Source organism: Tupaia chinensis, unplaced genomic scaffold (assembly GCF_000334495.1).
Source record: "Tupaia chinensis unplaced genomic scaffold, TupChi_1.0 Scaffold148587_1, whole genome shotgun sequence".
NCBI classification, from domain to species: Eukaryota; Metazoa; Chordata; class Mammalia; order Scandentia; family Tupaiidae; genus Tupaia; species Tupaia belangeri.
Window position 1 is genome coordinate 1,607,534 of NW_006208436.1, and position 72,089 is coordinate 1,679,622.

Here is a 72,089-nt window from a genome sequence, read left to right on the forward strand (position 1 = left end):
AGCAAGAGATAAAGTAGCCAGAGGCATTTGGCCTTTTCTGAACATTTTTAGCACAAAAATACTTGGCAATCAGTAGAGCTGGTAATTTGAGCATTCTGCTCAAGCTGAGGAAGCACAGGTTTAACCTTACCAGTACATTTTTTACATGAATGGTCTCAAAGATCTTAAATTTCTACATACCTCTGTTAGGGATTTTGTTCGGTCCACCATTTTTGGTGGACTGAACAAACCATTCATTCTCACATTCATTCAGTGATTTTTTTTTTTTTTAAGACCTCGCCATGTGCCAGTCACCACCCTAAGTGTCACATACACATGAGAGCATGAATTACCCAAGTCTTTGTCTTCCTGCTCCTGAGTTCCAGGAGACAGGCAAACAATGTCCAGAATAAACAAATGAATTCTAGTATGTATAAAAGTAATGAGTGTTGTGAAAATAAAGTGGAACACAGTAAAGAGAAGCAAGAGGAAAGGAAGTAGGCGTGTGTGGGTGTAATTGTAAATAGGGCTGCTTTGACTGCTCTATGACAAATGATCCCTAAGTTACATCATTAAGTGAAAAAAGCAAGATGTAAAGAATGTGGCCAGTAAGCTGCCAGTTATTTTCTTAAGTGTACATATAAACATATATATATATGTGTGTGTGTGTGTGTACATGTGTGTATATGTATGTGTATATATGTATGTGTGTGTGTATATATATATATATGTGTGTGTGTGTGTGTGTGTGTGTGTGTAGTCGACCACTGTCTCTGAAAGGAACCTAATAAATCATCAATGTAGTTGACTTCAGAAAAGGAAGGGAACTCAACATCCAGCAGAAAAAGCTGTTTAGGTCCCAAATCCTGTTTATTAGACAATGGTAGAAAACAAGATTTTTTTTAAATGTTCAAAATCGGGGCCAGCAGGTAGTATGATGGGTAAGGGCACTGGACTCCCACATGGTCGACCACAGTCCGAATCTTGGACCTGGCAGCTTGCTTTCTCACTTTCCCTTTCTCTCTCCCCCTCGTGAAATTAAAATAAATAAAGTTAAATAAAATAATTTTTTTAAAAGTCCAATGTCTATTTGTTTCTAATTATCCTTCTGTTAATATCACCATAAATGTGGGGTTTTTGATAATTTTATTTCATTTTATCACTTATTTACATTTAATTATTGCACATTTTATGGCTTACAATATGGTTTTTCCCTTTTTTTTTTTTTTTGGAGAGGTTTTTGCTACAGGGCACGTGCACGCGCCAGACAGAGAGAGACAGAGAGACAGAAAGCGAGAAATCACCCCTCAGGGGGGATGGCCATGCCGCAATCCCTTCTCCTCCATTCTCCTCTCAGGATCTTGGGCACGCACGCACACTTGCCTGGCGCGAGTTTCAAGCCACTGGGTCCGGGACGCGAACCGCGGTCAACTATGTGGGAGTCCAGCGACATAGCCATTACGCTAACTGCTGGTTCCCAAGAGACTTTTGCTTTAAGGTGCATGCACTTGCCAGAGAGACAGAGATACAGGAAGCAAGAAATCACCTTCTGGAGGAAAGGCCACACTGCAATCCCCTCTCCTCCAGTCTCCTCTTGGGATTTTGGGCATACATGTACAAGCGCCCAGCATGAGTTTCAAGCCACCAGGCCCAGAACTCAAACCACAGTTGACTACATGGGAGTCCAGCGATATAACAATTACGCCATCTGCTAGCCCTTGCAATCCAGTTTTTCAAAGCATGCATATAGTCTGTGATAATCAAATCAAGGCTATTACCATACATACCACTTTCAACAAAGTACTTTACATCCTTCAGTCTGTTAAATGCTAATTTCCTGAGCACCTCCTACCCTCTCCCCATAACTCATCCCCCTCGTATACGGTGTTTGGTATCTACATTTGTCCTTCCTGCTATCATGCCTTCTAATCTTTCTGTTTCTGCAATAGAGTGCAGACATCTGGTATATATTGAGCAGGGACATACGATGCTTGTCTTTCCTAGTTTGGGTTAGGGAAAAAAACTTTTCAATATACTCATTTTGTATCTTAAATTTTGCACCTGTACATCCATTCATTAAATATTTTAATTCTTTTAAGTGAAATTGCACATAACCTAAAACAACTAATAGTAATTAAATCTCTTTTTTTGGTAAATAATCTGTCAATCTAAAATAAATAATCTATTTTTGGTACTACCAAGTCATCTATATTTAATACTATCAGCATGATAGCATAAAATTGAATAGCTGTCTTTAAAATAAATAATTCCAAGAAAGAAAAATAATTCTTACCAAGTAATAGATATTTACAGTAAAAAAAAAAAAAAAAAACAGGAAACAAATGCCTTAATATTTTCACTGTTCTTGGAACCAGCAGATGGCATAGCAGTTAGGTCGCTAGACTCCCAAATGGCTAATCATGATTTGAGTCCCAGATCCTGTAGTTTGAAACACACCAGGCATGTGTGTGGATGTGCCCAAGATCCCAGGAGAAGAATGGAGAAGGGATTGCACTGTAGCCATCCCTCTCCCTACCCCCAAGGGGCAGGGGGATGTGATTTCTCACTTTCCTTCTCACTGTTTCTCTCTCTCTCTCTCTCTGGTGAGCACACACATCCTAAGGCAGCAACCTCTACAAAATAAAATAAAATAAAATAATATTTTCACTATTCTTATCCTTTGCTTTCCTCCTGTGACCTGTTTTATACTAATTTCACTGCTAATTCTATACAAAACTGAAGAGGGCTATATTCCATTTAATATTCTTTATTTACTTGTTTCCTCTTTTTAAAAATTATTTTATTTATTTATTTTAATTTGCTATAGGGCATATGTGCTCAACAGAGAGAAACAAAAAAAGAGAGAGAAAGTGAGAAAGCAAGCTACCAGGTCCCAGACTCGAACTGCAATCAGTCATGTGAGAATCCAGCACCCTAACCACCACACTACCTTCTGGCCTCTGTTTATCTCCTCCTTCACATGTGAGACTCCAATTAGCCCTACTTTACTGGCACCAGACATAGAAGCTGGACTGAAGTTGCCTTTATCCATATTTCACTACTAAGGGTAACCACCACCCTACAGCTATGGCTGTGCAGCAGCTTGTTCTGTTACTGTGTATACCAGGAGGCAGGGTGGAACTGAAATGGCATATCTTCAGTTGGGGAATTACCTGAGAAGTCTCTGTTGACATCGGCCACAATTTACCAAGTCACTCAGCTGAAACCTCTCTCCACCTCTTCAAATTATTTTGAACATCTTGTCCTTTGGTAACATCATAACTAAGTAACCTCCTAGGAGGTCTGGGCCCCTCCTAGATTTCTATGGGTGACAGTTAACCTATAGATCCTGCCAGTGCCCCAGGAGAGTCAAAAATTAATACAGACTTAGGGAACCAGCAGTTAGCGTAATGGCTATGTCGCTGGACTCCCACATAGTCGACCGCGGTTCGCGACCCAGACCCGGTGGCTTAAAACTCACGCTGGGCATGTGTGCATGCGTGCCCAAGATCCTGAGAGGAGAATGGAGGAGAAGGGATTGCGGCATGACCATCCCCCTGGGGGGGGTGATTTCTCGCTTTCTGTCTCTATGTGTCTCTTTGCCTGTCTGGCGAGCGCACGTGCCCTATAGTGAAAATCTCTCCAAAAAAAAAAAAAATTAATACAGACTTGGACCTAGACAGTCAGAGATCCAGATAAAGAGGACAGGGATTCCTTACTCACTTTTAATTCACAGAAGTAGTTGTGGCTGCCCTTCACCTTTAACTTTGTCAGTGGCTTTTTAAAATATTATTCACTTATCCCACTCATTCAACTCTTCCACTTTTACCTTCTCTTGAACCTAAAGACAGTTTCCTTAGAGCGTGTCTTATTTTTAAATTCTTTATTGTCATTCCTGACACTACTTAGCCCAGTCACCAATACTGTCAGTGTCTGGCATATTTTCCCATCAGTACTTTTTTTGGGTACAGGTGGGTGGTGAAATGTTGCTTGCTTTTGCTTCCTGGTCTGTGTTGGCAGTGATCCTAGAAATTAGTGAAAACCAAGTCAATGACCTAGTTTCTCCTCTATACCCTCTGCAGTTTCTCAGGACAAGGGAACGAGGAAGAGGTTTCTATTTGCCCCCTTCCTAGTCAAGTAGGAAAGAAGTAGGAAAAGAAGTTTTCTGAGACAGGAAATTAATTTTACAAATGTTATCAGAAAGTACTGAGAAACACCAGTCTCAGAAATTGTTCACTCAAATCCCAGATCTACTACTGTAGCAGAAAACTCGGAGAGGTTCTGTTAGTTTGTTTTGAACAATGAATGGTATCCTCATTCCCGTCGCCTACTGTGATGAGGCTGCCAGAGCAGGCTGTGTGATCAGAGGAGCACAGCTGGGCAGGTACCCTTCTCTTCCTACATAATCCAGTTTTATTAGTTAGAACTATAAGACACCAGACCCCCAATTATTGACTTGAATACCTAAAAGCCCAGGATACAGAGTCCTCTTCAGGTATGGAGCTCCAACAATTTCAGGAATCTGTCTCTTTCGATCTCTTTGTTCTCCCTTCCCCTGAAGTAGGGTTTTTGTTTTGTTTTGTATTTGTATTTTTTTCCAGAGAGCATTTGCACTCACCAGAGAGAGACAGACAGAGACAGGGGGAGAAAGCACACACAATGGAGCATGGCCATGCCACAAATCCCTTCTCCGTTTTTCCATTCTGTCAGAATCTTGAACACTCATGCACAGATGTCTGGCATATTTTTCAAGCCACTGAGACTAGGATTCCAACCACATGGTCAGTCAGATGATATCCAGCTGCCTTAACCACCAGGCCCTGGGCTTTTCTGAAGTGGCTTTTAAATGGGCTCACTTTCACCTCAGTCACTAAGTTCATGTTCTAGGAGTTCAACAACCCTCTATAAAGACTGTGTTCCTTTCTGGGTTGTTCCAGGAAATATTCCTATTGGCCCAACTCTCAGCAGATATCATTAGTGAGCCAATCACTGTGGACAAGACTCTGTGCTTTGATTAGCCAGACCCAAGTCAAGTACAGCTCCTGGGGCCCCATTAGTACTGTCCATTCGACCTGAACCAAGGGACCGAGATTGTGCAAGGGTGCTTATCAGAAGAAAATGAAAATATAATTAGCAGAAATGAAAACGGATTCTTCAGGGCCAAGACTAGAGGAGGCCAGTGAGGCACTAATGGAATGAACGTGGAGAAGACATTCATTTCAGGTTCATGCAGGATGGGTTTTGAGAGAGAGCATCTCCTCAAATTGTATGCCCTGTCCTCTGCACTCACCTCACCTTAGTCCTGGCCTTGGATGCTGACCAAGCAAACTATAGAATATTCATTACACTGGTATAGTTTAAACATCCTCTAAATTCACATGGGACATGGTTGTATGTAAAGGTCTTAGGTGAAAACTTAATCTCTTCATGGTGTCCCAGGGTAGGGCCTTTGGACATGATAAAGTCACTAGGCCAGAGAGTCCCATGACTGGGTTCTGATGTATATGTAAGGAGAGGAAATAAGGGGCCACATGGATTCAGACCAGAACAAGGAAAAAAATCTACGAATGGTCACTCTGCTCAAGATCCTCCACTGTGTTGTAGCCTCAACATGGAAGTTGACCCCTGGACTCCAAACCCTGAATTGTATAACCCCCTACTTCTTTATAAACCATCTAGTCTCAGGTGTTTCTGTTAGCAGTGCAGTAGCATACTAGGACACACTCATACTCAAAAACATCTCCCAGAGTCCCTGAAACCCCTCCTACTGGAGATTCATTTATTTGGGTTAAACAGAGACATCACTACAAGTCCTGCAATTATTTTTCTTCTAAAACAGCTAGAAGGCAAAATTTTAAGGCAATAAGAGTATCCCATGCACACGCCAATTATAGACTATCAATCAGTCACCTCCAGGGCCAGCACCTCAAGCCCCACCCTATAATGTGGTACAGCACATACAAGGAGAGACGTAGGGGTCAGAGAAGGAATGCCCAGAACCTGAGGCAGCATCAAAGGAAACCCCTGAAGAGGAGAAAAATGAAATAGAAAAGAAAATACAAGATTTTAAAGGTAGGCTGGCCTTATAGCCTAGTGGTTAAGGGAGCCAGAGTCTACATAGCCAACTGCAGTTTGAATCCCAGCCCCAGAGACTTGAAAAACACCCTGGGCATGTGTGCATGCTTGCCTGAAATCTCAAGAAGATCAAAAAATTAAAGAGAAAGAATTATGGCATGACCACACCCATGGAGGATTCTCTCTCTCTCTCTCTCTCTCTCTCTCTTTTCCCTCTCTGGTGAGCATACGTTCCCTCTGGCAATTAAAAAAAAAATGTTAAAGGGAACTCTTAACCTGTTTACCTCATCACTTAATCACACTTAATGAACGCTGACTCTAATCCTACTTTATCAATTTGCCTAAATTCTGACGCAGGGACTTTTGGGTAGCAAGTTGGTGAGGGAGAAAGTAGTAAGAAAGTGTAAGAGGCACAGTAAATATAGAAATCCCCAAACAAGAACTCTGGTGGTGGACAACATCTGGGAAGTCTTCCCTAAAGTTCTGATGATGAAGCTAAGAAAGAAGGATCAGTCCTGCCAACAGCAAATCCTTGGGCGCTTAGTTTGCTAGAATATTTTGGAAGTATAATTTCCCCCTACAGCAAGGATTTAAGGAAAGACTAGAAGAGTAATGAATTTTGTGCCCCTCCTAGGCTCAAGGGAAAAATCAGTCTTTAAACCACAAGCTAAAAAAGTCAGCTGACTCTTAAGTTTGGTATTAACAAAGGCAATTTTTCCTTTCCCTCATATCCCAATAATCTTTTTCTAGGACTGTGGTTGCCTTTGGCAAAGCAAAGCGCTTACATAACTGAAATATATCTGCCTCTCATAAAAATTGGGTTCAAGATGTTTCATCCACCTAATAATTATAAGTATATATAATGTAATCATTTTGTTATTAGTTGGTGTACATATTTGGGAATATAGTTCTCCAGTACTTCAACTCATAACGGATCCACACTCCACCTAGAAGCCATAGTGTCCCGGTCCATAGACCCCCATCTGTCTGCTTCTGACAATAGATTTGTAACCACAGTTGCAGCTGAATATTTTAACCAGAGTCTAGTAAATCTTGGAATCTTACAACCCACTTTCCTGTCTCTCATATAAAAATGGCTTCCACAGGGTGTGCCCACAGGAAGATAATGTGGTGGCTAGAGTGTCTGGTGCCCGCAGTAACTGTATCCTCGCAGGAACTACTTGCTTTATATTCCACTGAGAACTAATACAGCTGTGTTCTGGTTGTATCAAGGTCAGTGTTCTAAGAATCAAGCTTCTGTTATGCCTGTATAGCTCTGTGGTTAAGTACTCTGCATTGGGAGCTGATCCCCTATGGTCAGCCACAGTTTGAATTCCAGCCCCAGCAACTTAAAAAATACACTGGGCATATAAGTGTGCATGTCCCAAATCCTGATGGGTCAGAGAAATGGAGGGAAAAGGATTGTGACATGATCATGCCCCATTGAGAGGTTCTCCCTCTTGCAAAAAACAAACAAACAAACGAACAAAAGCAATGTTTCTGTTCCCACAACACCTAAAACTAGATGCTAGATCAAGGACAAATCATGAAATTGTGTTGACTCACCATGAGGCCTCTTTCTGTCTCTGTCTCTCCGGTGAGCACATGCGCCCTATTGCAAAAATCTCTCTTAAAAAAAAAAAAAAAAAAAAAGAAGAAGAAGAAGAACACTTGCTAGTCCCCAAACTAGGAAAATTCAATTGTATAAAATCAATAGGGCTTTTGTTTGCTTGTTTGTCAGGTTTTAGCCACAGGGTGAGTGTACTCACCAGAAAGAGACAGAGAGAGGGAAGGTGAAAAATCACCCTCCCCTGGGGGAATCACCACATCACAATCCCTTCTCTTCCATTCTCCTCTTAGGATTTGGGGTATGGATGCACATGCAGCCGGCATGATTTTTAAGCCTCCTGGTCTAGGACTCAAACCACAGTGGGCCATGTAGGGGTCCAGCACCTTAACCACCAAGTCATTTGCTGGTCCAAAGTGTGCATGCATGCCCAAGATCCTGAGAATGGAGGAGAAGGGATTATGGTGTAGTCATGCCCCCAGGGGGTGATTTCTTACTTTCTGTCTCTCTGTCTTTCTGGTAATCGCATGCACCCTATAGCAAAAACAAAATAAAATAAAATTAATCAACAAAACAAAAAAACAAACAGAAAAACTCGATCAAAAAATAAAAAGAAATATAAATTACACTATATTGAGAAAGAAAAGATAATTACAACTAGTGGCTTGGAGACCACTTCTTAGCAAACGGAAATTTGGCCAAAATGTGCTGGGAACAAACTTCTCATGTGGCTAGGCGTTGGGACCTTGGCCAGCTAGCCCTGGGTAAGAAATAAATTTCAAACTTGTGTTTCAAACTCCAAAGTTTATGGGTGCAGAGATGCTTTGCCCTATAGGTTAACATAGGTTATCAAGGGGCTGGCAGGTGGCATGGTGGTGAAGGGTGCTGGATTCCCACATGGCCAAGTGTGGTTTAAGTCCCAGACCTGACTTGCCTTCTCACTTTCCCTCTCTCTCTCTCTTGCTCTGTCCTTCTCTGGTCAAAATTTAAATAAATAAAATAATTCTTTTTTAAAAAAACACAGGTTATCAGATTTTACACTACCATGGTTGTGGTTTCTGAACTCCTCTTCCTATTGCATACACAGTCATGTGTCACTTAAGGTGGGGATACACTCTGAAAATTTCAACACTGGGTATTCTGCCATTGTGGGAACAGCAAAGACTGCATTTATATAGACCTGACTGGTATAGGCTACAACACACCCAGGCTAATAGATATAGCCTAGGATAATTTTATGGAACCACTGTGTTTTTTTAATTAATTAATAATTCATTTCATTTTATTTATTTTAATTTAACCATAGACGGAAACACAGAGAGACAGAGAGAAAGAAAGTGAGAAAGCAAATTACCAGGTCTGGAACCGGAACCATCGTGGGCCATGTGGGAACCCAGTGCCTTTAACCACCACACTACCTGCCGGCCCCGACCACTGTGATTTTATATACTGTCAATCACTGATTAAAATTTTGCTATGTGGGAACCAGCAGTTAGCGTAATGGCTATATGTCACTGAACTCCCACGTAGCTGACCGCAGTTCCAGTCCCAGACCTGGTGGCTTAAACTCACGCCAGGCGCGTGTGCATGCGTGCCTCAAGACCCGTAGAGGAAAATGGAGAAAGGATTGCGGCATGGCCATCCCCCCTGGGGGGGTGATTTCTCGCTTTCTGTCTGTCTCTCTCTGTCTTTCTGGCGAGCGCACGTGCCCTATAGCAAAAACCTCTCCAAAAAAAAAATTTTTTTTTGCTATGTGGACCATGACTATATTTATAATAACGTATTATCTCTCTTTCACTCAGTTTGTTTCTTTGAATGGTTTAATCTGCCTAAATAAAAGCCTGAAAAGCCAAGATTATCTAAACTATGAGCCCTGTAAGAGCCCAGAGCTTCCTTGAGGCAGGGAAAGATGTCACCTTTTACTCTGAACTGAGACAAAATGTCAAGAGAACTGCCTAGAAAACTAGCCCCACCAGCTACACAGAGACCCCTCTGGCTGCTTTAGAAAAAAGGTCTCCTTTCCAAGCCTTAATCAGCCTGAAATGCACAGATCCCAGGGGGTCCAGGGGAAGCCCCTTAAAATGCTTAATTACCAGAGAGCAATGGCACTGACTGCGGCAACAGCAGCACCGGAAGTTCTTGTCCTTCCAGCTGCCTGGGAATCCCAGCCTAAACTCTTCCTGGAAACGCTTTCCTCACCCGCGTCTCTTGCGAAATCCAGCGGGCCCTCCCTCCTCTCTCAGTTCTTATATCAGCGCTTGGAGCCGCAGCGCTGACCTGGAGGAGCCTGGAGCCCCGCGCTCTGCCCGCCTTTCCCTTTTCCGCAGCGCGCACCCGGTACAGCTGCGCTGGACACTCACTGCCCTGGAAGCGAGTCTCTCGCAGGTGGGTCCCATTGTTGGCTATTTATTGCCTTGTAGCTTTTAGACCTCATCCCTTATCTGCCTCAGCGGACCTCAAAAGCCCCTGCTTCTAGACCCCCCTCCCCTCCCCAGCCTGTGCACAGTAAAGAGAAGGTGCTTGCAAACTCCCAGCGGCTCCCTGGCACCCAGAAGGGTCATTCCAGGCCTCAGTGTGATCAGTTAAGCGATTGAGCAGTCTTCTAGCTTCCAAAGGAGAAGGATTTCGGGGGTTGGATTCCTCTCTGCATCTTACATCTGGCTTGGAACTACCTGTGGCGCCCATCCAGCCGGAGCTTGGAAGAGACTTCAGCAATCTCTACAATCTCAGATCTGAGGCTGCTCTTGACCAACAGCAGAAAATTTGTCCTGAGATCTGATACCACTTCCATCTTGATCTTGATTTAGATTTCCTTATGCAGTTTAGCCATTGCTTTTCCAGAGAAGTCTTATTCAGAATATAACGTATTGTGAATAGTAACTACAAGGGGAGGCTCTTCAAAAAGAATCATGGAAAATGCTTATTATGGAAAAAAAAAAGATCATACTCAGATTTCAAACAGAAAAACTAGTACCAAAATACATTTGTACTTTAATTCCATTTTTCTGAGAACTTTTTGAAGTCCCCTGGTAAAGCCTTGGTTCCCTATTTGTCCAGAGACAGGTATAAGATAAATTTTTCCTCTTGATGGTAATTTAGGAATTTTTTCAAGAGCTGACTGGTGTGGTAGGAAATGAATTGGACAGAAAATGGGGGCGGGATGGAGAATTCTCATCCTAGTCCTAACTTGAAACTCAACATCTCAGCCTCAGTTTCTACAGATGTAAAATAAAATCTTCTCGAACAAATAATTCACAAAGACTAACTCTGACAAAGGGAATAAGCCACAACAAAGATGCCTGCAGTTTCAAAATATGTTAAAATTGTTATTAATGCCAGAAATATCATTGAATAATTACTTTTTTCATAATAATACAGGTTTCTTTTTTTTTTTTTGAGAGAAATTTTGCTGTTGGGTGCATGTACTCTCTGGAGAGACAGAGAGACAGAAAGCAAGAAATCATCCCCCAGGAGGGACAGTGACTCTCAATCCCTTCTCCTCTATTCTTCTCTTGAGATTTTGGGCACGCACGCACATGTGCCTGTCATGAGTTTTAAGTTGCTGGGTCCAGGACTCAAACCATGGTCGACTATGTGGGAGTCCAGTGACGTCATCATGATGCCATCTGCTGGTCCCCAGGTTTCATTTTGATAAGGAAACTCCGCAGCTGTGGAGAGTCTCTTCCCACAGGAACATCTTAAAGTTCTGCCACATTTATCATCTAGAGAATGCTCTCAGCTTCCAAAACCATTCTTCAGCCTTACTATGTGAAATGTCCTATTCCCTACAAATGGCAGTCATATAAATGTCACTCACATGAAAGAACATTTTTTTCTGATACGGTAGATGTAATTTTATAAAATGGCACATTTATTTGAAGCAGTAACTTTTTTGAGATATGGCCTTTTGCAATGCCCTGAGTTTTTCAGAATGCTGTGATTTAGCACAGTATGAGAGCCTACTTCTACCTGCATGGCAAACACTGCCAGCCCAGCAAATGGGATGAAGCACTCCCTGTTAATCAGACTCTGAGCTTGTAAAGTAAATAGTACATGTGTACAGAAAAATTGGGTCATAGCACTTTCTCCATTTGGCAACATTATGGTTCTCCTGAAGATCAGAGCAACGTGAGGTTCAGAAACCAGCATATACGAGGCCTGACCCCTAACTTGAGAATGATATCCAGACTTCTGCCTTGCTTAAACATGCCATTATTTAAGAGACCAAACAGAGTTTTATAAGCCTGTAAATAAATAGAAAAATTAAGAATCCTGGGCGTTGCACTGTATTGTGAAAATGTTTAAGGAAAATAGGCTAATTTGTTGGGTCTAGCAGATGGTGTAATGGTTACATCATTGGACTCCCAGGTAGTTGACTGTGGTTCAAATCTCGGACCCATTGGCTTAAAACTCACACCACGCATGTGTGCATGCATGCCCAAAATTCCAAGAGGAGAATGGAGAAGAAGGGATTGTGGCATAGCCATCCTCCCAGGAAGGGGTTTCTCACTTTCTGTGTCTGCATCTCTTTCTGTCTCTGGTGAGCACAGAAGTCCTATAGCAAAAATTTCTCTCACAAAAAAAAAAGAAAAGAAAAATAGACTCATCCAGAATAGAACTTTGAAGTTGAAGAAACCATTAATGGTCACTTTGTACTACCTTGTCTCTTGAAGGACGGTTCCTAAATCACCCACCATTGTTAACAGGATATAAATGCTCCTTTTAACATGAGCAGCTGATTCTGCGGTCGCTCTCAAAAACATATTCCAGTGTTCCATGATCCTCACTATTTAATTCTCTTATAATCAATTTAAATATTTTTCATCAACTACTATTTAAAAATAAGATTGTCTTTAAAAATCTTAAGAAGACTGGGACTAGCAGATGGTATAATGGTTACATTGCTGGACTCCCACACAATCTACCACGCTTTAAGTCCCAGACCCGGCAGCTTAAAGCTCATGCTGGGCATGTGTGCATCTGTGCCCAAAATTCTGAGAGGAGAATGGAGGAAAAGGGATTGCAGTGTGGCCATCCACCCTACAGGGTGATTTCTTACTTTCTGTCTCTCTGTCTCTGTCTCTCCAGGGAATGCATGCATCTTATAGCAAAAATCTCTCCAAAAAAAGGAAAATCTTAAGAAGGCTGATGAGCTATAAACAAAGACACAGCACCCACCCCAACCCCGCAGCCCGCCCACACACACAGCACACCAACCATAGTACAATAGCCTTCAAAGCTTGAGACTCGCTAGACATCTTCCAGCTAGTTTTCCAAGGAGATCATCAATTAAGTGCCTACAGTACATCTGATAATTCCTACTACGATCTAGAATAGCTTGTGTATTATGATGTTTTCTGGGTGGAATTTTTTTTAAGTTTAAGCTAGATAATAATAGAAACCTGTTTATTCTTTGCACATCCAAAGAGGATGGTTCATTAGTTAATTATAAAGGCTTCCCATTCCACATGATGTGTTAAACCTACTTAAGATATTTTGAATAACTTTTCAGTCATTTCCAAAGCTATCTGAATTAACACAGTCCTCTCATTAAGAAGAAATCAGTCCTAGCATGAATCAAACTAAGTAAAAAACAATTAGTGCTCAAAACAATGCATACTAAGACAACATACTCAGCCTATGTACAAAAGCAATTTGTTCTTCCAAATCAATAAGGAATAGAAAACAAAGAATGCTTGCACAGTTGAAGATTATCTTTCAGAAATGTACCACTGCAAAAGAATGCACTATTCTACTAAAAGATATATTTCCACTCTAATTAACTAGGCAGGACACTGAAGTCCTGATGTAAATTCTTCTCCACAGTGTTCTAGAAGACTTTATTCAGTCATGTGTGAAGAGATCTTATCATTTTGTACTTTTGACAGTCACATATTTTCAAAAAGTTAGTTCAAGAAAAATACAGGTTTTTTGTTTTTGTTTTTGTTTTTTTAATGTTGTGAGAGCATAAGTGTTCTCACCAGAGAGGGAAAGAACAAAAGAAGCACCTGCCATGGGGCATGGTCACACTGCAATCCTCTCTGCCATTTCTCCCTCCTTTCAGGATTTTGAGTACATACATGCATGCACCCAGCATGTTTTTCTTACTTTTTTTTTTTTTTTTGGAGAGGTTTTTGCTATAGGGCGTGTGTGATTGCCAGAAAGACAGAAAGATACAGAGAGGCAGGAAGTGAGAAATCACCTCCCAAGGGGGGATGGCCACGCCATAGTCCCTTCTACTCCATTCTCCTCTCGAGATCTTGGGCATGCACACACATGTGCCCAGCATGAGTTTAAGCCATCAGGTCCGGGACTCAATCCATAGTCAACTACATGAGAGTCCAGCAACATAGCCATTATGCTAACTGCTGGTCCCCCCAGCATGTTTTTCAAGCTGCTGGGTCCAGTATTCAAACCTTGTAGTCAGCCATGTGGGATCAGGCTGCCTTAACCACTAGGTCATGGGCTGGTCCAAGAAATATGTTTTTTAATCTAGATCAGTCCTAACCCAGGATGAAGTAAAGTTCACTTTACATCTTTAAAAGTAGGAATATGTGTACAAAGAGTAATTTTTTAAAAGTTAGAAACTATGATTCTGAATAAAAAGAAAGTTAAGAGGTCATTTACTATGACCATAGGTATGTACTACATAACAATGTTTAGGTCAAAGACGGGCCCCATACGAAATGGTAGTCCCATAAGAATATAATGGAGCTGAAAAATTCCTGTCCCCTTGCGACCTCGTAGCCATTGTAACATCATAGCTCAAGACGTAGCTCAGTGCACCACAAATGCATCACCAGTTAAAGTGATGCTACTATATACAAACTTATTAATACTACACTACTGGTCTTAGAAAAGTATATACCACATACAGTTATGTATAGTACCAAATACTTGATAAGAAATTATTATGATTGGTTTAGATATTTTCTATACTACTCTTTTTATCATTATTGTAGAGTGTATGCCTCTTTATTAAAAAAAAAAAAGTTTTCTACAATGTGCCGTGCCGTTCTGGCAGCAGCCTCAGACATCACAGATTGTTCTTGTCCATTGATTGCATCATTTTTCTTGTCTTTGATTTAATTCCATGTGGTTTTGTTCATCGTGGTCCTTCCAGTGGGACAACATGTGAAGGCCAAAGGCAGTGGTAATAATGATCCTTACCCTGTGTAGGCCTAGGCTCACATGTGTGTTTATGTCTTAGATTTTCAACAAAATAGTTTTAAAAATAAGAAATAAATTAAATATTAAAATTGTGAAGATCTTTATAAACTAAAGACATGTAGAAAGAAAATATTTTTTGCACAATTACTAACGTGTTTGTGTTTTAAGCTAAGTGTTATTACCAAAGAGGCAAAAAGTTAAGAAAAATTTAAACTTCACGAAGTAAAACAATGATAGTAAACTAAGGCTAATTCATTACTGAAGAATTTTTTTTTGTAAATTTAGTATAGCCTAAATGTACAGTGTTTATAAGTCTGCAACTGTGTACAGTAATATCCTAGGCCTTCTTGTTCACTCACCACTCTCACTGATTCACCCAGATCCACTTCCAGTCCATTCATAGTAAGTGCCCTATGTAGGTGTTCCATTTTTTATCTTTAATACTGTATTTTTAATGTACCTTTCCATGCTTAAATACACAAATGCTTATCTTTATGTTATGGTTGCCTGCAGTATTCAGACAGTAACATGTTCTACAGGTCTGTAGCCTAGAAGCAATCATCTGTACCACACAGCCTAGGTATGTAATAAGCTATACCATCCAAGTTTGTTTAAATACAGTCTATGCTGTGTTTGCACAATGATGAAATCACCTGAGGACAAATTTCTAGAACATGCCCCTATCATTAAACTATGCATGACTATATATGGTTTAATCTTAGAGGGTTATTAGAATACAAACTAGATCGTTTTTGACACAACAGGTTTTCAGAGTACTCATGGCACCAGGACTGTGCAGCTTGGGAATCGGAGAGGGCGATTAATGGTCAAAACCTCTGTATCTGCTCTGTTTATACGGTGTGGAGATAGTTGCTTGAGTTCAAGTTAACTGTTAAGGTATGGTGGTTGAAGCAATTTTCCCCAGAAAATTGGAGAAACTTTCTTGTCCTGCTTTTTAGATTAGTGTCCCTCTTTTAGGCTCCCATTCAACACACACATTTCTCTGGCCCTTACACGGTGCATTGTAATGATTTGGTGGAATACCAAATCTACCCCAGACAGGGACCATCTAATTTAACACTTTATCCCTCTTGCATAATACAGTGCCTGGCTCAGAGAGGCTATTCAATAAATCTCTGCTGAAAATGTGAAATCTTACAAAGACGTTGTCGATAACACTGATTTTTTTTCTTGGACAATGCTGACCATCATGGATAATGTATGGAGCTGCCTACATTGGATTAACTAACAGGGTCAAAGCATAGTGGCAAAGTCTACATTTTAACTACCTACCATGTGGGGAGAAATAGGAGATCGTTTTCTACTGTCAGTTCATTCAAAGTAAATCATTGAAAATATTGTAATTTTTTTTAAGTAGAAGAAATTGCTGGAAACTCAGTGTTTCTTTTTGTTTGCCTTAATTGTAATAGCCCTATTTTATTGCTATAGTGAGTAGCTTATTCCATTTTCTGTGGCTATACCAGACTAATGTACACTAGGAAATTTATTGATAATAAAAGATTGTTTGTCCCATGCTTCTGGATGCTGGAACATCAAAAAGCATAATGCCAGTGTCCAGGAAAGATCTTGCTTCATCGTAACATGTCAGAGAGCATTGTGGAGCAGGAGAGCAAGAGAGCCAGGGACAGCTCACTTTTATAACAAAGCCACCCCTGCTGTAACAAACCCACTTCTATGATAGCAGTCTTAATCCATTCATGAGGGCAGATGGATTGCACTTCCAACAAGTGAACTTTGGGGGAGAATGGTACCCAAATAAGATGAAGGAGGCTCATTCATAAGTACATGTGAATCGCCCCCTGGCTATTTCTAAAAATGATAAAGAGATACTTTGAAGCAGAATAGAGTTCCCTTATCTGCAAGGTTACAAGGGATGGAGTCAGATCTACATCAAAATTACTGTATCCTCAAACTGATTTGAAAGTTACTGATATTTAGAAAGTTTTTCATTGGCTTTAATGAGAAGATACATGACAATTCATAGGAAATTTTATTTGAAAGAAGTTAATTCAAAATTGAAACTATCCAGTTACTTTCTAAATATCTCTTACTGCAATAGTCTTTTAAAAAAAAAAAAGCAAAACCCACCAATGGACACTAAATATTAAGTGAGCTCTTGCAGATTATCAAATTATCCAGTCAGTAAATGCTAACATGGTAAGGACAAGCAAATGCCACCATAGTTTTCTGATAATAGCAATCCACTAATCCTGGTCCTGACGTGGACTCTTTGGTGAACTATAGATTTGTAAAACAGTGTTCAGGATGTGGAATGTAAGTGGAGAGTAAGGTAAATTAACCCAGACACAACTGAATCCCTGACCTTGTAGTCATGCACCCCAGGCTTTAATCAAATGATCTAACCAGCCTGGACAGCAGATAATGAACCTACATGATGGAATTCTTGGCTAGGAAATCATGAAACAATCTTAATTTATCTTGACAGATGCTCAGATCTAAATGTGGCAACATATATTAATGAGATCTTTAATTGAACTAGAATTTCAACCAAGAACTTGAACTAAAAATAAACTATAGTGAAATAAAGTAAATAAGATAGCCCTTTATTTCCTCCCTCTTCTCATAATTCATTGGGGGGTGGTGAGATGTCACTGATAGTATCCCTGCTTGCAGCACACGCCACGGCCCGTTCATGGCCAGTTACTACCAATTCATGTAGAAGTATGTATCTCCATAGAACATTAACGTGAAGGAGTTTTTAGTTATGCTCTTATGACTTAACCATACTATACAAGCTAACGTTACTCTTTTCTTTTATGCCGTACTCTTGGCTAGCATTCAAACTAACCAGCCACAATGACACACAGGTAGCACCACTACTTGGGCTGGAAGCTACATGGCAAATCTGGGTTTGGTCACAGACCCACCTAACGCTTTGAGCACAGTTGCACACATCTGTAATCCTAGCTAATTGGGAGACAGGGACCGAAAAAAGTGTGGCACTACAGGACATTGTCAAAAGTCCCCATCTGGGGAACCAGCAGTTGGCATAGTGGCTATGTCGCTGGACTCCCACGTAGTCGACCGCGGTTCACGTCCCGGACCCGGTGGCTTAAAACTCACGCTGGGCGCGTGTGCGTGCGTGCCCAAGATCCCGAGAGGAGAATGGAGGAGAAGGATTTTGCGGCATGACCATCCCCCCTGGGGGGTGATTTCTCGCTTTCTGTCTCTATGTCTCTCTCTGTCTGTCTGGCGAGCACACGCGCCCTATAGTGAAAAACCTCTCAAAAAAAAATAAATAATCCCCGTCTGTCCATTTTTACTCTCTCTTCTTTTTTTTCTCTTTTCCTGTTTTTCTCTCCCCTGTCTTCTCTTGTAAAGAAGAACAAAAATGCTAATCATCAGCAAATCAGATTGCCACAAAATATGTAACACTTTAGCACAAAATAATGAAAATAACTCGTTTTTCAGCAACCACGGTACAGGATTTTCTCTATTTAGAGAAAGAGCTTTCCATAATAGATTTCTTTTAGTATTTGGCTATTAGTAACTTAAGTAAGTTACTAGAACTTACTCTGCAAATCACAAAATGCTATGGAATTCCTTTAATTTTCACTTAAACTGAGGTGGTAGTAAAACAATGGCAGTAATGTGTATTTATGACAAGGGAACACATTTGAGAAATCATATGTAGGGCCTAAAAATTCTTTAGAATAATTTTTTCCCCTATTTCTCTTCTTTATGAGAGAGGGAGAAAGAGGAGGAGGATGCAGAGTCTTTTTATGTCACACTCCTTCTGCACCAGCCTCCAGTCCGCCAGGATTCCAGACCAGGGCAGCAGCACCCAGTGTGCTCAGGTTGGTCTGGGAACTGCACCTGTGTCTTCATGGGGCTACCAGCCTCCCAAGCAGTGGCACTAACTGTGTGCCACCAAAGCTGGGCCTGGGCAAGACTTAAAAATCATTTTTTCTTTTTGAGAGGTTTTTGCTATAGGGCGCATGCGCTTGCCAGACAGACAGAGAAAGACATAGAGAGAGAAAGCAAGAAACCACCCCCCAGGGGAGAGGGTCACGCCGCAATCCCTTCTCCATTCTCCTCTCAGGATCTTGGGCACGCACGCACACGCGCCCGGCGTGAGTTTTAAGCCACCAGGTCCGGGACGTGAACTGCGGTCGACTACGTGGGAGTCCAGTGACATAGCCATTACGCTAACTGCTGGTTCCCAAGACTTAAAAATCTTTACCTCAAGTTTCTTTCTTCTCTGAGTAAAGACATCTAATACAAATATGTATTAGGTATAATTAGAATTAAAAATTCCAATTGAATTATATTTTAATTTTGGAAGGCTTTATCTCAGTTCTGGTTGGCATTCAATTAAAAACTGATGCTAACACATAAGCTTGCAGTCTCTTCCTAGCTGACCCTGTCCCTCTGACCATGTTCTCCAATTTTCACATAGTTAAAAAGATCTACAAATACATTAAAAACATCTAGTAATCTTCCATCTCATGTGCCCCATCTACGAAATGATTTTGCAAATGTCAGTAATAGCTTCTTTACTAATTCAGTTGCAAATTAGGCTATTTTAAGTATTTGAGTATTTTTGTGAAGGTAGCATTTTACTATGATTGTTAACACATTTGCAACTGCTTTCCTTTCCGCCTGGAAACTGCAAACTCCTTGTTATTCCTTAGGTCTCAGTATGACTTAAAGTTGCCAGATAAAACACACAATGTCCAGTCAAACTAGAATTTCATATTTAAAGGTTTTTTGATATGAGTGTCCCTCAGTCATATTGCAGGGAATATATTTATACTAAAAAAAAAATATATATTTATTGGGCCGACTCTGCGGCCTGCTGGTAAAGGTAGTTAGATCCCACCTGGCTAAGCATACAGTTCGTGTACCAGACACAGCGGCTTGGGAAACACATCATGCACGTGTGTGCACCTGCCCAAACTCCCGAAAGGAAGGAAGGAGAAGCAATTGTTGCATGGCCATCCCATGGAGGATGGTTTTCTCCTTCTCCCTCTCTCTGACTCTGGTGAGTTTACCTGCTCTGTATTTAGGTAGGTAGGTAGGTAGGTAAATAGATAAATAGATAGATAGGGAGTTAGAATTTCAGATAAACTAAGTATATGTCATTTTTTCTTAATTTCAGAAAATATGTATATATAGTTTACCTGAAATTTGAATTTGATTGGGCATCAGGTACCTTCCTTTTTAAAGCTGGCAATCCTCACTTGACCAGCACCTTCTTATGGCAACTAATTCTCCATAATAGACTGCCCCCTCCCTTCCGCTCCCAGCATTTTCTATTTATTTTCCCTAATCTGATTTTTCAGAGTACTTCCTACATTTGAAATCGTCATATTTATTATTTATGTGGACATAGTCCAAACTTCCTACAATAGCATACACACACACAGAGACACACACACACACACACGCAATTTTTGAAACACACAATGTCAGAGATCTGGCTTAATACTTCTTAAAGAGTTAACACGTTTAAACTACAAGACACCTGCAGTCTTCACCTTTTGTCTTCAGCATTGAGTACAGGACATGGCACAGAGTCGATAATCAACAAATACAGCAAAGGAATAAGTTAATGTGTTTGTTTAAAAAAACAAATGGAAAATTATTTCTAAGTATCACCAGGAAGAAATTACCTCACAGCCAGTCAGTTCTAAATATAAGGCTAAAGTAAGAAAAATACATTTGTATTTTCAATTAACTTCTGTAGAAAAATTTGAACTGTCCAAACAAATCAGAAAAATCTGTTGATTATGAACACATAACTTTTTTTTGTATCAACCACTGGTCTTTTTAAACCAAGGTCTTCCAGTTTTGCTAGTGTACACACCTGTCAGTGAAAGAATTTGTGTTCGAATGTGAATGTATTTGTTTTCCCTGAAGAGCCTTGATCTCACCAAATACAGAAACAGCTCAGTGAATAAATTGGATGGGTTCATGTGTTAGTATAAGGATTTTACATTTTTAAAAAATTTTTTGCTTTCCATGTGTCCCTGGGATATATTAAAACAAATGTTCTGAATCACAGGAGGGCTGACACAGTCGCAGGACTCCCTCCTGTTTCTTTGCCTTGTGCTGAAAAGAAACATTTGATTGATGGACTTCAGCTCATTGCAAATACATTGTCAAGTCACCCAGGGCCTTCAGGTTGAACTCCAGAAGGAATAATAAAACAAAAAGATGAGCTTTTTAAAAATTCCTGTTTACAGTCATCAAATTAAAAGGAAAAATCATTTTGTACCTTATATAGTCTGAAGGCATTATTTGTATTCCAACTCTATGGAGGGTGCCAGGTCAGATCACTGGATGTATGTGTTACACGTGTATGTGTGTGTGTCCATCCGTCCATCTCTCCAGAGGGGATAGTGTCTAAAAATTCAAATGTTTGAATAAACAATCATTTCAGAATTCAAAACTGAATTCTCAAATGGAGAAATATTGGTTCCATCTAAATGATTAATGACATGCCACATGATACTATGTGAGAGTTGCTAGTTAGGAGGGCCATAGCAGATTTGTGAGTATATGTGATCAAACTATAACTTGTGGCTCTCGGGAGACAACTCTTCAGGTTTCCTTGAGAGAATTCCAGCTGGTAGAGTGGTGGTTGGGAGAGCTAGATCCCACATGCCAACTGCATGGTTTGAGTCCTTGACCCAGAAGCTTGAAAAACATGCAGGGCGGATATGCCCAAAATCACAAAAGGAGAAAGAAATAGAGAGGAGATTACTGCATGACCATGCCTCTTAGAGGTGCTTTCTTATTTCTTTCTCTCTCTCTCTGTGCCTGCCTCCCTCTTTCTCTTTCTCACCCTGCCCCCTGTCAAGCACACATATCCTCTGGCAATGATTTTAAAAAAATAAATAAATAACTTCTAAAGACAGTTAAAAAAAAAAAAACTACCAACTGGAGAAATAGATTTGTAAATCACATATTTAACAAAGGACTAATATCTAGGATATCTAAAGAATTACAAAAACTCAACAGTAATGAAATCTAACAGGACAGGATAAGGTAGGCTGCACTGGTTGACACTGCTACTCTGTAGGCTGGGGCCACATGAATCTGGATAACTCAGATTCAATCCCTGGCCCACTCTAAGAAGCCACCCATGGTGGTGCATTCCTGTAGTCCAGCTATTCTGGAGGCTAAAGCAGGAGGAGCACAAGCTTGCTATAAGTGTGGGCAACATGGCAAGTTAAGTTCTGAAACCCAAGTGTGGTGGCATTCACCTATGGTCCCAGATACTTGGGAGAGGAGGTTGGAGGACATCCTATCTAGTAAAACACAACAACAACAAAGTCCAGTTAAAAAATGAGTAAAAGAAACGGAGGTTTCTCACCAAAAATAACAAGTGGGTAGCAAATAAACACATAAGAAAAAGACCAACATTAGCCATAAGAAAAATGCAAAACCAAACCATAATGAGATATCAGAATGGCTATAATAAAACAGTGACACTGTTTTATTATATAACAGTGACACTCCTAAATTGCTAGTAGGAAAATAAAATGGTACAGCTACTCGGGAAAACAGTATGGCAGTTTCTTTTAAAGCTAAATACACTTACTGGGAACCAGCAGTTGGCATAATGGCTATGTTGCTGGACTCCCATGTAGTCGACTGCGGTTTGAGTCCCGGACCCGGTGGCTTAAACTCATGCCAGGTGTGGGTGCATGTGTGCCCAAGATCCTGAGAGAAGAATGGAGGAGAAGGGATTACAGTATAGTCATCCCCTCTGGGGGGGGGGTGATTTCTCACTTTCTTTCTCTGTGTCTCTCTCTATCTTTCTGGCAAGCTCACACGCCCTATAGCAAAAACCTCTCAAAATAAATAAATAAATAAATAAAAACCAACTAAATACACTTACCATAGGATCTACCAGTTATACTTTGATCCCAGAGAAGTGAAAACTTACTTTCATACAAAGACCTATACATAAATGTTATAGCAGCTTTATTTGACATTGCCCATAGTGGAAACAACCAAAATGTCCTGCATTCAATTGATAATTAAAGAAATATGTCTATGTCACAGAATACTACCCAGCAATAAAATAGAAAAAAATATTGATACACAATAATCACTTGGATGAATTTCAAGGGAATTAGGCTGAGTGAAAAAATACCAATCTCAAGAGGCTTACCTACTGGGTGATCTCATTTGTATAACAATCCTAAAATGACAAGAGTATAGAGACAGAACAGATTGAAGGTTTCCAGGGGTGAGTCTGACTATAAAGGGACAGCATGGGGGAGTACTTTGTGCTGATGGAATAGTCTGCACCGTGATCGCGTGGCAGGTACTCAAATCTACAGCTGAGAAAAAGCATGACCTGAAATGCACACGTATATTGCACCAATGCCAACATCCTGGTGTGGGTATGTACTACAGTTGTGTGACACACAGTCATTGGAAGACACTTGGGTGAAGGTGCACAGAAACCTTCTGCACTATCTTTACACCTTCCTGTGAATCTATAATTATTTCAGATTAAAAGTTTGGTTGTTTTTAAGAAATAATTATAGACTTGTTAAATATTGGTTGTTGGGAAAGTCACGGTGTGTTTTTACATAGGAAAAAAAAAAAAAGAAAAATTCATCATGACTTTCCCAATGATCTAACATAAGCATTTAAGGTTTATGAATTTTATAATCCTATTTGGACATGTTTTTAATATACTGGAATCCTCAGAAGCTAGAAGCAGTCGGGGCCTCTCTGACCGCTGACTTCTGGGAGGTGAGCAAAGTAAAATGCATAAGCTTGATTTGACCCTAACACCCTTGTAAGAGACCTCACTAGGAACACCTTGCAAGAATGCTGCCTCACATTCAAGCCTGGGATGGAATCTGCAGAGGGAGATGGTGAGCAAGGCTCTTACCCACCCACAGCTAGCCCTCCTATGTGCGCTCCCCCCACCCCTCACACACACTCACACACACACACACACACACATACACACACACAAGCTCCTCAGTGACAACTGCTGTCATGGCCTTCACAGTGATCTTGCCACCTCTGCATCTGTGCCACTGGTCACTAATCTCCACTCTGTATAAATACCCTTCTTGGGACCAGCAGATGGAGGAATGGTTACATCACTGGACTCTCATGTCATCAATTATAGTCCAAGTCCTCGACCCAGCAGCTTAAATTCATGCTGTGTGCACATGCATGCGTGCCCAAGATTCCAAGACAAGAATGAAGGAGAAGGGATTGCAGTATAGCCATCCCTCCTGGGGAGTGACTTCTTACTTTCTGTCTCTCTGTCTCTGCCTTTCCAGAGAGCACACAGCCTATAGCAAAATAAATAAATAAATAAATAAAAAGTAAATAAAAACCTCTCTTTAAATAAATAAACAACAACAAAAAACACCCCTTCTGGGATCACTTTACCTTTCTTGGCTTTCCTCTCAATGAGTATCTCCGGGAAATGCTTCCATAGGAGGCAAAACCACCCTGGAGAACTTCCAAACCAAGGACCAAGGATAGTCTTGTGTTTCCTGTTGTATAATTGAGGTTTGTGGAGAGTCCATGTGGTTGAAGGAAGGAAAGAATTACATTATGTTTTAACTACTTTAACCCAACTTTCCCTTAATAATTCTTCCTAATTATGACCTTTTCTTAATTATTTTCTTTATTCCTTCCATCCTACATCTAAGAGTAAAGTAGGACTAAGAAAGTTTTTTACATCTTCAAACAAGAAACCTTGCTACCTCCATAATCCATGTTTACACATAGCTATTTTGAGTTATAAATGTGTCTGAAATTGATGTATCATTCTTCTTTATATAGCAGTTACTATAAAATGCATCCTCAACTTGCCCTCCCTTGTGGTTGAGAGTATGCATACATTCCATTTTTATGAACTCCTCTTAGTAGGCTATTCTTCTAAGAGTTCAGAATTAAATTCTTCCAAAGTATTTTTTTAAAGAAGCTTTTGCTTTAGGACACATGCGCTTGTTAAGAGAGACAGAGACAGTGAGAGGGAATGTGAGAAATGACCCCCTGGGGGTTGGCCACACAGCAGTCCCTTCTCCTCCATTATCTTCCCAAGATCTTGGGCACGCATGCACATGCTCTCAGTGTCATTTTCAAGCCACCAGGTCCAGGACTCAAACTGCAGTCAGCATGTGGAGGTCCAGTGACATTACTGCTACCCCATCTGCTGGACCCCCCAAAATTTCTAACTTTTTACCTTTACCTGTTAATTATTTTATCCTCCCAATTATGGTAACATTAGGTATAATTCTTCATGAAAAAAATTAAAATGTTGTATTACCTTGAATTATCTTACAAGCAGAGCCTGTGACCAAAGTTTGTATACAGATCATTTATTAGGGAAGTGATTCCAGGCAATTAGGAGTGAGAGTCAGGGGACAGAACAAAGGAGCATGGGAAAGACAGTGTAAGCAAGCAATAAGTTGGCTACGGATGCAGATATCCGGTGCTCTACTCCACTGGGACTTTCTCATGAGCCTTATGAAATGTGTCAGAATTTATGCCCAAAGAAAGGAAAAACGCTTAGCCGTGGAGCCCTGCTCCCCACGGGTGTATGGTAGCCCCACAGGTTGTACATATCTCAGTGCTAAACAGATCTCAGAGAACACTGGGACAAAAATAGAGATACAAGATGAAGAACCAGCCCTCAAGAAAGCCTGTTAGGCAGTGGAAGCTGAGTGGAGCTCCACTCCTGTCCAGAGACTACAAATAGAACCAGAGGATGTGAAATGGAGTTCAAGATGAGGCCAAAAGTGATCAACCTTAGAGTTTCTATCAGTTGCATAAGGGTGACTAATTGTCCAATGAATAACTGTATTTCTTTCTATTAAATCAACCAGTGGTATTTTAATATCTCCTTATTGTTTTTTCATCTCCAATTTGCTCAATAACATCTCTGAACTCTAAATATTAAAATAAATTTTAATGGTTGGGGTAACAGCTCAAGTATATTACACTGAACTGTCAAACTGCATTTTAAAGGGGTAACATTAAAGTAAAATGTGAATTATAAGTGAGAGAAATTCACATTTGAGCTATTTTTACATCTGTGTTTTGATATGTCATATGCCCTAAGGCCATTTCATATACAGTTTTATTTATAATAAATAGGTTAAAGGCCAGTCCCATAGTGCAGTGGTTAATGCATAGGAATCTGGGTCCCACATGGTCCACTGCAGTTTAAATCCTGGACCTGATAGCTTGAAAAACACACTGGGCACATGTGCATGTGTGCCTAAAATCCTGATGGGATGGAGAAATGGAAGAAAAACTATTGGGATTTGATTATATCCCATCAGGTAGTGATTTTTCTTTCTCTCTAATCCCCATGCTCTCTGTCAATAGAAAGCACAAAAACAAAGAAAGAGAGAAAGGAGAGAGAGAGAGAGAGGGAGGAAGAAGGAAGGAAGGAAGGAAGGAAGGAAGGAAAAGAAAGAAAGAAAGGCAGACAGAAAGAAAGGCAGACAGAAAGACAGAGAAGGAGGGAAGGGACACTGAACTTCGGTTCAGATTTTCGTATATTTATAATAATCACAGTTAAATATACATAATTAAGCATCAATTTATAGAATTTTATATAGCGGTTATATTACTAGGTAATTAATAGATTATATTAATTTCATAACTAATAATTCTTAAATAATCCATTTTAAATAGATTTGTATTGAGCATATGCTATGTCTCAAGAACTGGCTTAAGATATGTAACTTTATCTAATCCCCATAATACCTCTCAAGGTAGATACTCTCAATCTCTCACTTTGAAGATGATAAAACTAGGGCACAAAGTTTGAGTAACCTGCCGGAGGACTCATGCATTCTAAGAGGTAGAGCAAGTAAGTGTACCGTGTAGTCAATATCTTTATTTTTAAAGTTTATGGTGGTTCAGAATAAAGGGCAGAGAGTCAAAATGGAATCTGGAATTACTCCCTCTTCGCAATGATTAAGATAATCCAAATTGTAAAATTTCAATAAAGAAATAATCCACCTCATTACAGAACACTGGCAACTTCATCAAATCTATATTTTGCTTGCAGGTGTTCACTGAGTATGAACGAGAGAAAAATAATATATTAGGATAAAATAACAGAGAAAAAAATAAGGGGACAGGCAGACATTCTTTTGACAGACTTGAAGACTGGCTATACAGAGCCAGTCAGGGTCCGTCAGCACTTTGAGGGTTAAAGTTATAAAACTAGCTACTAATTAGCAATTAGTCAATGCAATGAAAATTGCCAAACTAGCTTGCATTTTAGAAGCCCACTAAGAACCTTAAACACCTGCAGGTATTTTCCTATTTGTGGTTATGACCTTCTCAGTCACCAGCTAGTTTATAAAATGATTCAGTCACTGTGTTCAATTAGATTATTCAGAGTTTCTGTGGAAGCATAAGAAAGGCCTGTATTTCTTATTCTTTTCTCCCATGACTTCTGTTTACTTACAAAGACCTGAATGATCAGCTTATAAACTTCACATAAGCTTGGGTAAAAATATGGGTCTCGGGGCCCACAGCTGGCATGGTAGCTAAGGCTCTGGATTCCCATATGGCTGACCATGGTTTGAGTCCTAAACCCAGCGGTTTGGGAATCATGCCAGGTGTGTGTGTGTGTATGTGTACCCCAAATGGAAAGGGGATTGTGGCATGGCCATACCACCTTGGGGGGGAGGGGGTGATTTCTCACTTTTCCTGTCTCTCTCTGGTTCACTGAGCATTGTGGCAAAAACCTAAAAAAAAAAAAAAAAAAAAAAAAAAAAAAAAGAGGGGCCTGCAGGTAGCATGGTGGTTAAAGCACTAGATTTCCACATAGCTGACAGTGATTTGAGTCCCAGACCTGGGGGCTTGCTTCCTCACTTTCTCTGTTTCTCTCTCTGGTGAGCACACATACCCTATCACAAATTTTTAAAATTGTTATTTTTTTTTATTTTTTATTTTTTATTTTTTTGGAGAGATTTTCACTGTAGGGTGCGTGCGCTCGTCAGATAGACAGAGAGAGACAGAGAGACAGAAAGCGAGAAATCACCCCCCAGGGGGGATGGTCACACCGCAATCCCTTCTCCTCCATTCTCCTCTCGAGATCTTGGGCACGCACGCACATGCACCCGGCATGAGTTTTAAGCCACCGGGTCCGGGACACGAACCGCAGTAGACTACGTGGGAGTCCAGCAACATAGCCATTACGCTAACTGCTGGTTCCCAAAATTGTTATTATTTAATAATGAATAAAAGTAAACAAAAATTCTTAAAAAGAAAAAGAATAAGCGTGTTTTTCAAACTCTAAAACAGCAAGGAACATTTCTGAAACTCCAGTAAATAAGTGCCAACTTCATACATATCTTACAATCTACATGAAATCCACTATGTACGAACTGAATAGTAATTATGTCTGGTTTGAAAATTTCACATCAAAATTTATTTTACTTGTCACCTATTTGGGAAATTGAAGTCATTTCTTTATAAAAATATTCCCCCACTTTCTACCTTCTCCTTACTCTTCTCCAGTGGCTACTCTTTAATCATTCAGCCTCCTCTTTATGAGCTCACTCTGTGCCTTGGACACAGAGTAAACATTGTGACTTTCTCTTTTTTTTTGGAGGGGGGGAGGAAGGGGAGGGTTTTGCTATAGGGCACATGCACTCACCAGAGAGACAGAGAGATAGAAAGCAAGAAATCACCCCCCAGGTGGGATGGCCACGCCGCAATCCCTTCTCCTCCATTCTCCTCTCAGGATCTTGGGCACGCACGCATATGCACTCCACATGAGTTTAAGCCACCGGGTCCGGGACTCGAACCCCGGCTGACTACATGGGAGTCCAGTGACATAGCCATTATGCTAACTGCTGGTCCCAACACTGTGACTTTCAACTCCTACATTCTATCCTTCTAATGTTACTCAACAAATACCTATAAAATACCTCATCTGTTGTAGTCAGTGCTCTTTTCTGTACTGAAGATACATCATCAAACAATAGAAACACACACACATATATACATGCACATACAGGTCAACTATAAAACTAAATGTTAACAAGAGTTTTTATAAACGTTCAATGCTGAAAGAGGAAATAATATTCCTCAAAAGTACGGAGAGTAACCTAAATTATTGGATTAGATGATAGTAACTTGGGTTTGTTTTTTATTTAAATTATACTCACTTTAAAAATTAATAGTCACATGAGTTATAATAGTATCAATTTAGTTTTAACTTGCATTTCGTTTGTTTTGGGTAAGACTGAGAATCTTTTACTATGTTTAAAAGTCTTTCCTATTTTCTTAAAATCAACTGTTAGCACATATCCTTTGCCCAATTTTCTACTGGGCAGTTGGTTTTTTCCTTACTAATTTATGTGAGGTAAAAATATTTTTCCCAGTTTGTTTATTATCTTCTGGCTTTGCTTACAGAATTTTTGCTTTACAGGAATTATTTATTTTTATGTAATCACATTTATCCATATATTCATTAGTGGTTAAATGATGTAGAAAAAGAACTTTTCTCCTCTAAAATTATAAAAGAATTTTCTATGGTTGCTTCTAGTTCTAAGATGGCTCCATTTTGTTTTTAAAGTTCAAATCTTCAATAAATTTTGAATTTATCTTTGGGTGGATCTGAGGCAATGATTTAATTTTTTCTTCCTATTGGTTATTGAGTTGTCCCAGTATTAACTATTGAATAATAATTTTTTTTCTTGTTGCGTCTAGGTGCCACATTTATCACATATGTTTGGGTCCATTTCTGAATTTTTATTGGGTTGCCAGAAAAGTCATGATGCATTTTTTCATTAAAAAAAATAGACCAGCAGATGGCAAAATGGCTACATACCTAGACTCCCACATAGTTGACTGCAGCTTAAAACTCATGCCAGGTCTGTGTGCACGCATGCCCAATATTTTAAGAGGAGAATGGAGAGGAAGGGATTGTGGTGTGGCCATCTTCCCTGGGTGGGCGGGGAGGGAATATCTTGCTTTCTGTCTCTCTGGAGAGTTGCACACTCCCTATAGCAAAAATCTCTGTAAGAAAGAAAAAAATACATTATGACTTTTCTGACAACCCAACATTTTACTCTATTCCATCACTTTTTCTATTCCTTTGACAGCACCATGTTATTTAATATTTTAGCTTTATAATATTTTTAATATATAATAGGACTAGCCTTCCATTTATTACCCAACTTTTTAGAGTTTATAGATTAAATTTGGGAGCCTTTCCATCTAAGAACATACTGTACATTATCATATGTATTTTTAGGAACAGTCCAAAATTTTCTTAAAGTAGGTTTTTGTTTATTTTTATTTAATCCTATTCATTGTCATTCTTTTACTTACTTATTTATTTATTTATTTATTTTGAAATTGACCAGAGAGAGAGAGAGAAGGAAACAGAGGGCAAGCTGCCAGGTCTGGGACTCAAACTGCCATTAGCCATGTGGGAGTCCAGCCACCATAAGCACACCGCCACCTGCTGGCCCCTAATTTTCTTCATGTAGTTTTCACACATATCTTGTTATCTTGTTACATATTGTCTCTATTTTGTTGCAGGTATGAATAGGGTCCTTCTTTTATTATCTCTTCTAATTTAAATATATATATATATGTATGGAAATTTTGATTTAACTGGGTTGCTGTATAAGATGTTGAATTGTCTTTTATATGTATGGTATTTTCCTTTTGACTTTTGAGTTTTCTAACTCTAAAATTTAATCATCTGGAACTCCTTTTGAATTTCTATAACAGTCTAGCTATATTAGCTAGATTTCCAGAACAATAATTATAGTGGTTATAGCTGATAAATTTGTCTGGCTTCTGACTTGGGAGTGTTTCTAGTAATTCTCTTTTAAGCATAATACTGGATTAGGTTGAGATAGATATTTCTTTAACATATAAAGAGTATCATTCTGTTCCTCTTTTCTATGAATAGAGAATAAGTGTTGAATTTTAACATTTGCCCATTAACATGCATAAATATGGCCATATTTTTTTCTCCTTAAATCTTCTAATTTGGTAACTTATATTAGCGGGTTTTTTTTTTTTTTAGTTTTTTTGTTTGTTTGTTTTTGAGAGAGAGAGAGAGAGAGATTTTTGCTATAGGGCACATGCACTCACCAGAGAGACAGAGAGATAGAAAGCAAGAAATCACTCCCCTCCATGGGGGGATGTCCATGCCACAGTCCCTTCTCCTACATTCTCCTCTTGGGATCTTGGGCTCGCACACGCATGTGCCAGGCATGAGGTTTAAGCCACTGGGTCTGGGACTCAAACTATGAAAGACTACGTGGGAGTCCAGCAATGTAACCATTATACCATCTACTGGTCTCATTAATAGGTTTCTTAAATACTGAAATTGTAGAACTAATCTTTATATTCTTTTTTTTTTTAATATAGGGTGTGTGCATTTGCCAGAAAGACAGAGAGAGACAGAGAGACAAAAAGTAGGAAATCACCCCTCAGTGGGGATGGCGATGCCTCAATCTCTTCTCCTCTATTTTCCTCTCAGGATCTTGGGCACACATGCACATGCACCTGGTGTGAGTTTAAGTCACCAGGTCCAGGACTCAAACCGCAGTTGACTACATGGGAGTCCAGTGACATAGCCATTATGCCAACTGCTGTTCCTTAATCTTTATATTCTTACAATAATCCCCATTAGACCAACATGTACTTTCTCTTAAGCAGTTGGATTTAGTTTGCTAATATTTTATTTAGGATTTTTTTAGGAAAAAAAGAAGCAACCATAGGCACCCATGATATGGGATGATATGGCACCCATAAATACAGAAGAAAGCAAATTGGACTATAATTTGTCATATTTTGCTCTGAGAACTTTTGGAACTATAGATGTTAGATAACTATAGTATCATTGCAATATATATCCATAGTTTAAAACATCTACCAATGCAATCAGCAGATGGTATAGTGATTACATCGCTGGACTCCTACATGGCCAACTGCAATTCAAGTCCTGGACACGGTGACTTGAAAATCATGCCACACTAGAGACAGGGTGGAAGGAGGGTGAGAGAAAGGAAGACTATAGGGAAGAAAATCAGGGAGGAAAAACAGAGAGAGGCAAGACATTTATGGGACACAGAAATGGTTGATTACCTGTGGATGATAACATGTATAGTATTCTCAACTGGACTGCTCTGAGATATATTTCATGTTGGGTAAATTCTCTTTACAAACCAAAGGATGTATAGTAATCAAGTGTTTGGAAAAAAATAAAGAGAATAAAAATAAAATTAAAAAAAGAAAATCATTTTGGGTGCGTGTGTGTACATGCATAAGATCCTAGGGAGAATGGAATGGAAGGGATTGCAGCATGGCCATTCCCTCTGGTAGGCGATTTCTCACTTTCCCTCTCACTGTGTCTGCCTCTCTTTTTCTTTCCAGTGAGTGCTTGCACCCTAAGGCAAAAACTCTTAAAAAAAAAAAAAATCCACCAGTAAGTGTGTTCGTTGGCTTTTCATTGCACCTCTTAACCCAAAGAAGTTTTCACTTAAGATTTTATTAAGACACATATGAGAACATATGTAATCATATTTACTCCTGAATTTTGTAATATACTTGAAATCATTAGAAGATTAGAATACCAATCAATTATACTATTTCCTAACAATAATCCTCATCAGTTTTTCATACCTAGAGCATTCATATTTCATTGGCTATCTGTGTTATTTTTCAGTTATGGAGAAAACCCGTACAGATGCATTTCCCATTACAATGGATTCTTTGGAAAGGAAAGAGACAATATGTATTTTTGGAACTGGAGATTTTGGAAGATCGCTGGGATTTAAAATGCTGCAGTGTGGTTATTCTATCGTTTTTGGAAGCCGAACCCCCCGGATGTCCAGCCTGCTGCCCAATGGCGCAGATGTCTTGAGCTATTCAGAAGCTGCCCAGAAGTCTGACATCATAATCATAACAGTCCACAGAGAGCATTATAATTTTCTCACAGAACTAACTGAGGTTCTTCATGGAAAAATATTAGTAGACGTCAGCAACAACCGCAAAGTCAATCAGTATCCAGAATCCAACGCAGAGTACCTTGCTCAGCTGGTACCAGGAGCCCACGTGGTAAAAGCTTTTAACACCATATCAGCCTGGGCTCTCCAGTCAGGAGCCCTGGATGCAAGTCGGCAGGTAAGATGAAAAAGAAATTGCAGTCAATCTTTAAAAGGTGAATATTTTGGGGCTGGCAGGTGGCATGATGGTTAGGGGCACTGGGCTTCCATATGGCCGACCATGGTTCAAGTCCAGGACCTGGTGGCTTGCTTTCTCACGTTCTCCCTCTCCCTTTCTCTCTCTGTCCCTCTCTGGTCAAATTAAAAAATAAGTAAATAACGGGACCAGCAGATGGCGTAATGGCTACGTTGCTGGATTCCCATGTAGTCGACCACAGTTCAAGTCCCGGATCTGGTGGCTTAAACAAACTGGGTACATGTGTGCACATGCTCAAGATCCCAAGAGGAGAAAGGAGAAGAAGGGATTGCAGCTGGTCATCCCTGCTGGGGGGTGATTTCTCGCTTTCTGTCTCTCTGTCATTCTGGTGAGTGCACATGCCGTATAGCAAAAACCTCTCCAAAAAAATTTTTTAAAAGAGTAAATAAAGTTAAATAAAATAATCTTTTTAAAAAAGTGAATATTTCAATGTGCACTTAGCTTCAGATTCCAAAATAAACTACCCACTAAATATTTCATCTTGCTAATTTGTTCCATGAATAATTTGGGGGGCTTTAAATAAGTAAAATAATCAGTTGTGATTCATTTTCCACTGTCTGCACCCTTGGTTTTTAGTTTGATGGAATCTAATAGTGTCGGTCTCTAGAATCCCCTTGTCGGTACTGCAAATTAATACAGCATGAATATCCTTTTCTACTCCTATTACCTTGTATGAAACTGATTTGATTAGAAGCAATCATAGGTGCACGGTACCCCAAATACAGAAGATCAAACTTCCCTTACTGTAAAGAGCCTAGTCTTTTTTTTTTTTTTCTTTTTTTGGAGAGGTTTTCGCAATAGGGCACGTGCGCTCGCCAGACAGACAGAGAGAGACAGAGAGACAGAAAGCGAGAAATCAACCCCCAGGGAGGATGGTCACGCCGCAATCCCTTCTCCTCCATTCTCCTCTCGGGATCTTGGGCACGCACACACACGCACCCGGTGTGAGTTTTAAGCCACCGGGTCCAGGACGCGAACCACGGTCGACTACGTGGGAGTCCAGTGACATAGCCATTACGCTAACTGCTGGTTCCCAAGAGCCTAGTCTTATATCAATGCGATGTGCCTAAAACTACCTGCAACTAAAACACTGATTGAAACTATACAGCACACACGTGCAAGTTTAAAATGTCATCTTGTTAGACATGGTTATTCTACATCCTTGTTTGAAAAACAGTTCACTACCTACACGTCATTGTTATGCATGATGCTTATATAGACTTACAAAATAACTATTTCATAAAGGAAAAAAGTAAATACAGAATTGTTTATAACCCAGGTGTTTGTCTGCGGAAATGACAGAAAAGCCAAGCAAAGAGTGATGGATATTGTTCGTGGCCTTGGACTTACTCCCTTGGATAAAGGATCGCTCATGGCAGCCAGTGAAATAGAAAACTACCCCCTACAATTATTTCCCATGTGGAGGTTTCCCTTCTATTTGTCTGCAGCCCTGTGTATCTTCTTCTTTCTCTACTGTGTCATAAGAGACGTAATCTATCCTTATGTTAACAAAAATGAAGATAGTACATTTCGCCTGGCTATTTCCATCCCGAATCGTGTCTTTCCAATAACAGCGCTTACACTGCTGGCTTTGGTCTACCTACCTGGTGTTATTGCTGCCATTCTGCAGCTGTACCGAGGTACAAAATACCGCCGATTCCCAGACTGGCTTGATCATTGGATGCTTTGCAGAAAACAGCTTGGCTTGATGGCTCTGGGATTTGCCTGCCTTCATGTCCTCTACGCACTGGTGATTCCTATTCGTTTTTATGTACGATGGAGGATAAGAAACCTGACCGTTACCCAGGTAAAGCTTACTCATTTGAATTTCCCTAGTCCTTAAATCAAAGAGAAATTTTGCTGTATCATTTTGCATTTCACAATTACAGAAAAGTCACTCTTCTAAGCATTTTTTAAAATATTTTTAATCTTATTTATCTTTTTTCTTTCTTTTTAATTTGCTACAAGACAGGTATGCTCACCAGAAAGGACAGAGATGGGGAGGGGAGGGGGGAAAGCAAGAAAGCAAGAGTTCAGGACTCAAACCATGGTTAGTCGTATGAGAGTCCAGCACTTTAATCACATCACCTGCTGGCCCCAGCATCTTTATTTCTTAAAAGTAATCAGAGTTAAAAATATCATGTCTTGGGACCAGCAGTTAGCCTAATGGCTATGTTGCTGGACTCCCTTGTAGTCAACCGCGGTTTGCGTCCCAGACCCGGTGGCTTAAAACTCACACTGGGTGCATGTGCATGCATGCCCAAGATCCCGAGAGAATGGAGGAGAAGAGATTGTGGCGTGGCCGTCCCCCCCGGGTGGGAGGTGGGGGGGTGATTTCTCGCTTTCTGTCTCTCTGTCTTTCTAGTGAGTGCATGGGCCCTATAGCAAAAACCTCTCTAAAAAAAAAAGAAATCATGTCTGGTTTTTTAAAATTATTATTATTGATGCTATTGTTTGTCTTATGAATCCAGTTGAGAGCTCATATAACTATTGTGAATAAAAGTTTGATCTCCAGATCTGTATTCCCAGGGCTCACTAGGATACTGACAAATGATAGATTTAGGGACTCAGGAAACTTAAGGATACCTACTTAAATTTCTTTGGGTGGCAGTTGGTAAAAGTAAACCAATGTGTCTCAAGCTTCTGTTTTTATGCATGCTACTTGCTTTTGAAAGGAAGAGGACAGCCCAAACAGGTGCCATAGCAGTGGCACAAATTCGTGGAGAGGGCAGGAAGTTGTCCTCATTGTCTAAAAAACTAAATAGTTCTTAGCAGATATCAAATACAATCTTAGGCACAATCAAAAGATTTAAGAGATAATCAGCTCAAGGAGTCTTACAGTAGTTCCAGAGGCAGTGCTCTAAGTCTGTTCCAGTTTAGAAATAACTGGTTTTGCTCAATCTTACTGGAGCCTCAAAGATCATTAGTCAATAACTCATTGATGATGCATTTTGGGTTTCTGTACATTATTTCCCTAACAAATACATGAAAGTTTGTTACATAAGAGTCACACTACAAGGGTTAGATTCATCTCAACCTGTGATGAGACAGATTTGAAGCTCTTCTAAAACACAGAACCATGAAAAAACCCAAACTCTGTGGGTGTGAATAATTAGCATCTAAAGCAGAATAAACAGAATTCCAATGTAACCATTTGAGAACATCAAGTTTTGCTTGGGGACCAAAAAGCCATATGGTAAAGAAGGTTTAAGTAAATGTTTACTTTGTTTCAGGATTTATAGGGTAAATTAAAATGTCCTACACAACTCCTGCAGTCAAGTATTACAATAAAGTTCCAGTAGAACCAATTAGCTTTCATTTTTTCTACAAAAAAAAAATCATTTCTAAATGTATTTTTACCTACATTATTCACACAACTTTCTTTGCACCAATAACCCATGCAAAGGTTTTTTTCAATCCCCTTAAAAGTGGGCAGTTTATGGGACCAGCAGGTAGAGTAGTGGTGAAAGCAATGGACTCCCATATGGCCCACAATGGTTCAAGTCACAGACCTGGCAGCTTGAAAATCATGCCAGCATGTGAGCATGTGTGGCCAAAATCCCAGAAGAATAATAGAGAAGAGAATGCTGCATGGCCATCTCTTCGGGGGAGAGGGGGGTGATTTCTCATTTTCCCTCTGTGTCTCTTTCTCTCTCTTTCCCATGAGCACACCCACCCTATGGCAAAAATCTTAAATAAAAAATAATAAGTGGACAATTTATTTTTAAAATGTAGCCTTTTAAAATTGATTATACTTTTTATTAGGCAATACTCAAGAAAGAAGATCCATTTAGTACGTCTTCAGCCTGGCTCAGTGATTCATATGTGGCTTTGGGAATCCTCGGATTTTTTCTGTTTGTACTCTTGGGAATCACTTCCTTACCATCAGTTAGCAATACGGTCAACTGGAGAGAGTTTCGATTCATCCAGGTAAGATTTAATCTTCTTTATATTACAAAATGAGTACAACTTTACAAACATTTTCATTTTTCTGTCATATCATGCCTAATTTTTTTCATTTTGCTCCATCACTTCCTTGACAATCTCATTAAAAATTTTAAAATAGAAAACATGGAACATCGGTGTAAACCAGCAAATTCTATAATGGTTCCATTTCCTCATAGGGTATCCCTTGCCAAGATTCTTAACGACTCCCAGAGCCACGGCTAATACTATAGAATGAAAAGCACCAAGAACTATTAAATACCTGCAGAGATATACTAGGTGCGAGGTGAAAGAAACACATACTGATAGAGGTAGAAAATAAAGAGGTAGAAAATAAAGTTTAAATCTTAGAAGCAAGATTGATGGGTGTCATCACACCATACTTAACGTAGGTCCATCATAAGGAAAATTGTTTTCTCCACAATCAACCACCAGACACCTCATTAAAGACTAACTATTCTAACAGACCTGTGGTTCTCAAAGTGTGTTACTAAGACCAGCAGCATCACCTGGGAACTTAGCTACGCAAAGCCCTGGGCCATTCCCAGAACTACTGAATCAGAAACTGTGGAAGTGTGGCTCTGTAATTTGTCTTAACAAGCCCTCCAGATGATTGTGATGCATGCTTGCTGACAACCAGTATAACAGGATAGACCATTAGTAATTGCAATTAGGTTTGAATTTTACAAAACTATTAGAATTTCAAGTTTTGCATTTTCTCCAGGGGATCAAATGCAGTCAAAATTCTTTGATGGTAACACCTTATTTTAGGCATTAAGACAGATATAAACATTAAGTTCTAGAATTTAGACCATGGGACCAGCAGATGGCATAATAGTTATGTTGCTGGACTCCACATAGTCAACCTCAGTTCATGTCCTGGACCCAGTGGCTTAAAACCCATGCTGGGCGTGTATGTGTGTGTGCCCAAACTCCCAAGAGGAGACTGGAGGAGAGGGGATTACAGCATCGCCATCCCCCCTGGGAAGGTGATTTCTCGCTTTCTGTCTCTCTGCCTCTATCTCTCCAGCAAGCACACACACCTTATAGCAAAAATCTCTCTTATAAAAGAAAAAAAAGAAAAAGAACTTAGATCAAAACAAAGTACAATTTGGAAAAAAAAAAAGGGAACCAGCAGTTAGCATAATGGCTATGTCGCTGGACTCCCACGTAGTCCACCGCGGTTCGCATCCCAGACCCGGTGGCTTAAAACTCATGCCGGGCGCGTGTGCGTGTGTGCCCAAGATCCCAAGAGGAGAATGGAGGAGAAGGGATTGTGGCATGACCATCCCCCCTGGGGGGTGATTTCTTGCTTTCTGTCTCTATGTCTCTCTCTGTCTGTCTGGCGAGCGCACGTGCCCTACAGTGAAAATCTCTCCAAAAAAAAAAAAAAACAAAGTACAATTTGGTAATTGCTCTTTACTGTGACAAAAATTAGCTGACATCTGCCTTTAGTCAGTAATATATACTAATGGGTTCTTCTTGAGGTCATAATGAGTCTTATTAATCTCTGATCTCTAAAAAGATGATTAAAAAAATTTTTTGCCACTGGGGACCAAAGTATGTGTGTGTGTGTATATACATGTTATTTATTCTAATTTGGAAGAGTTTATTGCTGGTGAACTTTTCCGATACAGCCAGATTAAGATGAAGCTACCATATCATTTGTAAGAAAGTCTTCGGAACCAGCAGTTAGCGTAATGGCTATGTCGCTGGACTCCCACGTAGTCGACCACGGTTCGCGTCCTGGACCTGGTGGCTTAAAACTCATGCATGTGCGTGCATGCCCAAGATCCTGAGAGGAGAATGGAGAAGAAGGAATTGCAGCGTGACCATCCCCCCTGGAGGGGTGATTTCTCACTTTCTGTCTTTATGTCTCGCTCTGTCTGTCTGGCGAGCGCACGCGCCCTATAGTGAAAACCTCTACAAAAAAAAAAAAAAAAAAAAAAACCTGAGAAGTTTAATGAAGAGAATGGAGAAGAAGGAATTGCAGCGTGACCATCCCCCCTGGAGGGGTGATTTCTCACTTTCTGTCTTTATGTCTCGCTCTGTCTGTCTGGCGAGCGCACACGCCCTATAGTGAAAATCTCTCCAAAAAAAGACTTTCTTATTTTTTTTTAACTATCCCAAAGGAAGTTTAATGTTTCCTTTTTTCCTTTTTTCAGTATTTAACAAGGTGTCTAAATATTATAAGCTTCAATTATTTGTAATGGTTGACAATTATCCCTCACTGACTAGAATGTTTGAGTGTTCATTAAGATGCACATAATGTTAATTGTTAATGTACATGTTCTTGTTTTTGCTTTTAGTCCAAACTGGGTTATTTGACCCTGATCTTGTGCACAGCCCACACCCTGGTGTACGGTGGGAAAAGGTTCCTCAGCCCTTCAATTCTCAGATGGTATCTTCCTGCAGCCTACATATTAGCACTCATCATTCCCTGCACAGTGCTGGTAATCAAATTTATCCTCATTATGCCATGCATAGACAAGACCCTCACACGGATCCGCCAGGGTTGGGAAAGGAACTCAAAACACTCAAAATCAGCACTGAATGCAAAGTCAGACATTTGAAGCAGAGTTCCATTTACTCAGACTTATGAACTACAGTATTGAATGTTTAGAGAAGAACATGCACGGTTGAGAAAACCCTTTTCTCTCACTATGCCCTGAAGTTTATGAACACAGAAGAAAATGTTGCCTGACTTTGAGAAACTGGCAGATGAGAAGAGAAACTATTTTATCTCAGATTAGTGATGAATAAACACAGGTGGCTGCCCCTTCATTTCCCAGAGTTCACAGGACTGAGATTGGGATTCATTTTGTGGGGTTCACACTAAGAAGTTTCTTTGATGTGGGCAACATGCATGACATAATGTCTTGCAAAATCCAGGAGAAGTACATGCAACTTCCTTCTCTGTTTCAAGGACTAAGTTACATAAAAGAGAAAACAGTATGACTGTGGCTGCCGATGAGTATTTTTTGGTATGTCAGAAGAGGAAAGTCAAATGACGTAAAAGAAATGAGATTTGTTGTTTGTTTTTTGCAAGTAAAGCCAATTATAAACATTGCCATAGTGAATTTTGTAGTTAAATGTGCCCCTTGATTTTGCTCTTATCAATATGAATGTCTACTGTGGGGAACTGTTTTAACACAAAAGCATCACAATTGATTAGAGGTAACTTCGGATACATGCAAATCTACAAAGTTGTTATAAAATCCTTTCTTTATAAGGAACATATAGGAAAGACTGAGTGAAAATGGAAGAATATCCATCTGGATTTTTCTCAGTGTCCAATAAGCAAGGAAGCATTGATGAAAAGTCTTTGCACCAAAAAAAGTTCTAAGAAACTAGAATTTTAAATAGCAAGGTAAATAAATACATATTATAAAGTTGCATTATATTAGGCTTGGTATTTAGGTATTGCATGTTTTGTAAATTTTCAAATATTGTTCAGTTTTAGTCATCTAAGAAATTACTTGTAGAGGAACGAGCATCAATGGTCTATTATGGTTTTACATAGTAAAATTAAATAAGGTATCTGAAGGTATAATTTGAGCAATGTAGAGATGAAAGAGAATGATGAAAATTCTCAGGGCAGAGAGGTATGAGCAGAAGATGCTATTTGAGATTTGTTTCTTTCTCACATCGTCGCTATGAAGTAGCATGCTTCTCACCATGTTCCTGTGCTGATAGTGTCAAGATGACCTTCAATGGGATTAGCTTTCTAGCTCGAGCATGGAACTAAAAGAAGCCTGTGCACCATCTTTCCCACCTACCGAAATAACTAAAAGGCATTGGCTTTGACATTTTTCTGCCTGCTCTGTAAAGGCCATTTTTTTTCTTTCTTTTCTTTTTTCTACTTTCATTATAACATTATACATGACTTTATACAAAATGATTAAAACATCATTCACACTCTATGGTACCTTTCTAGAAAGCTTTTTATAAATAATTTCATCTATACTGTGTTTTCAATTTGATATCCTTTGTTTTTCACTTGATATATTATAGGCTTTGTTCTCTTACATGGTATATGTATTTATTGGCTGCATATGATTACATCAAATAGGCATTTATTTAACCACTGTCCTATAATAGGCTGTGTCCATTTCATACTAAAACAAATAACATTTCAGAGAATATCTTTTGCACTAACAACATTTTTCTATATTTTAATTATTTCCAAAAATTAGGATTACAAAATTTAAGAACTTTCACTAGCATTTTCTATATATTGCCAGGTTATTTCTAAAGTGACTTTAATGATATTAGTAGCACTCAATTAAGGCTTTGGTTTCATCACACCACTGTAGATTTTGTTTTGTTACTTAAAGTTTCATTTACTTATAAAGGGTATAAAGACACATAGAACATATGCTTATTTATCTATCCTTGATCTACCCAAGCAAGGATTAAGAAAGCTGGAAAAGCTTCAGTGGAAAAATGTCACTACTCATCCCTGTTATGCACCACAGTCAAGTGTGCTGGGCCTGGAATCTGCTCTTTCACTAGAGAGTTGGTCAATTAAAATGTAAATACCATCCAGGCTGGTTTAGAGAAGTCTTTGGAGTTAGCCATGCTCCTTTTTGATAAAAGAGTAATGTAATATGTTTACATTGGTCATGGCACATCACTAAGAATAAAACATGTCACTCCTAGGTTAAATACTTATGTGTAGTAAGAACAAACTCTACTGTCACAGCTTAGTGGAGATGCTCTATCTGTATACCTAATGAAAGCCATCTGTCACCTTAGCCTGTGATCCTAGTTAGCCAGGAGGCCCACAACATGGTAAAACTCACGAATATCTCTCATGCACATGCCTTCAAAAACATAAAATAAAATAAATGAAAGACATTCATCAAGGCTGAAGTTAAAGAGTACCCTGGTGGTTTGGGCCTAATAGCTGCATTGCCAGGCCTAACTTTTGGTTGGTTGTCAAACTCCAACCACAAGAGCTCTAAGTATAACCAGCTGACCAAAGAAAACCAATGTTCTTCCATACTTTCCAACACGCCTCCCTCCTCCATCCAGCAACTTGACCCTCTTAACACAGCTGACTTTTTCAGTTCGTTTAAGATGGAAAGGAGTTTAGAACCAATAAGAATAGGTGCTTTCAGTTACCTATATTCCTTTTATAGATCTAAACTGTTCAGCATTTTAAAGGTTAAACTGTTTTCTGCTGGTATAGTTTCTGTATTCTAAGAACATTTTTATAAAGTTTTATTTTTGTACCATTTTCCCACTTTTGATAGCTTTTATAAATGTGTACTCATTAAACATTGCTTTTAAAATATTTTCTAGTTTTGTTTAATTCTTGTTTCGAGTCATCAAAGTTCCAAAGAAGTGACTGGATGGGTTTGATTCACAGTAGTTCCCGCACCTGGGCCTAAAATATACTTCACTTCAAGGATAAGGAAAAGGAGAGGGAGTGGATGGGTTGGCAAGTACATTGAGGGATTGGCAGCGCTGTGCAATAGATGCTTGAGCTCAGCTGGGTGGTGCATTCCAATATCCTGCATGTGCTTCTGCACTACTCTCTGAGAGGGAGAGCATCTGCTGGCTAAAGGGAGAGGATTGCATCATCCACACTGAACTGCTCTGAGACTTAGGAAGAAGGCTTTCCTTCTCCAGGCAGATGCTACCAGGACATGGCTAATGGCTAAACAGACAGCAGGTTGGAGCCAAAATGCGTGATCAGGTATTAAATGCCCTGCACAACTGGACAGCTACAGCCTTGGTGGTGTAATCGTCCTTTCAAAAATAAAAGAAAAATGGATGGTGAAAAGGAGGGAAATCACTTTATTAGGAGTAAGCCAAAATAAATGGAATTAGCCTCTACTCACAAACTATTGCAATTAGAAATTCAGTTAAAAGCTGTTCATGTATTTACTGTTCAGAGTTCACAAAGAGCCATGGTAACAATGAATGCATACAATGTATTTCAGCTTTGGAAGCTCAAAAGTTTCTGGAATTCCCTCTAAAATCAAGGTGGAATGGCAGTCAAGGTGTTGCATGCAGAGCTCAGAATTCACATTCTCCATTACCACAACCATCATTCCCGTTACCACCTTCCCAACACACACATAAATGAAAGCCCACGAATACCCTTACAGGATCCTATTGCAATGTTCTATCATGATAGGATTACCAGGTTGAAAAACCCTTTAAAAAGTCAGTTGACCACCAGTTGGTGTAATGGCCATGTCACTGGATTTCCATGTAGCTGACCGTGGTTTGAGTCCCGCACCTGGTGGCTTAAACTCATGCAGGGTGTGTGTGCATGTGTGCCCAAGATCCTAAGAAGAGAATGGAGAAGAAGGGATTGTGGCATGATTGTGCCATTCCTCTTGGGGGATGATTTCTCACTTTCTGTCTCTGTCTTTCTGGCGAGTGCACGCACCCTATAGCAAAATACTTATGTGTAGTAAGAACAAACTCTACTGTCACAGCTTAGTGGAGATGCTCTATCTGTATACCTAATGAAAGCCATCTGTCACCTTAGCCTGTGATCCTAGTTAGCCAGGAGGCCCACAACATGGTAAAACTCACGAATATCTCTCATGCACATGCCTTCAAAAACATAAAATAAAATAAATGAAAGACATTCATCAAGGCTGAAGTTAAAGAGTACCCTGGTGGTTTGGGCCTAATAGCTGCATTGCCAGGCCTAACTTTTGGTTGGTTGTCAAACTCCAACCACAAGAGCTCTAAGTATAACCAGCTGACCAAAGAAAACCAATGTTCTTCCATACTTTCCAACACGCCTCCCTCCTCCATCCAGCAACTTGACCCTCTTAACACAGCTGACTTTTTCAGTTCGTTTAAGATGGAAAGGAGTTTAGAACCAATAAGAATAGGTGCTTTCAGTTACCTATATTCCTTTTATAGATCTAAACTGTTCAGCATTTTAAAGGTTAAACTGTTTTCTGCTGGTATAGTTTCTGTATTCTAAGAACATTTTTATAAAGTTTTATTTTTGTACCATTTTCCCACTTTTGATAGCTTTTATAAATGTGTACTCATTAAACATTGCTTTTAAAATATTTTCTAGTTTTGTTTAATTCTTGTTTCGAGTCATCAAAGTTCCAAAGAAGTGACTGGATGGGTTTGATTCACAGTAGTTCCCGCACCTGGGCCTAAAATATACTTCACTTCAAGGATAAGGAAAAGGAGAGGGAGTGGATGGGTTGGCAAGTACATTGAGGGATTGGCAGCGCTGTGCAATAGATGCTTGAGCTCAGCTGGGTGGTGCATTCCAATATCCTGCATGTGCTTCTGCACTACTCTCTGAGAGGGAGAGCATCTGCTGGCTAAAGGGAGAGGATTGCATCATCCACACTGAACTGCTCTGAGACTTAGGAAGAAGGCTTTCCTTCTCCAGGCAGATGCTACCAGGACATGGCTAATGGCTAAACAGACAGCAGGTTGGAGCCAAAATGCGTGATCAGGTATTAAATGCCCTGCACAACTGGACAGCTACAGCCTTGGTGGTGTAATCGTCCTTTCAAAAATAAAAGAAAAATGGATGGTGAAAAGGAGGGAAATCACTTTATTAGGAGTAAGCCAAAATAAATGGAATTAGCCTCTACTCACAAACTATTGCAATTAGAAATTCAGTTAAAAGCTGTTCATGTATTTACTGTTCAGAGTTCACAAAGAGCCATGGTAACAATGAATGCATACAATGTATTTCAGCTTTGGAAGCTCAAAAGTTTCTGGAATTCCCTCTAAAATCAAGGTGGAATGGCAGTCAAGGTGTTGCATGCAGAGCTCAGAATTCACATTCTCCATTACCACAACCATCATTCCCGTTACCACCTTCCCAACACACACATAAATGAAAGCCCACGAATACCCTTACAGGATCCTATTGCAATGTTCTATCATGATAGGATTACCAGGTTGAAAAACCCTTTAAAAAGTCAGTTGACCACCAGTTGGTGTAATGGCCATGTCACTGGATTTCCATGTAGCTGACCGTGGTTTGAGTCCCGCACCTGGTGGCTTAAACTCATGCAGGGTGTGTGTGCATGTGTGCCCAAGATCCTAAGAAGAGAATGGAGAAGAAGGGATTGTGGCATGATTGTGCCATTCCTCTTGGGGGATGATTTCTCACTTTCTGTCTCTGTCTTTCTGGCGAGTGCACGCACCCTATAGCAAAAACCTCTCAAAAAAAAAAAAAAAAGAATTTAGGGAAAAAAAAGAATAAGTTACTCTTTTATGTGTTTCCTTTCCTCAAACTCAAGGCAAAGCTCTGAACTCTCAGAAAAGACCCCAGTTAGGAAAGAGAAGGATCAAGGGTGAAGGCGGAAGGGACAGGGATTAGAGAAAAGAGGAGCATGGTAACAAGACAGTGCACCTGTTCTTACCCAGTCAGGACAAAAGCGCCTAGTACCATCTGCTTCCTGCTGCTAGGGAGGATTCCCGGTGATGTTTATTCTATAATATGAGAAAAGCCTGTGCTGAAAACCTGATATGCACTATTTTAATCCTCATAATTCTCTAAATTACTCTTAATATCTCTTTTTTTCAGAAGAAACTGAACCCAAAAAAATTGAATCCTCACCTAAATTCACACAGTTAGTAAGAGGCAGTTCCAGGATTTAAATCCAGAAAGTCTGCCTCCAGAGTCATCCCCTTTTGACACAACAATATCATGGAGGACATCTTTGGTCTCCCCTGAGATGTCCCTTTAGGTCCAGGCGAGAAAGAAATGAAGTTCAGAATAGTCTATGAAATGTAAGGTTGGCTAAAACCCTGAAAGATGCTTTAGCACAAAGCCCCAATTATGCCCCACACCCAGTGGGGTTATTGTCCAAAGAGTCTTTTATTTTTTATTAAGAATTATTTTATTTTATTTAGTTATTCACTTTTTATTTGACCAGGGAGAGACATACAGAGAGAGAGAGAGAGAGAAAGAGAGGAAAAGTGAGAAAGCGAGCCACCAGGTCCAGGATTTGAACTGTGATCAGCCGAGTGAGAGCATCCAGCGCCTTAACCACCATGCCACCTGCTAGTCCCCTGTCCAGAGATTCTTACTTTACAGTAAACAGACACCACAAATGATTTCCAGTGACTCTGCCCTTTCTTTAATGCAATGATTGCAGAATTCATGATGTAAAGAATAACACATAGCCAATCAGTTGCTTCTGTTATTTGAGAAAAACCGTTGTAGATTCTTGACAAATGCTCCATGTTTGCTGATGCTGATTTCAATACATCCTCCAAGGCTGGAGTAACAGGATGTGTGGTTTTCATACTGAGTTCAACCCCATTGCAAATGCCATTTTCATCTTTCTACTCCAGTCTCAAACAAGTTTTCCTAAACTCCAAGGAAGCTTTGCTCAGGAGAAATTGGGTAAAACTCCCAAACTCAAAGGGCAGTCAAAGAGTATGTCTCTTCTCCAGGAGCTAAAAGGCATATGTTTTCTTCCTTTTGGTTTCACCTTAATACTTCATGTATTGCGTTTACATGAGATCCAGTAACTCGTGCAGGAAATTTCATAACACTTTTCCTTTAGTACTTTAATGCTAGTTGAGAAACCTTAGTGTTAAAAACAAAACAAACAAACAAAAAATACAAAACCAAAGCAAGCTTAGTACTATTAACTATAACCTAGAGTTTCTCCATTTTGTAAAAATGAAGGGTCACCGGGCTGGAACTCACAGCATATCAGACTATCAGAATAATTTAGTTAACTAGCATTAAGCTGTCCCTTATGATATTTTTACGGCATCAACAGGTTTTATCTAGTATATTAGTTTCACTTTCATTTTACTTCACTTTTATGCCAATAAGACAGAGATGAGAGAGAACGACAGCGTTCCTGTTCTCGCTTTATTAGAGCAGAGTGGTAGAATCTGTTATAACGGAAGAGATCTGCCTCCAAACATAGGAGTCCTTTACTGAGTCTCTAATGGCCAGCCACCCAGGCAGGCTTACATCCACTCCTGACATACCATTAACAGTCACCACGAGAAAATCTTTTCCATTGTTAGATACTCTGGGAAATTATTAGGGAGTGCTCTCTTACGCTACCTAGCCAAAGTTTTCCTGGTTGTGCTTGTACCCATTTTTCTTAGTACCACTCATTTAAACCAAGGGCTCACCAACCAACAGAAGTAAAAGGACAGTATTTTTTTGGTTTGGTTTGGTTTTTGTTTTGTGTTCCAGTCTATCACAAGTCGACATGTGTATATTTAAAGTACAAAATCACACAGTTAATATTGTGGCTAAGTCACATTGCCATAAAACTTTCTATGCTTTTCTTTTCAGTTACTAGATTTATCGCAGATTGGTAACAAACCATTCTCAAACTAGCGCCATCTACAGACCACACTTTGAATTACACTCAAAGATAAGCCTAACAACCTGGCTTGGCTCTTGGTTCCTCCAGAGACCAATCCCAAAAGCACAGAAGCGAAATCATTAAATATTGAAAATGCAGTAGCAAAGCAGAGCAGGAAAGGAATCAAGTGTGGATTTTTCAAGCCAGTTATCTCTGTAAATAACTGGAGCTCAATTTGGCTAGGAAACTCTGGGAGACAGTATCAAAAAGAACTACTATCCCCATTGAGGAGAAAGAAAGAGTTTCATCTCCTGCATCCCTGCTTAGCATTGGATGAAAGAAGCTTCCACGGCATCAGCTTTCTAGCACTTGTGACTGTTCTTATACACTTGCCGTGTGTGCCGCCATAGCCGAGAAAAAAGACCCATGGGCAAAATGGTACAGGTGTCACACAAGCACCTTTCGGCTCACGGAGGTAAATGCCGAGAGGAAGTTGGTGTAGTGCTAACTGCTATACAATCCAGTAGGAAATTGTGCAAGGCCTTCAAGCAGAGTTTATGGATGAAATGAGGCTCTTTAGCACATGAAAAGATATTCTACTCCATTCATAATGAAATGCATAAAAATTGAAACTGTATCAAGATGCCATTTCTCCCCGTGTGGGCACAAATCCAAAAAAAGTTTGTGCACATAGCCCGTGGGCACAAATCCAAAAAAAGTTTGTGCACATATTCTGGGGATGAGGATTGGAAATACTCATTCTCAGAACATGTTGCTTTTGGATCTGTAAACTAGCAATGAGGATATATCTTTCAAAAATTAAAAATCCATAGTTACATTTTATTTTGAGAGAGATTTTTTGCTGTACAAGACGTGTGCTTGCCTGCTTTCCAGAGAGACAAAAATCAGTGAGAAGTCATCACCCTCACCCCCCAGGGGGAATGGCCTTACTGCAATTCCTTCTCCATTCTCCTCTCAGGATTTTGGGCATGTGTGCATCCTCACCCAGCCTGAGTTTCAAGCCGCCAAGTCCAGGACTCAAACCACGGTGGGAGTCCAGTGCCTTAACCACTATGCCACCTGTCGCCACCCCCCCCCCCAGTTAAGTTTGGACTGAGGAATTCCATTCTTGAACATTTAGCCTCTAGAAATGCCTGAGAGTTTTCCAGGAGAAGCACAGGCGCTGCTGTTCGTTCTTGTTTTCCATGAGTGTCAACAGTGTAAAAGCAGAACAGAGGTCATAACTCAAGCATTCACCTTTGGGACTGGCTAAATAAACCATGATGCTTCCCCGCAATGGAATTCTATGCAGCTGTTCAAAACAAATGAGGCACCTTCTTTTACTAGAATTAAGCTCTCCATTTACGGAAAGATGTTCAAAATATATTATTAAGTTAACAAAGGGACATAAAATAATATATATAGAAAGTTTCTTTCATGTAGTGTACTGAGCTTTTAGTTTCCTAAAGAAACACTGGAAAGATTCAAAAGATTCGCACCTGTTAAGAAAATGGAGCCTCACGGTGGAGTCTCCTTAAGATGGAGGAAGTCTTGTTTCATGGGTCATGCAAGGTGAAGAAGTAGGCAACTTGGACAACCTGTGGTCTGGACAGTTTATCAAGTCTCCTGGAACATAGCGCTGTGTTCCTGGATAACACAACTAAATGCCTTAGATCCAGAACATTCCAACCCTTTAAATGCATTTACAAGGAGGACTGGGATTCTGGCCAGATCCTATCTTCCCATAAGAAATCCTACAGCTGTGATGCTTTGGCTCCAAACAACACAGAACAGTATAAATGAAAACCCAGACTCATAAGATATGAGCTCGAATGAATCTTTGCACTGAACTTGCTTTTGCCAGTGATGTTACTCCAGGGTGCCGCAGTGGCGAGTCTTTTCTTTTCAGCGCGGAGTCGCAGTTTGTATAAATAAACTTTCTCTTTACTTTCACTTACTCTACTATGGTTTCCTTACTGAGAGCGTATCAGGCTCTTTCAATTAAGCGGTGCACCCGTACGAGAAACTTTCAGTTTCTCACACAACACCTAGAAAGATGAGGGAGTGAGAAATGGAAACAGAACTGTCTACCTTTTTATGCCATTTTTATTTTTAATTACATTAATAGTTTATCTAATCATTACAATAAATTTATCAATAAAAAAGATTGGCTTACATATCTCTGTTAAGTCTTCTCTCCCTCACTAACCTCTCCAGCTTATTCAGTCTTTCTTCTTATATAATCTAGTCCATCTTCTTCAGCTCTCCTACAAATATTTTAATATTCCGTTTAAAATGCAGTTCCCTGACCCACGAGCAGAACTTCCAAAGGGGTGTAGCCAGGATAAAGTACAAAATGATCGTTGCTTCCCTGGTCCTGGATCTCGTCTGAGCTTTCACTGGGATTTGTTTTTGTTTAATGCAGTTTTGTTTCATGAGGTTTTCATGAGGGTTGTGGTTAATATAGTCTAAGCATTCACCAGGATTTGGTTTTGCTTTATTTTGGTAATCACATGATATCAGTACCACATCAAATAATATGCCTAAGTTCTTTTCTTAAAGTATTTTTAGTCCAGTTACTCCACAGTCTGCCCCTCAGCCCCCTTTCTTCACCAATACCATCCATCCCAAATGGGTTATCATTAATATTTTCAAACTTAAGTGCAAGGCAAAAACAAACTCTCTGTGCTATCATTAAAATAATTCTATAAATTTTAAACTGTTCTAAAATAAAAAGCTTATTTAAAAAAAAAAAAAAAAAACAGGACCCAACAAGGTGGCACGAGTAGTAGGAGTGCTGCCATGCAAGCCCAGCCTCTCCAGGGGAGAGGATCATGGCGTGAAGACTGTTGAGGGTGTGTGCTTGTCTCCCTCTCTCTCTTTCTCTTTGTTTTTCTCAGGAAATAAATAAGTAAATCCACTTGAATCTTATGACAGTCTATCTCTTAAGTGCAAGGCAAAAACAAGCTATCTGTACTATCATTAAAATAATTCTATAAATTTTGGTATATGAGCTCAAATGAATCTTTGTACTGAACTTGCGTTTGCCGGTGATGTTACTGCCGGTGCTGCAGTGGTGAATCTGTCCTCCAGCCTAGATGATTGCTTTAAATATTAATTCTATTTTCCAAAGAATGTACTATCCACACATACTGTAAATATGGCTTCTACATCTTTTAGTTTTGATAACAAATATAGAAACATTTTATCCATAACCTCCACCTTCAACTACAATATTTTATAGCCTGGATGAAGTCTCGTGATTATAGGATCTTATAAACTCATTTCACAGACATGGAAACTGAAGCCCAAGAGGGCAAAGAATTTCTGCAAGGTCACACCGCACCACTGTAACAGCAGAATTAGAGCAGAGATGACCTCATTTCCAGCCTAAGAGTTTTTCTAGTCCTTTCGGATGCAGGTGATTCAGTGGAAAACATAAACTGGTTGTAGATCCAAAGAGTCAGAAGGACAGATGGATCAGAAACAGCTATATCCAGTTACCAGTTTGGACTTTTCAGTCAATGATGAGAACTTCACCTTTAAAAAATGACAAATAGGACTAATGGAACAACATTAACAAATAGTACGCTTATATCGCCTGTGATTATTGGAATGCTAAATAAGGCTTAATATTTTATCTTACCTTTCACATTCTCTAAATAAAATACGTAAATTTTTTATCAGAAATTTTAGGAATATAGTAGTTCCTTGATATCTGTGGGGAAATGGATTTAGGACCCTCCTCCAACAGATACTGAAATCTATAAATGGTCACATCCCTTATATAAAATGGCAAAGTATTTGCATATAATTTATGTCCATTCTTTAAACTGTTTACATTACTTATGAAGAGACTTCAAAAAGTTCATGGAAAAATGGAATTAATAGTTTATTTTGGTGCAAAAAAAATTTGAAATCCACACATAGTTTGTCACAATACACATTTTTCGTGAACTATTTGAAGACCACCTCATATGCTGTCTCACACAATGCTATGTAAATGGCTGTTATACTGTATCATTTAGGGAATAATGATGAGAAAAGTCTATGTATTCAGTACAGACAAAAATCAGTTTTCTTGTTTAAATATTTTTAAAGCATGGATTGTTGAATCCATGGGTGAAGAACCCATGGATACAGAGGGCCAGGTGTATTCAGTAACAAAAGGTTTCCCATCATTTCAACCCTGTTGGAATTTTTTTCACATATGAAGATTTTCTCAAAACTGCTTTAATGTAAAGAATGATAATAATGATAAATTAAAAAAAAATTTTGACAAAACTAGCTAAATGTAGCAAGCAGGCATCAGTAGCAATCATGGAAGGTGACCTAGTCTGATGGCCCTTCAAGAGAAACTGCTGAAAGGAACAGAACCGATTGACAAACTCCAGCTGACACACCTTGGAATGCACCTGTCATTCACATGACGCACAGCCAAAAGCTGCCTGAGGGAGATACTAGAAACAAGCCACCACTGCCTCATGGGCGCTTCTTCTCACAGGCAACAATTGCTCAAGCATTTCCCACTGGCCCAGCCAAGAGGTTTCACAACTACAGTGTGATCTGAATCTCTTCTTGGGCAATGTTCCCCTCACCTTCATCATTTGCAGGTGTAAGGTCTGCATTTCATTATGAAGGCCCCCCTCTTCCTTTATCCTTTGAAACATTTTCTCTAATAATTTCTTTTTAATTTACCAGTGTTTGTGTGTGTGTGTATGTGTGTGTGCACTTGCCAAAGAGAGAAAGAGAAGGAGAGAGGGAGGAAAGAGAGGAAGCACACCCACCCATAGGGGATGGTCCTGCAAGAATTCTTTCTTTTGCATTTCTCCCTCCGTTCAAGATTTTGGGCATGCACAACCCCATGCCTGGTGTGTTTCTCAAGCTGCCAAATCCAGGACTCAAACCATGCTGTCAGCAATGTGGGATATGGCCATCTTAACCACAGGCTGCCCCCTTCTAATAAGTTTCTCACCCCATCTTGGTGTCTAGTTCTTAGAAGACCAAACTGACAAAGCATCATTCACAGAAAAGTTGCAAAATAAATTTGTATTAATAATGACCATAGCATTTGTGCCCTTCACTCGAATATACCCCTAGAGAGTTAAATAATTTCACTATTTATTGTGTATTAAAATGTGTTAGGCATAGGTGTGGTGGTTAAGGGTGCTGGACTCCCATGTGGCCAACTGCGGTTCAAGTCCCAAACCTGGCAGCTTGCTTGTTCACTTTCTCTCTTTCTCTCTCTATCTGTCCCTCTCTGGTCAAATTAAAATAAAGAAATAAAGAAATAAAGTTTAATAAAATAAATTTTTAAAAGATATGTTAGGCATAAATAAATGAAAATGAACATAACAGAGTATGTTAGAAAAGTAAATCTCCATTATCTAGCTGCAAAACCCTACCCATGAATGAGAAGACAATGTGCATTTCTAAAGGTCTAAAGATACAAAATGCCCTTATAAACACAAACAACAACAAAAAAAATGTATTTCATTTCAGTGAACATTATACAACTGATAGTCTAGAGAAGAGCAAACTGTGGTGAGGGGGTGGAAATGGGAAGATGACTGAAAAACCAAAGGTTCAAATTGATAGAGTCTGAGATCTGGAATTAAACTATCCATTATTCTGAATCTGAGGCAGACAGAGCAATGAGGGTTGTGGGATCAAGTATCTCAGACACTGAGAGATGTCTTACTATGTTTTACTAAGATACAACATTTTTAGTAAAATCTTCAGTGTAGTGAAGTACCCTTAGAAACACCTCTAAGGACACCCAAAAGCCAAGTGCCTAAACTGAGTCAACTCTTAACCGCCATATCAGATAGGCAGAGGGGCCAAAATAAAATGTCAACCACTATGGGTACAGGATTAGACCTTTCTCCGTCTTCGAGCCCCAAACAATTTCTAGATTCTGCTTCAATAGAAGGGTGAGGAAAAATAATCTGCAAAAAGTTACTTAAATTCAATGTGAAACTCTTTGTGAAACATGGTAGCTCCACCAAGAGTAATTCTGATCTGTTAGTTAATAACTGTGGTGTTCTTTACACCCAGGAATTGTGCAGCAGAAAGAGTAGAAAATAGTGATTGACATACATCAAAAAATAATGGGGGGAGAGCAAACAATGAGAAATAAGGACTATATTGAAAGAAACACACTAATAGATGCCATATATACGTGGTAAGGAAACTGGAGAATGAATGGGATAAAAGGAAGCCAAGAGACCAGCAGTTGGCATAATGGCTACATCTCTGGACTCCCATGTAGTTGACCGCAGGTCGAGTCCCAGACCCAGTGGCTTAAACTCATGCCAGGCACATGTTCATGCATGCCCAGGATGCCGAGAGAAGAATAGAGGAGAAAGGATTGCAGTGTGGCCATCCCCACTGTGGGGGAGGTGATTTCTCACATTCTGTCTCTCTGTCTCTCTCTTTCTCGCAAGCACACACGCCCTCTAGCAAAAACCACTCAAAAAAGAAAGGAAGCCAAAAGTTTGTTTTATCAAATCATTTTTTTAAAGATTCAAAACAAAGTAATAGAAATAGCCAGTTGACAAAAGAGATTCATTTTAAGTATAACTGGAAAACTGTAAGACATCACCTAAGAAATGAAACAAGTGGAGCATTTAAAAATATAATTCAAAAAAGTTTCCTGAATTTGAAATAGATTACATTAACAAGGAGAAAGGAGACAGAGTTCAACACCAGGACTACCTTATAAAATTATTGAATTTTAACGTTAAGGAAAAAATTATTTGGGCATTCAGGAAAAGCTAAAATTATAGCTGCATCAATTTTCTAAACAGCAACATTTTATGGTAGAAAACCCTGGAGAAACATTTTAAAGGTACTCAATGAAGGAAAAAAAATAATAACAAGCTAAGGATTTTATATCTAGCCAAATTGCTCTTAAAATATAAAGGCTACAGACAAACAGAGAGAGTATACCAGAGCCGAGGAAATGTCCCTCTAAGTCCTTCCTGAAAAAGGTACTAGAGAATAATTCAGTACAAGAGGATTGAAGGGGTTCCAGGATGAGGTTGAAAGATGAGCACAGAATACAGTCAGTTACAGAAGAAACACTAAAATACAGGAATAAGGGTGACAAAACAGTGTGTAAATTCCAAATGTCCTGGCAATATGTAAATACTACAAATAACAACAGAGAGAAAAGAATCCATGGAAAGTAGAATAGATATTGAGCATTAATTTCTCAGCTACCTCTCTTAAGATGCCTGATGAAAGAAAACATAAGCTGGGACGCTGGTAAACCAAATCATAATAGTTAAGTATACTTAAGAGTACGAAGATTAAAATTAAGGCAAACTACTCATAAAGTTGAATGGTAGGAAAGAGAACAAAAACCAGTAACTACCAATTTTAAGTGTTGATTCTCAGAAAGTCAATACACAGCATTTAAAAAAAAAAAAAAAAAAAAAAGATTAAAGGTTTTTTTTTTTTGGAGAGGTTTTTTTTTTGCTATAGGGCGTGTGCGCTCGCCAGACAGACAGAGAGAGACAGAGAGACAGAAAGCGAGAAATCCCCCCCCAGGGGGCATGGTCACACCGCAATCCCTTCTCCTCCATTCTCCTCTTGGGATCTTGGGCATGCACACACACGCACCCGGCGTGAGTTTAAGCCACTGGGTCCAGGACTCAAACCGCAGTTGATTACGTGGGAGTCCAGCGACATAGCCATTACGCTAACTGCTGGTTCCCAGGATTAAGGATATTATTAGCACAAAAGTAACAATTAGACCACAAGTGAGGAATATTTCTAATTATCACAGATATTAAGACATATTTTAAAGCCACTATAATTAAAAATAGTGTGATATAGCTAGACAAATTAAGTACAATAGAAAATGTATAAATAAATTTAAGCATGTATAGAAATATATTATTTGATAAAGATGGCATCTCAAATTACTAAGGGAAAACATACACTATAATAAATTAGGACAAAGACATTCATTTGGGGAAAAAAAATAGAAACAGGCCAGTACTTCACATCAGGATAAATTCCAAGTAAATTCGTTTTTTTTTTTTTTTCCTCATAGGGTGCATGCTCTCACCAGAGAGAGAGAGAGAGAGAAAGTAAGGAATAACCCTCTAGGGGGGATAGCCATGCTGTAATCCCTTCTCCTTCAGTCTCCTCTCGGTATTTTGGACATACAAGTCCATGTGCCTGGTGTGATCTTCAAGCCATTGGGTTTGGGACTTCAATCATGGTCAGCCATGTGGGAGTCCAACACCCCAACAACTACACCATCTGCTGGCCCAACAAGAACATTAAATTTAAAATATAAGAATTAAAAACATACTAAAAGAATTCATGGTGGTGGGACCAGCAGTTGGCATAATGGCTATGTTGCTGGACTCTCGTGTGGTCGACCATAGTTTGAGTCCAGGATCCAGTGGCTTAACCTCATACCTGGTGCATATGCATGCATGCCAAGATCCTGAGAGGAGAAGGGAGGAAAAGGGATTACTGCATGGCCATTCTCCCGGGGGGGGGGGGGGGGTTGTTTGCTTTTTTTTTTCTCCCGGGGGGGGGGGGGATTTCTCGCTTTCTATCTCTCTGTCTCTCTCTGTCTTTCTGGCAAGCGCACACACCCTATAGCAAAAACTTCTCCAAAAAAATACAGAAAGAAAACATGGGGAAATTGCCTTTGTTTTATTTTGCTCATACTGTTTTAACAAATTTTAAGAAAGTAATTTGTAAAAAGCAGAAATTTATTTCTTACCATTTTTGAGCCTGGGAAGTCCAAGATCAAGGTTTCTATCTCAGCACCTGGTGAAGGCCAGGTCTCTGCTTCCAGGACAGTGCTTGAACACAGCATTCTCACAGAGCAGAGGAGCAGAAGAACAGGAACCTACTTCCTCAAACCCTTTTATAATCATAAGGCACTAATCCCAGAGCCCCATGACTTAATCACTTCTTAAAGGTCCCACATCTTAATAACATCAGATTGGCCATTAAGTTCCAACACAGGACTTTTGGCACGTTTATACCATAGCAACCTTATAACCTGGGCTGAGGAAAGCCTTACTAATAATAATTCAAAATCTAGAAGCTTTGAGAGAAAATCACTAAATCCAGTTATGTAAATTCTTAAAATACTGTGTCACAAAAATATCTTATGTTAAGCAAAAGACAAATGATAAGCTGAAAAAATGTACTTGTGTTTAAATGGCCAAATTACATATCAATATTTCTTGCAAATTGATAAAAAACACACTAATAGTAAAGTGGTAAAATATATAAGCAAATATCTTATAGAAGTGTAAACAGCACCTAAATGTATAAAAAAAAGATGCACAAACTCACTCTTACTAAGGGAAATGCAAATAAAAATTACAAGCTACAATTTTTCATCTATCAGACCGGCAAACATCCAAAAGTCTGATGACATACTCCATTGGCAAGGTTATAGGAAACAGCTGAAGAAAATACAAAATGGTACCACCTCCAAGCAAAGGAATTTGCTAGTGTCTGGAAGGAAAAAGTGCTCGCTGTCTATCTAGCAGTCGCACTTCTGGGAATCCACCCCTAAAATGTAAAATGATTTCTATGAAATATATCTTTCCAATGGTAAGATATACAACAGGATACATAGTATGATAACATTGGGATAAGAGATTATTTATACACAAACTTGTTATATTTGCAAAAAGAAAAACAAATAAATGAACGACTAGATCAACAGTTCTCAAATTTTAGTGGACATAAAAATCTTCTTCAGTTTCTGCTTCTCAAAATTTCTGATTTAGAAGGTATGACACAGGGTCTGAGAATTTGTACTTCTAGCAAGTTCTCAGGTGATACGATAGCAGCTGTTCCGGAGATGGTACTTTGCTACCAAACTGAAAACAAATGGAAACAGTTGAGCCGATCGATATATCACATTAGTGGCTTTCTTACAGAAAGGACAGGTTTATTTTAAATAACTTTGGCGTATTTTGAGTATACATCCTAAGGAGAATGGGTTCTAATTATAAACAGAACTTCAAATAAATATCAAGCTTAATTCAGTAATCATTAGTAATTTTAGTATCATTAATGTAAAACTAGCTTGTACACATACTTTACACCTGAAGACTAATCACATAAGAAATGGTGCTAATGCAGTGAAGAACAGTGAGAAATGTACTCAGGCTGGAACACTCACTTTACCAGTTAAGTGATATATACTATTAGCTGTATAAAAGAAATTAAAATAAAATAATACATACTTTTTTTTAAAGAACGAAAATGATTAGCACGAGGGAAAACAGCTTGAAGGTTAAATTTTAACTGAAAATTCTGTCAAAATTGAATTGGAGATACCAGTGTTATTTGATGATTTTCGTTTCATTTTCTAAAAACATATTTCTTAGCTCCATAACTGGAAATACGTAGAGTGATCACCCCAAAACAAAACTGTCTCTAGTACCCACACTTAAGTGGCATTTCTTACCAAAGGGAGCCAGAGTTCTACGGCAGAATGCCGATTCCAGATTTGGAGAGGAAACTACATAAAATGGGTTTGTGACAAGTTGTTGCACCAGAAAACACAGAGGTAACAAAGATCATGGAAAATGTCAGAGGACGAAGGAACAAATATGAGGGAAGACTCTCATTGGCTAAACACGAAAATAATGGAAGGAATAGTGACTGCAATCCATTTATTCGAATCCATGAGTTCACTCCATCACCAAACACAGACACAGATCTAGTTGGTCACCATTATATCTATTCAGAGTATTTTCTTTGTTTGAAAATGGAGAGTTGAGGACCTAGTAGGTGGTGTGGTGGTTACATCATTGAACTCCCACTTGGCTGACTGAGGTTCAATCCAGGACCTGGCAGGAGGAGAAAGGATTGTGGCCACACCCTCTCTCTCTCTCGCTCTCGCTCTCACTCTCACTCTCACTCTCGATCTCTCTCTGGCAAGTGCACGTGCTTTGTGGCAAACACCTTCAAAAAAAATTAAGCATTTATCCTGCCTTTTCTCTACTACAAAGTAACTAAATTCTAAATAACTAATTGACAATGAAAAGTTCTCTATAGAAAAATTCCAGTCATGGGACCAACAGATGGTATAACGGTTATGTCGCTGGACTCCCATGTAGTTGACTGTGGTTTGAGTCCTGGGCCAGGTATCTTAAACTCATACCGGGCACATGTGCGTGCATGCCCAAAATCCCAAGAGGAGAACCGAGAAGAAGGGATTCCAACATGGCCATCCCCCTTAGGGGGGTGATTTCTCACTTTCAGTCTCTCTGTCTCTCTCTGTCTCCCTGGCAATCACATGAGCCCTATAGCAAAAATCTCTCTCAAAAGAAAAAACAAGAAAAAGAAAAATTCCAGTCAATAAAAGTGAAAAGAAAGATAAAATTAGGAAATTGTTACTTTGTATTTCTTAATAAAATTATTTAGGCAGATTTTATTGGTAGGTAAAATTATTCGATAAAATTTTATATGGGATTATATAAGGGAACTTCAACGAGTTCGTGGAATAATGGAATTAAGGTAAGAGTTTATTTGGTGCAAAAATATTTTGAAATCATGTCTGGTTTTTCTCATAATCTATGAAAAATTTTTTTGGAGAGGTTTTTGCTATAGGGTGCATGCACTCACCAGAAAGACAGAGAGAGACCGAGAAACAGAAAGCGAGAAATCATCCCACAGGGGGGTTAGCCATGCTGCAATTCCTTCTCCTCCATTCTCCTTTCCAGATCTTGGGCACACATGCACACGGGCCCAGTATGAGTTTAAGCCACCGGGTCCAGTACTCTAACCGCGGTCAACTATATGGGAGTCCAAAGGCATAGCTATTCACCAACCACTGGTCCCAATCCATGAAATTTTAAAGACACCTCATATGACATTGACATTACAATAGCAAGATGATTAGTCACTAGCTTCATGTACTTTCTGAGAAGTATGCAACGCCACAAATATTTGTCAATTGAATTTAGCTTGAATCTCAATAAATTTTGAGTGCTAATTTCTCCAATTAACAGGAAATACAAGGGACAGAGTAATAATTAAATGTCACCAACAAGAACCATATAGACAAATCTAGAGTGTGGGACATTTTACAGGATAAATAACCACATTTTTTTGATAAGTCAACAACACAGAGGATATGGAACTGCTCAGATCAAAAGAGATTAAGCTAAACATGTGTGAACCTTTGTGAGTTCCTTAGTTGAACAAGCCAAAAGTAAAAAGTTATTTTGACACATTCAGGGAATAATTAAGTACTGAGTGTATTAAACTATACGAAGTCATTGTTCATTTTATTAGAAGTGATAATGATTTCATAAAGTTATAAGTCCATTTTTTTAGAGAGCATGGCCAAAATATGTTGGAGTAGAATAACACAGCATTTGGAATTTGCTTTAAACTATTTCAGCAAAAAAGAGGAGTGGTAAAACATAAAGTAAAATGATGGTGATTATTGAATCTGTCACATGAAAATTCATTGTACTCTCCTTCCTAATTTTACATACATTTCAAATTTTAAAACATACTTTGGAAGGTAGAAATGGGGCCTAACCTCTGTGGTACAGCCAGTAGAGTACCAGACTGTTGAGCTGTAAGATACACAGCAACTGAAGTTCAAGTCCCTGACCTGAATGGCCTGAAAACACTTGTGTGTGTGTGTGTGTGTGTGTGTGTGTGTCCAGGATTGAAGAAAAGGGATGGTCACAGTATAACAGAGCCCTCTGAAGGGTGCTTCTCCCTCTCTCTCTCTCTCTCTCGCTCACTCTCTCTCATACACATGCACTCTATCATGAATGAATAGATTAAAAATGTTTTTCTTTTCTACGTAGAACTGAGCTTGCAGAAGAATTCTGTCATAATTTTAAGTACTTTCTTTTACTCTTGAAGAAATACATCAGAAAGATCTAAACTATCAGTAATCACTATTTTTTTAATCATTTATGAAATTCAATATACAACTCAGTATCATAGAAAATATGCTAGTATACAAATCCAAGAGTAAATATGGGGTCAGGCCTTGATGCTGATCGTCTGAATTTGGACAAGTCATTTCATCTTTTCTGATTTTGTTATCTATGAAGTTAGGGAATCAGACCAGATGACTTTGTCTTATCTTCATTTGTAATCAACAGAAAGTGATCTGAGTAGAGTTTGGGGGAAGAAAGGGCACACAGTGGGTATCCAAAGAAGAGCTTGAAAGAGCACCTTAACCAGAATATCCCCCTTGAGTTCCTTTACAGGAAATTCGTGGATTCCATTAGATTGTCTCTAAAATGTCTGCTAGCTGCAAAACTCTATGAAATGTAATAGCTGTAGCCATGGTCCAGACAAATTACTGAGCGTTTTATATCAAATTCTAGTGACTGATGTTAGCTCTCAGTTTTAGCACGACTGTCATTTCTGTGCTCTAGATAGACAACATACTTATTAATCAAGAGGATAGAGAAACATATCCAAGTTATTTTCCAACTTTCTTGTCCTTGGATAGCAATCCATGGCCTCTACTTTAGAAAATAAATGAAAGAATGAACCTAATAATGATGGACAGTGAGCAAGCTAAGTTTTTTGTGATATATTATGGTATATCAAGAGACACCTAGCACTGTATCCCCAGATGAGTGTCCTTTCATTCAGGCTCTTAGGAGGAAAAAGGTTATGATTAAGACAGAAATGGATACTGAACTGCAGAATAGAGTGTCAGCATTTTAAGGGGAAAATAGAATTCAAAGCCATCTTGGTAAATGACAGCTATCTTAAGATAGTACATGTGTTAATTGTTATATGTAGGGAGTAAGGGAAAGCTGTTGACTGTAACTGGGATCAAAAGGTGAAAATTATCCCATTTTGACCATTTTTCACTAAACCTTGAATCTTCATGAAGCATCCTTTATAAGGGCTACTGCTGTCTGAAACTAGGATGGATTATCTGAAGAGAGAATGAATTCACTACAAAGGAGGTTATTTCCCTAGAGGTGAGTATAAAGAGATTTTAAGCATCAGACATAGCATAATTTATAAAATTTATACATCACAGGCTCAACCATGGTGAAACAGACTATAGGGTGCTGCTATGCAATACCACAGCCACATGGGAGGTCCGGGTTTGGATCCCAGCTCTACCTGCTCACATCAGGTGCAGCACACACCTGTGACCCTGATTGGCTAGGAGGACCATGGCATGACAAGACTGTCAGGAGTCAGTCTCTCTCTCTCTCCTTCAAAAACAAAAATAAACTTTTTAAAATTTACAAATTATCAATTAACACAGGTGAGACTCAATAAACTACTCTATTTTTTAAATCTAAGTTATAATACTGTCTGATAAGTACAATGAAGGGTTCTGTATTACTAGTAATTACTATTTTCTATTTATCTGAGAAAGTTTCAGTTCTCAATTAAATGGAATTGACCATTAGAAATTTAAATTAGGTTATTCCAAATATGAAATAAGGTAAATATTACAAATATTTGTTAAATGAATGAGTACTTAAGAACTCACAATGTGAAATTTAGGAAGGCAAATCCAATGTATTCATTCATCAAATGGATTTTGAAAGCCAGTTCTGTGCTAGAAATTGGCCAAGACTGCTCTCATGGAGCTTTGATTCTAGCTGGAAATGATAGATAACAAATAATAAATAAATACTAGACCATAAGTGCTCTGGAGTAAATGGGAAAGCAGATTAAGTGAGCGAAGTAGGAAAGCTACTAGTTTAGACAGTTTACAGGAAAACATCTCACATTCACTTACAACTCACTCACTGATTGGCCCAGAACAACTTCCATCAGGGCCCTATATGGGGGCACCACTTTTAAACTTTTGTATCATATTTTATTTTGTTTTGTTTTGTTTGTGCTCGAGAGCATGTGCACTTGCCAGAGACACAGAGACAAAGAGAAAGGAAGAGGAGAACTCATCCCTATGGGAAATGGTCATACCACAATTCCTTCTCCTTCATCTAGTAATCACTTCAATTATATTGCCACGAACATGAGGAAATGAATGGGAAAGATACACATGTTAACAGAAAACAAAGCCTGGCTTTGTCTTGTCCAGCACTGTATACCCTCTCTGTACCACAAAACTATTTCACATACTCCACATTTAATAAATATTTGTTGGAGACCGGCAGTTGGCATAATGGCTATGTCACTGGACTCCCATGTAGTCGACCGCGGTTCAAGTCCCAGACCCAGTGGCTTAAACTCATGCCAGGCGCATGTACGTGTGTACCCAAGATTCCGAGAGGAGAATGGAGGAGAGGGGACTGTGGCATGGCCATCCCCCTGGGGGGTGGTGGGTGATTTCTCCCATTCTGTCTCTCTGTCTTTCTGGCGAGTGTACACGCCCTATAGCAAAAATCTCTCAAAAAAAAAAAAAGTAAGTAAATATTTGTTGAATGAATGGATAAAGGTAGATATAGTAAGTCATTAGGAAAGCCATGACATATTTTTCTGTTTTTCTATGCAAAAGTGTGTCACGACTTTCCTGACGACCCAATATATACTATAATCCCTAAGTGTCTATAAAATTCAGTATTTGAGCTACTTAAAACATGATAAAATTAGTTATTTCTCTGATTTAGAAAGAAAAAGGTACAAAGGAAATAAAATCTACAGTAATAGTTTGACCAAACGTAGGTGAAAGTCTTCATCTATCTATGATTAAAAACACTTTCTGATGCTGTTTTAAATAACAAGCTTTATTTCATCAAGTAATTTTTTCCATTAAAAAATAAAAGTAATACTCATGGCTTACCTGTAGGAGAACAGTAGTAAATATGACCAACATAAAGGCATTTCAGTTCTGAAAGATAGCTACAGAAAAAAGTTGCTGCCTCCAGGCATCTAACCAACCAGAGATCTCAGGATAGACTTTCCAGATGCCTACTTAGAAACTGGCTTCTTCTTCAGATCTGTTCCTGTGGTTTTAATTAAGCTAAAGATCATATCAATGTTTGTACTTGACATAAGCTCCTCATCTCTAACTGCTCTCTGGATTTCTAAATAGCATGTGCACCAAGGGTAGGAGACACTAAAACTGTGACTTCATGGCACTTCATTCAGTGAGGAAGTTTACCACCAGAGGTGAGAGATGGTAGGAACATGGGAGAAGTGGAAGAATGAATGCAAAATATAAATCTGAAAACCTGTATTGAATATTCTAAAATATCTCCACCCTTTACTCAATATATTAAATACCTTGAAAGTAGACATTTTTATTTAGGCAGTATCAATTAAGTAAGAAGTATTTGACAACATACGACAAGGGATACAAAGAAATACAAGAAACGATCAACCTGTAATCACTGGATTTATGACTACCAAGTCGTTCACCTTGTGTTAGTGTAAATAACTTGAATTTAATATTCTGGGTGTCATATATCGACCAAAAATAGAAACAAAAATATGTAAGACCTTCCATCTTCATGAACTTTATAAACTAGTGATTGTTTTCTCTTACTCCAGCGTTGAAATTGCTGAGTGAGGTGAAGGAAACTTAACTAGTATGTAGCAAGTCAATTTGATCGCTGAGGAAAGGCCCTTCATGATATCCGTGGAGAAAGTGAGAGCATCGTAAGGTTCTGCGGTCCAGAGAGTGAAGAAAATGAAGGGGAATATAGTGTGAGAAATAACTGGAATAAATCAAGAAAGGACTGGATATTAAAATTATTCATAATTATTAGAAAATTAATGCTAATTTTATTATATATGATAATGGTATGGTGGTTATGCAAGAAATGTTCGTATTGTTTAGAGATGTATAATGTGGCAGAATACCATACTACTGTTATTTATTTAAATCATTTCAAGAAAAAAATCACTAAAGTAAAAGGGTATCAGATACTAGTGCCTTTGTTAAATGTTTGTCTCTTATGGAACTTTGATCCATAAAATTAGAGGAGTTTTTATCTCTGTCTCCCCGTGGTATGTATACCTATCTTCTGAAAACCGCAGTGGCAGGTTGGAATTATAGTTCTAAGAATTAAGTATGTTCTTAGGCTCTCATCTGTACTGAACCGGAAATGTCATATTATCACATTTTTATGATGAAAGATATTCTATTTCACATACATATATACATATGATGTATACAGATATACTTCATACATACTATGATATACTTCATACTATATATTATATTTCATCATAATATATGTATGAATATATGTAATATATAATACATACAATATATACATATTACATATACATATAATATATAATATCTATATAATATATGTTTTAATCTATAGAACTCATACTGTGATCTTCCCGCCCCAGCCTCCCAATTAGTCAAGATAATAGGCACGCATAACCAGCCCCAGTGTGTTCGGGTTGCCCAGAAACTGAGCAGGGGCCACCCTGTGTTCCATTTTCCTGAGTGGTGGCACTCTCTGCATGCCTTTACATCCGGACCTCTAGTCCAGCTATTGTAACTGGAGAATGTAGTCTATGTAAGTTGACTGTGATAACTGATACATTTGGATTTGATGCAAAGATCTTTCTGTTTGTGTTGCTTTGTAATAATCATTTTAACCCTTTTCTACCTTCTCTTGGGTTGATCCAATACTTCTTCCTATATTTTCCTTTTCCTGCTTTGAAAGTTAGTTTGTGTCCTTGTAGGAGATATTCTAGAAATTATAATGTGTATATTTAACTTTAAAAATGCGTGAAGACCCCCCCGAAGGGTGGTTTCTCCCTTTCTGTCTCTCTGTCTCTCTTTCTGACGAGCCCTCGCGCCATATAGCAAAAACCTCTCAAAAAAAAAAAAAAATGTTTAAAGATACCCAGTGTCTTTTCTCCTGAATGATACAAGGACTCCAATTACCACCCCCTTTTACTGATGCAGAGTGACTACTCCTTATCCAAAATGCTTAGGCCCAGAAGTGTTTCGTATTTCGGAACGTTTTGGATTTTAGAATATTTGAATCTACTTAGTTATACAGATATCTTAGGAATGTGTCCCAAGTCTAAACACAAAATTAGGTCATCAGGAAAGTCATGACGTATTTTTCTGGTTTTCTATGTAAAAATGTGTCATGACTTTCTTGATGACCCAGTATTTGTGTTTCATATGTACCTATACATAAAGCCTCAAGGTAATTTCATACAATATTTTTGTATTGCAGAGTTGTAACTGCAATTTGTCACGTCAGGTCAGGTGTGGCGTTTTCTACTTGTGATAATCATATTGGCATTCAATGAGTTTAGGGTTTGGGTCATTTTGATGGAAACTTTCAGGTTAGGGATGTTCAATCTACAAAGCATTGCTGCTTGACTTGTTCATTCCGCTTTCTTAGTTACTAAGTCTCAACTCCACGCTCAGTGTTTTCTCTTCTGCTCCGTCCTGGGACTCACAGTCTACTTCCCAGACTCTCCAGCCTGCTGACTTCCTATTGTGTTGTTACTAGGGGCACAGAAGGGAGGTGCAAGGTATGAGGAGAAGAGAAAAGGTTTATTTACAATTTTCTAGCTCTGGTCAGCATCGTCCACAAGTAGGTACTCTAGTGCAGACCTCAGTTTTCTTCAGAACTCCCAACACCTTGGCAAGCTCTCTCAGAGCAACTAGCAAGCAGCCTCCAAAGGCACCCATTTTGAGAAGGCCAAATTACAACTTATTGCAAATGTAAACATTCTTGAGCAAAGATGCAAGGCTGGCTCTAAACTAAATATGATGTTACAGTGACACCTGGTGGACATTAACAGTATCACACTGACCCAAGCTTCAGTAAAACCTAACAGATACAGGAACATCAAAGATACTAAGTATTTTGGAAGTTAAAAAAAAAGGTTAGTTCAACTACAAAAATGAATATATAACACAAGCACTTGAAAGAACAAATAGGTGGAATCTTTCTCGTATTTCTGTGTGCTACAGCACTATATTACTTCTGAAAAAGTTAAAAAGTTGTTTTCTCCAATTCAATTTATAGCCATTTCAAATTTACCAACTTCAAAGAATTCAATGTTTTTTCATTTAGACCAATAATTCTCATCCTTTTCTCAACATTGAACTTATTTCCTATTTATATATATTTTTCTAGTTGTGTTTCATAGATTTTTACTTTCTTACATTAAAAAATTTCATTTGGGCCCAGTAGTGGTGGGACAGACACACCGTGCATGCCACTTCTTGGAGGCTGGAGATAAGTTTCAGGCCACCCTGAACACATGGCTGCAAATGCTTGTAATCCTAACTAATTAGGAGGCTGGTGCAGCAGGATCATGACACAGAAAGACCCTGTTTAAAAAAAAAATTACCTCTTTTCTTTTCCCTCTCTCTCTAAAAGAAAAATATTAAATTTCTCAAAGAGAAAAACAACTTTTAGAAACTGTCCTAGTAAATTAACTCTGCTTTGTGTGACATAATGAAATTAGCCCTGATATAATCATAGTAATCTGTGAAATTTTCCAATTTTTAAAAATGTTCCCTACTTTCAATAATTGCACTTTTTTTAGAGTTGCTTTTTTTGTTTTGTTTTGTTTTGTTTTTTGCCATAGGGTGTGTGCTCTCGTCAGAGAGAGAGAGAGAGAGTTAGAGACAGCGAGATGGAAAGTGAGAAATCACCCTGCCAGGGGGATGGCCACGTCACAATCTCTTCTATTCTACTCCTGGGATCTCGGACATGCATGCACATATGCCCAGTGTGATTTTCTTTTTCTTTCTCTCTCTTTTTTTTTTTTTAGAAAGATTTTTGCTACAGCGTATGTGTGCTTGCCAGAGACACAGAGAGAGACAGAAAGCAAGATATCCCCCCCCCAAGAGAAATAGCCACACCACAATCCTTTCTCCTCCATTCTCCTCTCGAGATCTTGGGCACGCACACACACAAGCCAGCGTGAGGTTTATGCCACCAGGTCTAGGACTTGAACTGCGGTAGACTACGTGGGAGTCCTATGACATAACTGCTATGTCATCTCCTGACCCTAATAATTCTACTTTTTAATAACCTTCTGTTACTGTCTATGATTTTTATGTTGGTTATCACTTTAACAATGTAATTACTTTTATGCTTCATAATTAAATTAAGATGAGAAGAAATTTAGTAGACAATATATTCAATACCACATTAAAAAACAAGAGACTTATTTTACAAAGTCTTAAATTCAAGTCTAGCCTTGTTATTAATTAGTGACACCAGGGGCAAGTTACTTCAATCTAATTAGTCTTGGCATAATTATCCGTAAAATGAAAATTACAAACACAACTCACAAATTTAAAAGTATTCAATAGTAAACGTATATGAAACATATATTGTAAAGCACTATACAGATCCAACTAATCAAATAACATGCATATATTATCTTCAGTGTTTTTTTAAAGAATTATTTTCTTTAACTTTAATTAATTAATAATTATTTTAATTTGACCAGAGAGGGACAGAGCAAGAGAGAGAGAAACAGAGAGAGTGAGAAAGCAAATCGCCAGATCTGGGACTCGAACTGTGGTCAGCCATATGAGAGTCCAGCACCCTTAGCCACCACACCACCTACTACTGGTCCCTATCTTCAGTGTTTTTATTTGCTAATGTCTATTTACAGTATCTAAGAATTTTATTTGGAAGAAATTTAAAGTAGCACATTCCATGTATTTGGTGAATTACTAAGAAACTATTTTTGTTTAAGTTTGTTCATTTATTTTCTTCCATGTGAAAGAGAGAGAGAGAGACAGGGAGAGACACACAGACAGACAGAGAAGGACCCCAACATAGTCCTCATGCTGCAATTCACTTCCAGCCTCAGCTAGCTTCCAGCATTCTCAGGGAAGTTCTGGGACACAGCCCCAGGACATTTCCCATGCAAGTCCAGTTGGGTTGCCACTGTGCCACCTCCTGGTCCCCAAAGATCTTATTTTTGCAAGATATTATGAGAAATATAGAGCAAATATTCCCAGTGGTCACCTTTAAAGTTTTATCAATTTTTTTTTTGAAAAATTCAGGTACAGCTGATAAATTAAGATATAAATGGGTATTTAACTAATCAAGATAAGAGATATGGTCTTGAGTACTATTGTAAAAGATGTGTTCAACTGGATTTCCAACTGAAATGGATGAGGAAATGACATTTATTAATGGAAATGATGTCAACAAAAGCATACTTTGATATTCCCTGTCACTGCTATAATATTTACTGTTAATAGAATTCATTGTGTATGCTAACTAGAATTTGTGTTGGTAGTATTATATGTATACTATACATGTAGACTGATTCTCTCTCCATCTAGATTATATATTTACAAAGCATAGAGATAGATAATATAAACCATGAATCATAACATGGGATTAATGGTGTATTTGGGTGATTAATTACAACTATATTTAAAAATCTGTACCAGAGTATGTACACGATGCTTCAGGATCCCAGGAGAGAAGTGATTAATTGCAAGTTTCAGAAAAGTACTAACCAGTTCTTGCATTGTGTTCACCTCAGCCCAGAGTGGCTAGCTATGCACTAGCTTTATCATTAGATTCAATACATAAATGAGCAGATCAAAGAAAAAAAAATGCAGACAAGAACAGCCTGACAGTCTATGGGAATTACTCGTACTAGTTAGAAGGACAAAGTGGGAAAGTAAATTGATGACCAATTTTTGGAGACATAAGACACTAGATAAAAAATGGTTGAACCTTTGGTTCCTTAAAATCTACTGTAAGCACAACTCACTTTTTTCATGCATATTTTCAATTTTTTACATTTGTAACTATTTTAATTTACTTCTGAATTGTGATTCCTGGTTTACAAATAAGCATTGTATATCTTTGTGGAGTGTAGTATTATTTTTCAAAACAATTTTTCACAGAAAAATTGTATATATTTGACCTGCAAGACAGTCGAACAGGTTTCCTGAGAGGAGTGAGAGACGAGTAGTGCGGAGACGACACAGTGTTACAACTCTTCAGGGTTGTCCGTTTATTGTGGGCCAGGGATAGTGGTTATATACATGTTGGTGCATGGTGATTGGTTAAATGAAGGATTGTAAAAGGTGGGTTATGATTGGTTGCTTTTGCGGACCAATCATGAGGTGCCAGATATGCAAATCTGAGGGATTCTAAGCTTACCAATTGGTGAGCGCCATGGTAAGTGTCCAATCCGAGTATGGTTTTAAAGGTAAAGTTTTAAAGGGGAGCCAATCATAGCCTTTGTCATTGTGTAATTGTTTGCTCTCTGAGAAACCAAAACCTAAGGGCTTCCTAAGATGGCAATAGTAAGAGACTCATACAAATGGCCTCTGCAGACTCGCTGGTGCACAGCCTCCCACATATATTTAAGGTATGTAATGATATTTTTACATACATTGTGAAATAATCAATATGGTCCAGCCAATTAATGTATCTATTATTTCTGCATAGCATAGTCATCCTTTTTGCGCCCTTTGACCAACTTCACTTTATTCCCTACTTTCCCTAGTTCTTAGCAACCACCATCCTAACTCTGCACTTTTATAAGTTGGACTATTTTAATGACACATTCAAGTGAGAGCAGGTACTATTTTGCTTTCTGTGTCTTGCTTATTTTGCTTAGCATAAAGTCCTCCAGCTCCCTCCATATTGTTGCAAATGGCAGGTTTTCCTTGTGTTTTATTTGTTTAAGATCAAATAATATTCTATTGAATATACAAGGGGACTTGAAAAAGCTCATTTATTTTTGGTACAATTTTTTTCAAACAATGCACTTAAACTTTTTCCATCAACCACATTTATCCATCAAAAGACACTTAGGTTGATTTCATATATTGGCTATATGAATAGTGCTGCAGTAAATGAAGAATGCACAATCTTTGTAATTCTGTTTTCAAGTCCTTCAGATATATACCCAGAAGTGGAGTTGCTGAATTATATGGTAATTCTATTTCAAATTTTTTGAGGAACCTCCAGTTTTCTATAATGTCTGTGCTAATTTGCATTCTTAACAGTGTCCAAAGGTTTCCTTTTCCTACATCCTTTCTAACACTCTTGTCTTTTGTCCTTCTAATAAGAGTCATCCTGACAGGAATGAGGTGATATATCATTGTGGTTTTAATTTGCATTTCCCTGATGATTAGAGGTGTTGAACATATAAATTTCTTCTTTTGAGAAGGGCCCACTTAAGCATATTGTTTATTTTTAAATAATGGTATTTGTTATTTTTGGTATTGAGTTATATGAGCTATTTATATACTTTAGATATTAACCCCTTAACAGATGCATGTTTTGCAAATATTTTTCCCATTCCATAGGTTGCTTTTTCATTTTGGTGGTTTATAGCACTTTATAGTTTGATGTAGTCTTGTTTGTATCCTACCCTTTTGTTTTTACTTATTTAATCGTTTCTTATGATGCTGCTTATGTTTCACAATTACAGTACTCCACTAAATAAAATACATTTATAACTTATTTTCTAACCTTTCTGATTATTTTCAATTTAGACATTAGAATAAGATATGATACCATCACTGTCTTGTGTATTATTTTTCTACAGTGTTGAATTGCTGGGTTATAGGTGTGAAAAAATTTGTAACTCCTGCTCTATAGTTTTAAATTCACATTTCATGAACAATGAACATGAGAAGCAGCATTGCCACCCTCTTGACATCTTTTGAAATTAAAATTTAAATATTTGTATACTATTGTATAATAGGTTAAAAACTTTCCAGTCCTTTAAATTTCCTCTTATTGATTTGTTAGAAAATTGGAATATTTTCCCTAATGGAATGCTGATGCAGACTAGATACTGAGTCTTTCAGAAATTAAAAGTGAGGAGTCTGAAGTTAGATTATGAAGTGTGACTCTGAGAGCAGACTCCATACATTGAGTTCTCCTCCCCACTCCTTCACCCTGTCTTCCTGAGCCCCAGCTGCTGGTCTGGCTAGGCCTCCTGAGCATCTTATGACCATTACCTTCACCTCATGGAATTAGTCTGCAGCTGGAGCCATTCCAGAGGTATGCACGCCCTTCCCACATTAACATCAATAGGTTACAGGCACTAAACCCTGAATATACTCTGCTGATTCTGTTCATTAATAAGTTAAATTTTACTGTAACTTTCAAGCAATGTATGTACAAAGCAGACGCCATCTTAATGACAGGGAGTCTACATAGATCTTTAAATGCTTTATGAGTGCTTTGTTCTTAACGTATAAAATTTGACTCTGTGCTTGTGGCTGCATAGACTATTTTCTCCCTGGCTCTCAGAGGAACTTTATTTTCCCCCAATGTAAATAAGCTCATTTCCTCTCCTGCTGGACCTCCGGGTGTGTTCTTTGGAAATGGTAAACATCATGGGCAAGCCCGTGCAGATTTGGGGCTCTCCCTCAACAGATTCCCTGCTCTGCCATGTCCTGGTGATGTGGTCTTGAACTTGGATATAATGCTTTGTAGGGTAGGCAGACTAATGGGCCAGCTACCTCCTCATATTAACATCCTAATCCTAAGAACTTGTGAATATGTTAGGCTACATTGCAAAATATAGGTCACAGGTAGAATGAAGGTTATTAATCAGTTGGCCTTAAAATGGGGAGCCAATCCTGGATCATCTAGGTGGGGCCTAATGTAATCACAAGGACCCTTAAAGGGAGAAGCAGGAAGAAGGAGTCAATGTCAGAATGATACTGTACGAAAAAGATTCAATGACTATTGACAGCTCTGTAAACAGAAGTGAGCCCCAAACTAAGGAATATGGACAGTTTCCAGAAATTAGAAAAGGAAAGGAAATAGATTCTCCCTGGAGCTTACAGAAGAAATGCAATTCTGTCGATGACTTGACTTTAGCTTAATGAAACCTATGTCACTTTCTGATCAATGGAACTGTAAGATAATCAATTTCTATTGATTCAAGTCCCTAAGTTT

The 72,089-nt window shown here is 38.8% G+C and overlaps 1 protein-coding gene across 1 annotated transcript; it reads left to right on the forward strand.

Annotated features, from left to right (window-relative positions):
* The first annotated feature begins 9,876 nt into the window (after positions 1–9,876).
* STEAP4 (STEAP4 metalloreductase) lies at positions 9,877–41,995 on the forward strand. The gene is made up of 5 exons (XM_006170475.3): positions 9,877–10,006; positions 32,490–32,947; positions 34,305–34,832; positions 36,791–36,955; positions 39,280–41,995. Exons 2-5 carry the CDS (start codon positions 32,492–32,494, stop codon positions 39,541–39,543), a joined length of 1,413 nt encoding a protein of 470 aa, XP_006170537.1. The 5' UTR covers positions 9,877–10,006; positions 32,490–32,491; the 3' UTR covers positions 39,544–41,995.
* Positions 41,996–72,089: the final 30,094 nt, after the last annotated feature.

Bases quoted from the DNA above. Each gene is read 5' to 3' on its own strand.
- STEAP4 (XM_006170475.3), top strand. From the start codon at position 32,492: ATGGAGAAAACCCGTACAGATGCATTTCCCATTACAATGGATTCTTTG. The intron at 32,948-34,304 runs GTAAGATGAAAA...TTTATAACCCAG, and splicing joins CCCTGGATGCAAGTCGGCAG to GTGTTTGTCTGCGGAAATGA. The intron at 36,956-39,279 runs GTAAGATTTAAT...TTTTGCTTTTAG, and splicing joins GAGAGTTTCGATTCATCCAG to TCCAAACTGGGTTATTTGAC.